Below are 61,953 nucleotides of genomic sequence, written 5' to 3' on the forward strand. Positions count from 1 at the left end.
TCACATTGTTTGTAAAAAAAAAAATTATATAGATTGAGTCAATTATAGAATCTAATTGCTCAAGGTCCATCTATTCATTTGCGACAAAAGTGAAAATAGTTGAAAAGACAAGGGGATTACAATTAGACTAATTAACACCACTCACAAAATAAATTAAATATGGTCACATCTGTATTTTTTATTTTTATTTATTTTATTTTATTTTATTAAGTTCGATAACTAAATGGAAGAGAAATTTATGCGGAAAACCCGGCATTTTTGTGATGACCAATAAGATTTGCATTTGGTAGATTGTTGCTTTCCAAATGAACATTAACCTGTGGTGGTGGAGTTCACGGTGGTGACCGTGGCGACTGTTGTTTGGATTCTTAGATTATTGTTTGTGGGCTTGGGCATTATTTTAGGCTTGTGTTTGGTTCTTATACTAATGGATTTTTGATATTTTGTATTTGTGTCAACCTTCAGCTGCTCTTTTGGAGTGTTTAATGAAATACACTTTTTTGGACAAAAACAAAAGAACATTAACCAAAAAATTACACTAGTTCATCATGTCATCCGGTTGCCTTAACGCTTTCTGGATGAAACTTTATCATGCAACTTATATTTTGGATTTGGAATCGAACTACCCATTCACACGGGTCAAACCTAAGGACTAGGATTCTCTTCCATCCTCTCACATTCTCTTATTTTGTCTTTCTCTTGCTATAAAAAATTAATATAATATGTTAACGTAGCTTAACCGTAACCATTCAAATTGGAGGGGAGAGAAGGGGAGAAAAAAAATGGGATTGAGAATCATACTCCCAAACGTGAACCCTAAAGAATACCACTATAGTGGAATGTTATGGGGCTACTATGCAACTTATTAGAGCCAGGAAAGAACAAAATGGAAAAAAATAAACCCTAATTAATTTTTCAAAAGAGGACAATTTTGTGAACAATGTGAGGCAGAAATTGAATTAAATTAATTGTTAGACCTACTCCAACATTTAGAGTAAAATTCAAATTTTAGGTTCTAAACTTACCCCAAGTTGCTCAAACCCTTGGGACAAATATGAGTTCTAACCTAGAACTCATTTATGGGGCAAATTTAGGCCAGGATTCCCCTCTGGGTTAGTAGGGTTGGTGCCCACCATATATGTGTATTTTTTTAGTTTTATATTTATAAATTTATTGAATCTAACGGTTAATATCTAATATGATTAAATTCAACGGTAAAAAAAAAAAACTAACTAACGCTCAAAATTTAAATCCAACGGCTAAAGTAATTAAAAACAATTGTTGTATCTTTCGTAGTGTTCAACAAGTTTCATGGTGTTGGTTTAGTGATTTTCAATATTTATCGGAATCTAAATATTTTTAAGTTAAAATGTTCATAAAATTAACCCATAAATTTAAGAATTATAAATTTATTTTTTAATGATCTCAGACTAAAAATTTAACCCATAAAAATTAGAGCAGAAAACATGTTTTTGAGTTAAAATCTAAATTTTATGGGTTAGAAATGATCTTGGAGAATCAGAAAACCAAATTAAATTGAAAGCATCATTGCACTAAGATTAATTATGAAGGGGCGGCAGCAGCAACAGCCGGTTTTTAGCTGGAGAAGCCTCTGAAGAAAGCAAGCGAAGCATGCATGATCTGAGATCACTTGCTGGCCTTTAATAAATGATGTATGCAGAGGTAAAAAGTAAATATGACTCAGATTAATGACTTTATTTACTGAGCTGGAAGATTTGTTAGTAAATATGACTCAGATCATCAAATGCAGCCTGTAAAAAAATTAATGATTTGTTAGTAAATATTACTCAGATCATCAAATGCAGCCTGTAAAAAAATTAATGACTGAGCTGGAAGATTTGTTAGATTTGGATTACAACTGCTAATTATTTCATAAGTACTTGGAAGTTGAACGAGGATTTAAATATGAGAAATGATAAGAGGATTCTTTTAAAAGTGGGATTCTCAACCGCCTCATGTTTTTCGGCTCAATGCTTTTATAATGCTAGCACGTGAATTAACATTAAGAAATAAGTGAAAGAGTTTATAGAAAGTTCTCACTTTTAAGAGAATTCTTTAGCATTTCTTCTTAATTATACATACCAAGAAAATTTAGCCAAATTTTTTTTTATTAACACTCCACAAAATGTTGAATGCACCCCTATATTAAAATTTAATGTTAAATAACTTATTATGCAATGACAATTTCGACCTTATTATGTTTAAAAAAGAAATTGAATTCTAAACACACCCCAAATCACTTTTAACCTATTATTTATCTTCTTCATATCAAAACCTCTCACTCTCCATTGTTAAACAAAACCTAACCAAGCTATATGCGTTATTTTATTCTCTAATTTTGATTTCAAAGGAGATTAGTCCCACATATCTGCTTGTGATTTCCCAGGAAACTATACTACCGAAGCCTATTATTGATTGATTTAATCCTAATATTTGTTTACAATTGCCAAAAAACCCGATTACCTGAAGGCTTCTCTCTTAGGAAGTTCTCACTGTTTTCAATGGTAATTACTACAATATAACTCATTTCATTCAATGGTGAATTACTGCAATATAACTCATTCCGTTCAATTGGTGCCTCTCAAGTGACTATTTTCTTCTTTCGACATCAATCACACAGGATGTTAGGGTTTACTCCAAAGTCAATTTAATTTATAAAAATTAAAAATGAGTATTATAAGATTTGAAGAATGTGGGGTGTGTAGAAAATGTGGAGTGTATGTAGAAAATGTAAGGTGTATGTTGGGAATGTGGGGTGTGAGGGCTTTTTGGGAAAGTATGTAGGGTGTAATAAGATAAATTTTAATTGAAAAAATAAATATGTGGTGTATTAAGTATGTGATGTTTATTCAACAATATGTGGGGTGTTAATATAATAAGCCTATGTCGTATTCAACAATATGTGGGGTGTATTAAGTATGTGATGTTTATTCAACAGTATGTGAGGTTTCCTCCAACAGATGGAAGCATTGACCAATGGAGAAGAAGTTGAATTGGGTTCAAAAATTGAATCCCTTGGATTAGGTGTTACAAAACTTATGTCGTATTCATGAAATGGGATACTTTATTTTATAATGAGATTACATTTTTTAAACATTTCAAGAAGCGACAAAAGTTAATAAATGTAGAAGATGACATCATTAATTTTTTTTTCTTTGAAATGTAAATAACAAAAATATCCCTTATAGTGATAAAATACGTATGGTTCCAGTGCGTGTACACACTACCCTTATCTCCACCCAGCATGATGAGACGATAACAAACGATGAGATTGTCGTTGACCATGTCATTAAGCTTGTTCTTCATGAGAAGACAATCTTCATGGTGATGTAGGTCTTACTGGAGGTAAGATCCTCAATACTTATGATGGATGTAAATATTTATATATAATTATTGTAATAGTTTAGTTAGTATGAGAAAAGCATGGAGATTTAAAGACAAAATCAGTCGCAAATCTTTTATTTATTTATTAAATTATTGAATATTATCATTATTTCTCAATGTCATACATAATACCATTCAATTGCATAAAATATTATGGAGGAGGAAGAAAGCTAAAAGTCTAATGACACAATATGGAAGTGGCAGCAGTATTTTGGCTTGGAATAGAAATCAAATTTTTGTTATCAATTCGGCAGGATTTAAGGATCTCTCTTTGTTTAACCTAGATTAGCGTAGCTGTGTTAACTCAATAATTTTTACTAGGTCAAGTTATTTGAAACTGATTTTGCAAAAAAGATCGAGGACGGGTTGAATTGATTATGCAAAAATGATCGAAGACGAGTTGAATTGATTATGTAAAAATGATCGAAGATGGGTTGAACTGATTATGCAAAATGATAAAAAAATGATCGATGATGGGTTGAACCGATTCTACAAAAATGATTGAGGACAAATTGAATTAATTCTACAACAATGGTCGAAGATGGGTTGAACTGATTCTGAAAAAATAATCGAGAACGAGTTGAACTGATTCTACAAAAATGATCGTGGACAGATTGAACTGATTCTGCAAAAATGATCAAAGAAGGGTTGAACTGATTTCCAAAAAAAAAAAAAAAACAACTGTTTCTACAAAAATGATCAATGACATGTTGAATTTATTCTGCAAATATTGTCAATGACTGATTGAATTGATTCTGCAAAAATGGTCGAAGACGGGTTGAACTGATTCTGAAAAAATGGTTGAGGACGGGTTGCATTGATTTTAAAAAAATTATCGAGGATGGATTGAACTGATTCTGTAAAAATGGTCGAAGACAAATTGAATTGATTATAGTAATAAATGATACAAACTGATTCTGCATATAATTTCAAAACTGATTCTGCAGAAAAAATCGAGGATAAGTTAAGCTTATGGAACATATTAATTTTGTTGGAGTTGTAAGGGTTGTATTAACAATCTTAAAGCCTTAGGGGTATGTCTAGTATTTTAAAATATTGTTTCCATGTTTTTAGGCTGGATTTTAGTTGTTTTTATTTTTTTTCTCTCTCATTGATATATTTAAAAACTAATAGAGTTTATTGAAATATAATGAAAGTTTTTGTCTTTACATATAAAACTCTCTTTTATTAAACCACTTTAGCTTTTTTTTTATTATTATTTTTAATTTTGAGATAACCCAAGAAGGTTCCATACGTTACACCAGGAGGACGTATTTTATAGAGTTGTCTTTTTATGTACCTACAAAAGTATTAAAGAAATAAAGACTGAACATAATATCAGAAAATAAAAAATTCTATTGAATCTTGTAATTGGCTCAAAGCAGAATATCTAGATAGTCAACAAACTTTGTTTTTCAACGATCTAATGATATTTTTCTTTACTTGCAGGTGAGAAGTCTTAATTTTGAATCTTGGGGATGACGAATTCGATACCAAATTAGACTGCTTATTGTGTGGCTTAGCCAAACTCTCAATTTTTTTAGTGTAAAAATATCAATGTACTAAAAAAAAGAATTATTTCAGGCGACCTAACCCTGTAATTTTTTAACCAAAAATAAGAGAAAGAAAATAAAGGGATGATCTCTGATGGCCATGTGACGTGATGAGAGATAAAAACAAAGATGTATGAAACAAGCGATATGTGATTAACTAGACAGTGAGTCAATGACGGGTTTCTAAAAAATTTCTTGCTCTATTTGTAATATTTGCTATACTTTTCACTTTCATAACGTACGATCCATAGAGCTCAGCTGTGTCAATATTTTCTTGCCAAAAGATGAGTTTGATAAAAGCTATCAATTAATGTTGACAATTTGTGTGTCTATTTAAGATGTTAAAACGGTAAGTTTCATAATTTTTGAAGTTTTGAGTTAAGTGAGAGGCTTGGTCGAATTCTGAATCTATTGGTATGTATGTATTCCTATTATTCGTTAAAAAATAGAAAATTATGACAATAAAAAATAAAAACAAACTGTTTGGGATAAAACTTGAACTTTGAGTTAAAAAGGGGTTAGCCCAAAAGAAGGTCCAGAAGGAGGAAAAGTCCAAGGCCCAGCTGAAGCCCAGAAGAAAGAAGGAGCCTTTTTCCCGACCAAGTGCAGATCATTCAAACCACATGCTCACATACCTAGAGGTCAAGTGGTGTAGACCAGCCAGCTAATCAGCCTAAAAATACTTTACAATGGCAGTACAAGTAAAAAGTTGATGAGTCACTACCCTTTAGATGCATTTGGGCAAAATCAATACTGCAGGCAGCCAAGCCAAATCGTCTATAAAAGGAGGAAGAAAAATCAGATACAAGGACACTCAATCAAACAAACAAATACACAAACTATGCTCAAAACAGATTTGCATACGAAGCTGTAGTCAGCACCAAGCCTTCATCGATCAACCTTCACCAGAAAGCCTTTGTAAAAGCTCTGCTACCCTGTCTAAATCTTGTTGTAGTATCGATTCCCTCATGTAAACTCATCTTCCAATCTCCCTTTCTAGCACTCAAACCCTTTGTAAATCACAAAGAGAGCAAGTTGCAAGACGATCAGCCTTGTTCGACAAGGTGAAACCTTGCTTGACCTCCTTTGTTTTTGTCTTTCATTCATAAATCTAGTAATATGATGTTTATTTCCATTTGCATCCAAGTTATTTCTAGCCAGTTTATGATTAAAAGACTTCTAAGTTATAACCATTCGGGCAGACAAGATTAATCAATTAAAAGTCCTTAGTCTCAAGGCATAAAAAAACCCTATGTGGACTTAACCCATCCACGACAGTCCTTGATAACAAGAAGTCCGAAGTTACTTAGGGCGCAAGTAATTAGCCTATTTTCTAGTTTTACTTCTGTTATATCATGATTGCTACAAAACACTTGAGTATAGAATTAATTCTGATACGAAGCCTCAAAGCCTATATCTAAGGCCCGACAAAGGCACTTATCTGAGTTCTCTACGGGCTCGGGCGATTAAAGTATAACGATTGTGATACTTCTGCAATAATGAAACAACCAATATATGTTCAAGTATTTGGTTAGTTTTGACGGGAAACCTCAAGGCCTACACCTAAGGCCCCACAAATGCACCTTTCATAACTAACTTGGTCTCTCGGACACACACACACACACACACACATATATAATAAAACTTAACATCGGTTTTACATCTGTCATGCTAAAGATGGCAATGGCACGCCTGGGTACTGAAAGTTAATTTTGATTGTGAGTCTCAAGGCCTACATCTAAGGCCTTACAAAGGCACCTTTCAGAATTAACTCTGTCATTCTCTTACAGCCCACCAATAAGCAGAAGCCCGACATACGATATCAACCGGCGCCAACCTCCCGGGGAGCTGTGTGCTCGTTGGCCAGGAAACATCCCCATTGGATATTCCTCAAGACGAACATAGTTTTGGCACGCCCATTGGGACTCACTTTTTCAATCTCGCATGTCAATGAAGAAAAGCCATAAACCTTGCAGAAAGAGTACAAAGTACGAATCATCTCAACCTTCGCTACAAATGACAGAGCAATCAGGAAATCGTTCTTCTCCATCAGGACAAGTGGACCTGGAAAGCTGATAGGAGCATATTTATGCAACTTAGTTAGCTTGTTTCTTGGCATTTACTTAGTTTAATTCTAGTTAGTTTAGTACTTTAAGCTATTTTCGTGTGTTTGTAAGTTCAAATAACAAAGTTAGCAACAAAGTGCTATTTGGAGCATTTTGGAGCATTTTTGGGCCAAGATTGGATAGTGCAAGCATGGAGACATAAGGATGGACGTTTTTGAAGATTTGAAGGCTAGAAATCAGCATGTATGTGTGCAAGTGTGTTGACTTACAACTACAAACATTCATCCACTACACCAATTACATCCACTCATTACCAAACATCCACCCACTACACCCATTACATCCACTCATTATCAAACATTCACCACTACCACCTTAATTAGATGGTGATCCTCTCCCTAGCCTATAAATACATCCACCCTTCACCATAACAAGGGAGAAAAAATCCATCCAAAACACACACACATCATCTACACAATTCTCCACTCTTTGCCGCATTCCATACAACCTTCATCCAAACACATCCATTCATCTTCACATCCATTCCTCCATACAAACAAACCTTCAACCACTTACCAACACCTTGTGCCGTAGCAAAGGAAGGGAAGGAAAGTGCTTGGACGTGATTGCTGTCCAACTTGGATCGTTGGAGCGTTTAGGTGTTTTCTTTCTTTTGTTTCCAATGTTTAAATTCATTTTCTTTTGTTTTGTTGTGAATATGAGTGGCTAAACCCCTCTTGGCTAGGGGTGATTTCAAAGCCATGATTATGTGTGCAATATAATTTGATAAATTCCAGTTATGAACTCTTGAATCGTGAATGCAGTTGGCTTAACTATTTGATTGATAACTTATTTGTATTTGTTAATTAAGGGTCGGCACTTAATTGGCATGCATAAATCCGTTGCTAGAATATAAGGAAGGAAGTTTCACATAATCGTTACAAACTTATATTCACATGTAGTGAAGGTTGCTTATAAACGATCGCGTTAAGTTCAATTCCTAGCATGAGTGACATGATGTCATAGTTGCAAGTGCTTTGTCAATGCTTATGATTTTCATTAAACGTAATGATCTTTTATTGTATCTCTATTATGATGTCATGTAGGGAACTTTAGAAGAATGTTTTGGGTTGTCGAATGATGTCATCCAATCCAATAAAACAAAGAAAATCTGAGAGTTAACTAGTGATGTCACGGTTAATTTGGAGCATTGTCGTTCATAATTCAATGAAGTAGTAACTGGAAATCGAGTTATTTGCATACATGTCATGTGTGGAGAAAAAGGCTCTAGCTATCCCATCTATCATCTTATGTCTCAAATTTGTTTTACAATCTGTCTAGTTTTTCATACTTGTTTGTTTGTTTCAACTTCGTCCAAAACTCAATCCCCCTTTACTTTAATGTGTCTAATTAGTTAGAATCTGTTTTAATTTGTGTTTTTAAATGTTTTGATTCAAGTAAAAGTCAATTTTCGTCCAAAGTCATTCCTAGTGTCTAGTTTAAGTTTATTTAGTTGTTTTAAGCTGTTTTGAGTATTTTAAGTTTGCTTTGAGTCTTGTGAGTCTTGTTAAGTAATTTTAAGTTTAGTTTTATGTTTTTGAGTCAGTTTAGAGGTTATTAGCAAGCCCTCCTAATCCCCGGTCCAGAACGATCCCTACTTAGATTCTTTACTACAATTGATAAAAGAGGGTTAAATTTGTGTGGTAAGAAAAGCTGGTTTGGGAAGAAAAGCTGGGGTCATCATTTGTTACGAAAGAATAGGGAAATAGATCCCATGTTGCCCCAACACCTCCACGTCAATAATAGTATCAGAAGGATGACCAATTGATCATGATTAGGTCCTGAAATTGGTATTGGGAAGGGAAGCAGAAAAGAAAATAAAAAGGGGGGCAGGGAGTTGCCCGAAGATATAACATGGGATTTACAATGCAAATGGGGCCATGAGCAAGACAAGCAGAGGCAAAACACATGTTCATTTTGATAAAAGAAGGGTTACAAGTGATTCTAGTCTAACAAATTTACATCTTCACTCAGAGTAATTATTCGGGAATGATAAGTCTGCATGATTGTAAAAATTCTACCAGGTTTAGCCAGAACAGTATTGCTATTAGCAAGTTGAGATCTAGTGTGTTCTAGCTCTAAGTATGACTTCTTCACTTCTTCAATTTGATGTTTAAGGGTACCAAGAAGGGTTGTTTGCTCAGCCTTAAGAACAATAAGTTGTTCTTCCAACTTCTGGATTTCAAAAGTTACCATTCCAATCTTTTCTTTTGTCAGCAAGCCCTCATCCATTAACTGTTCGACCTGAGCAGAAGTACTCGATTCCTTCTCCCCGAAGCATTTTACACGATTGGCTTGTCTTTCAGCTCTCTGATGTTGATCCCTGAGAGCCCTCAAGTTCTCAAAGAAAGAGAAAAAGGAATCATGTTAGGTTTTGGATAACTGGTCGGCCTTGAAGAGCTCTATCGTAACCTTCTCTATGTCATGATGAGCCTTAAGGCTGAACGAAGCTGAGAAGTCTTTCTTCACCCAATCTTGGAAAGCTCGACATTGCTCTTGAAAGCCAGAAGGTTCAGAAGAACGCTTTGAAGATTTCAGCCTTGTTTTAAGTTGCCCGAATTCTTCAAAAAGTTCGGGCAAATCAGTAGTTGTTGAAAATGAAAAAGAAGGGGGAGGGGTTCATACTCCAGTTCTTCTGATGGAGTAGTAACCGCTGATGAGGCGACTTCAGTCCCGGTCCTCTCAATTCCAGGGAATGAAATCTCTGTATCTCCAGAAGTTGAAGAAGGCCGGGGGAACTCCATTTTATACACCACACGTGGGGGAGACTTTCCCGAAGCCTCTCCTATGGCCTACTGCGAGAACCAAAGAAGACTAGATTAAGGCAAGAAAAACAGTTAAACAATTTAAAGTAGAAAGAAACTTTGGGAAGAAGAAATATGCCTGAATGGGCCCTGGGGTTTTAAAAGAAAGAGTATCAGCTCCTGTTTGAGGAGGAGAATCACTACCACCAATAAGGGAAGAAAAAGCTGTGCCCGAACCTTCACCAATGCCCTAAGAGCATCCAGGGATTACAACAATTGTTAGTAAACAAGTTATGAGAAGAGAACAGAAAGAAAAATATATCCATACCTGAGTGAGGGGAGAATAATAAGGTTCATTGGTAGTAGCTATTGGGCAAGGAAACACTTGCAAAATAGCTACCCTTGGGGTCACAGGAATTTCAGGGGCTACAGGTTCTTCAAGTGTTACCACTGATGGTCGTCGTGATTCATGTATTGGAGATGGCTGGAGGAAATGTAAATGGAAAGTTAATACGGGCACAGTGTATAGAAGTTCAATATTAAAACAACTGCTCACCAAACTGTTGTCTTCATTTACAAAATGCAACATAACTCCTGTTGCTGGATTAAATTGAGAAGATGAAGTTACATCCAGAGCAGAATGAGAACTAGAAGACTTTGGAGGGGAACCTTGGCTAGGAAAGGGGGCAGATACCCCAACCTGGATAAAAAGAAAAGAAGAAAAAAGTTCGGTCATTTGTTCCAGAGACCTCGGGCAGAAGAATCTTTTCTTCACTTACGGCCAAGCAATCATGTTCAAAGTTTAAAGAAAAGCAAGGGAGATCATGCAGATGAAAATACAAGCAAATACCTCACGTTCCCTGAGGATGGCCTTTTGCAGATCTTCAGCTCTTTAATGCATTTCAGTTCCTAGTGCACCTTCCCTAGGTGCGATAGTTGGTTTCTTAGAAGTATGAGGCCCTGATTTCATAGAGAGCCGTGACAATCAGATAAGGAAGAAGGGTGGCAGTCTGATTAAAGGAAAGCAAAAAACTTACTTGAAGACTTTTGCTTCGTTATGCCTGCCTTAGAAACTGGAGCTGAGGAGGCTGAAGACTTGGAAGCTTGGATAATCCTCACCCTCTTACTCCTTCTGGTGGGAGTTGGCCGTTTAGGTTTGGGTGGTGATGCAGGTTTAGATTCTGAGGTCTCGACCACAACTACTTTTCTCCGCTTAGGCGCCTTGATGTTTGCTTCGGGTACTTCTTCAGCGTCTGAATCTCCAAAAGATTCTGAAACATCTCCGCCTACTCTATCTTCTCACCTTTGAGCTTCTACTGCGGCTTCATGAAGAACTGCTGAATCATCCTCTGATTCAATGGATGCTGTTTCGACATCTACTTGAGCTGCATGATCAAGGAAAATAAGACTGAATAACTTTAACTTCAAAGGAAGACAGGTTCGAGCGGGGAAAGAAATACATATAAAAAGTAACCGGTTCTTCTGCTGAATCATTTCCTTCCAGTTTTCAAGTTCGCCTGAACTTGGGTATGACTTGAGGGAAAGTTGACAAAAGAGACGGTCGTGAGTTTCTCGCAAATCTCCTCCATCTTTCTTGGTCTATTTGGCTTCTCACCAGGTAGAGAAGAGTCAAGTACATTCGAAGTTCAGAACTATAGACTTTCTGGCAGCCTGATTCATAACTTCAAGACTTCGTCGGGCAGCTCGAAAGGTCACCTCTGAAAGGGATAGTAACCGGAAGGAAGTGCCACAATGGACAGAGTCAAAATGTCTCTTTGTTGAATACAACTGATGAATTTCTCCATGCAAAATGAGGTGGCATCTTCTCCGGGAGCGTCTTGGAATGCTTGATTAGAGAACCAATGATATTTCCTCAAAACTGAGGCGCCCCACTCTAGATATGATCAGGTTCTACAAACCTTGAAGAAATAAAAATAGGCAAAAGTAGAGTGATTTATGGGAGTAGCTTCAGCTAAGATTCGGGCAGGGGCTACACCTTCTGAGAATTCTAAGTTACTGGCCTGAAATTCTATGAAATACCATCGGAGCCATATTTGGATCATCCATATGGGTCCATTCAGATTGGTTTCAAATGGCTCACCTTGAGTCATTTCAAAGATGAGATGATAAAGATGAGAAAGAAGAAATGGACCTGCGGCTACATCATCAAAGTTATGAAGGGCTTCCACTAAGGGGATCCATTCAAGCTTCACCCCTTTAGATTTATTTGGGAAAACATGCTTGTTGAGCCAGTATAACAGGAAATACATATGTTCCTGATCTTTGTTAGCATGAGAGGAATCTGCACCAAAATTCTCATTGACAAAGGGGATGAATCCCTTGAAAGAAGTCCTGTAACTCTTAAAGGTTGCAGAGTTGTATTCCAATTAAAGAAAAGAGGCAGAGGAACCGAAGCTTTCAGCGATTGAAGAGGAAGAGGGAACCAGTCTTGGGTAACATCTACAATCCTGCCCGATGGTCTTAGCTCGAAGACTTGGGCCATATCTAGAACAGTCGGAGAAATGGGACCCATGCTAAAATCAAAAGTATTCGTGCCCGAATTCCAGAAAAGAAGAGAAGTAGCAAGCAGCTCGGGCTTGGGAACAATGGTAGTTTTTGAAAACATTATTAGTTCGTAAATACCATTGTTCATCCACTTCTTCTTGAAGATTGGCTCTAGTTCCTCAATCCACTGAGTCAAAGCTGGGTCGTTCATTAGGGGAAAGCCATGACGGTATGATGACCACTTAGCTGAAGAGATGCCCGACTTGGCTAAGAAAGGATTAGGGGCAAACCAGTTACCCCTGGGCATATTATTTTCTATCACAACAGGGACGCAAGAAATCCATGCATGACCCAACAATTGTACCCTATGGGCTTCAAAGAAAAGTTCAGAGCACAAACCTGCCCGAAGGCAATGCAATCTGTTGAGGAAGCAGCATAAGGTAGCGATGCCTTCACCAGATTTGTATGATAGCTGGACTTGGCCGGATCCTGAAGCCATTTGATAAGTTTGGAAGAGGCGTGATAAAAAGGTGACGAGGGCAGAAGATATGGAACAAAGAGGAGTCTGAAATTTGGAAGAAATAGAGTATATGGGAAGGTAGGAAATTCTAAAAAGGGGGATTTCGTATTAGGGATAATTGATGATTTATGGGTTAGTGAAAAGATTACAGGTAAGTGACGGTTGTTTTTTTAGAAGGGTGCAAGTCCCAAGTAAAGACATGGGTATGAAAGGCAGCTATTCAATCAATATTGGCGCCTGGAATTCCAGCCTGAATATTAATTGAAAGGGGCACTGTTTAGAATAAAACTTGAACTTTGTGTTAAAAAGGGGTTAGCCCAAAAGAAGGTCCAGAAGGAGGAAAAGTCCAAGGCCCAGCCAAAGCCCAGAAGAAAAAATGAGCCTTTTTCCCGACCAAGTGCAGATCATTCCAACCACCTGCTCACCTACCTAGAGGTCAAGTGGTGTAGACCAGCCAGCTAATTAGCCCAAAAGTACTTTACAATGGCAGTACAAGTAAAAAGTTGATGAGTCACTACTCTTTAGATGCATTCGGGAAAAATCAATACTGCAGGCAGCCAAGCCAAATCGTCTATAAAAGGAGGAAGAAAAATCAGAGACAAGGACACTCAATTAAACAAACAAATACACAAACTCTGCTCAAGCCAGATTTGCATACGAAGCTGTAGTCACCACTAAGCTTTCATCCTTTTCGGGATTAACCTTCACCAGAAAGCCTTTGTAAAAGCTCTGCTACCCTGTCTAAATATTGTTGTAGTATCGATTCCCTCATGTAAACTCATATTCCAATCTCCCTTTCTAACACTCAAACCTTTTGTAAATCACAAAGAGAGGAAGTTGCAAGACGATCAGCCTTGCCCGACCTCCTTTGTTTTTGTCTTTCATTCATAAATTTAGTAATATGATGTATATTTCCATCTGCATCCAAGTTATTTCTAGCCAGTTTATGATTAAAAGACTTCTAAGTTCTAACCATTTGGGCAGACAAGATTGATCAATTAAAAGTCCTTGGTCTCAAGGTATAAAAAAGAACCCTATGTGGACTTAACCTATCCACGACAGTCCTTGATAACAAGAAGTCCGAAGTTACTTGGGGCGCAAGTAATTAGCCTATTTTCTAGTTTTACTTCTGTTATATCATGATTGCTACAAAACACTTGAGTATAGAATTAATTCTGATACGAAGCCTCAAGGCGTATATGTAAGGCCCGACAAAGGCACCTATCTGAGTTCGTTCTGCTCTGCGGGCTCGGGCGATTAAAGTCTAACGGTTGTGATACTTTTGCAACAATGAAACAACCAATATATGTTCAAGTATTTGGTTAGTTTTGACGGGAAGCCTCAAGGCCTACACCTAAGGCCCCACAAAGGTACCTTTCATAACTAACTTGGTCTCTCGGACATATATATATAATAAAACTTAACATTGGTTTTACATCTGTCATGCTAAAGATGGCAGTGGCACGCCTGGGTACTGAAAGTTAATTTTGATTGCGAGCCTCAAGGTCTACACCTAAGGCCCTACAAAGGTACATTTCAGAATTAACTCTGTCATTCTCTTACAGCCCGCCAATAAGCAGAAGCCTGACAGACGATATCAACCGGCGCCAACCTCTCGGGGAGCTGTGTGCTCGTTGGCCAAGAAACATCCCCACTGGATATTCCTCAAGACGAACACAAACTTATTTGAAATTGTAAATTCTTTGGGTAGCAACCTTTTTCTTTTTCGATAAATAAAAAACAGAGAGAATTGAATGACCAACCTCTTTCATTGGACAAAAAATACTACTGAACTAGTAAGTCAGATATGGACCACTAATCTTGAAAGTTTTGCATATATCTGTTTGGTGGTTAGGATATGTTGTGACCAATTAAAATAGACTTAAATTCAGTCCGTTGTTTGTTGTGTCAAAATATGAGATGGACAAAACTTGACATGATGAGTTATGAATTCTCAATAGAGTGAGTTATCTAACCTATCTTTATACATGGATTACAAGTTCTTGTCAATCCAATCATATCCGTAAAACCTAATCTCATCCAACCCACCAAACAGGTCAATGTACAAAATAAAATAAAATATTCACAAGAGGCCTCAAGTTTGCGGAAGAGAAGATAACTTGCTTGTGAAGGTAGAAGCTAGAAACTCATGGAATGAACAATGGAGGAGAAGTATTTCGTCTTGGGTTCAGAGAAAATCGTTTAAACAGTTATTAGTAGGCTGTCGATCATTAGCCTACCAATAAGATCGTTGAAACATTTATAAACAATATGATCGTTAGCCTACCAGAAATATTCACATATCTGATATTCTCAATAAGACATGTTCGTTCAACTGATCATTCCACTATCGTATTAATTAATCTTTAAAATACTAAAAAAAAAAAAAAAACAAATCTTCTTTAACTTGTACTAAATGATAGCCCAATTATTATGAACTTGCAATTGGTTTATGGCATATTCAATGTTTTTCTTATTTGTTTATAATGTGAGCCACTGTATATGGACAATCCAGAATATCTAAACGAGTTGCTAAACCTTCCGGAATTTGTTTATAATAATTTGATGAAATGTGGAAATGAACTCCATTAGACGCAGGCGTAGTCAATTTGTCATGAGCGGATATGCTCGACTTCAAATCACTTTCCCTACGGTCAATTTGGTTTAGAGTATAATATTGTTTGTATTGAAAATATCTCTAAGGCACATTATAAGAAATGAGGATCGACCTCCTCCAACAAAGTAAGGACTGGAAGCACTTGACCAAATAGACATGGACAAATTCCTGTTTATAGTTGTGAATCCTATTTCAACCAAAATTACAATAGAGAAAAAGAACTAAGACGAATTGCGATGTTTCAGAAAATCCACAAGAACAACCATCGGAGACCTACAAGAATGCCTTTCTATAACATTTTTGAGCAATATAATCGATGCTATCCGTCACAACTCGCAACAATCAAGTTGTTTGTCGTTTGTCGGAAGGAGTGGCGTTATAACCTCTTCTATTAGGTCCATTACCAGGCAGGATTTGAGCCCTTCTGTTAAACAAGCTTCGAACCTATTCCTAATTCTCCGTAATAGTTCAGCTGTAACGAACATGCATTTGGCTTACAGAAAGTTCAAAGCAAAAACTCCAACTATTTGCACCTTCCTGCCTTCTGGTGTTGTTTTTGTTCCCAGCCAAAAAGGACATAATGACTACATTTGGAACTTAGAGGATCTAAATGCATACAACAATCACAACACCAACACAAAAGCATGTTCCCATTATCTAAAAACCGAATACAACATTTGCATGACAAGTGACAACCAACTGCAAGTAACTTCAACAAATAGTATATAGCTATACCACTAACATCAAAACACAATTGATCATCACAAGGACTGGATGATAAACTTACGAACATAATCAGAAACACAAATTAAATCAGCTGACTTGAAGTTTTATGGAATAAAGATGCAGAGTGATGTGGTGAGTCCCGCGAATATATTAACTGAGGAAGATAAAATATGTAGTTACTTTGCCTTACTTACTACAAAGTTAACCGCAGACCTCACTGTTCATGATCGACAACCACAACTACAAGTGAGCACCAACATGTTAGTAATAAAAATAAAATCAAGGTACCGAAAAATTGAAAATTAAATACACAAAGATGGTGTCAACAACGGCTGGAAATAACAGTAACTAGAAAGATCTAGTAATAAGTAGAAAATAGCGAAACAGATGTTGATATCAAAACCCGTCCTTTCCGCAATGCTTCAAATGCCATCCACTAGTAAACAAAATAGAAATGAAGCACCAAACGAACAATTGAGAGGACAAAAACTGTGTAATCACTGTTTATGATGGTAGACAAATTTAATGTACCTATAATGGGTAGACAAATAAAGACTAATCCAGTTTTACCCTTAATCATGATGGAAACAGGAATCTATCACAAAATGAATCCCTTACTGTTTGACTAACATCCCACTCACTTTACCCTTAATCATGTTGTCATTATCAATGCCACCAAAATGGTATACTACACCCCCACCCTCCTCCTCCGAATGGGAGCAGGTCTTTGAGTCCCACCCACCCACAAGAAGGAGAGGCCGGGGGAAGACTACTGGATGGATCTTGAAAAATAGACGATAAGCTTGATTTAAGCGTAAAATATTAATACAGAATGATATTTACTCGTGGTATCTAAAGACGATTTAGCTAGATCACATGCAGTGTTTCCTATTAAATCTTCCAAGGGACGCAATCTGAGTCATTACTAGAGATCTACTTAAAGAGTCAAGTAAAATTAGTTAGATGTGTGTTAAGTTTCTTATGTAAATAGATAGATTAGACAAGGATATAATTGTAATTGCAAGAGCAGTGTACTGTCTATATATACACTGCTGCATACTGTAAGATTATTACATTGAATCAATATATGAGAGATATTTAGAAACTGTGAGTCTTGGCTTTCTACATGGTACCATCGCCAAACCGCCTCACGGCCTCTCTTCGATCCTGCAATTTTCTTCTTCGCTCTTCCGCTCCTTTCTGATCGTCTTCTCCGACGTGATTGTTTGCGTCTGATTCAGATTCTTGATTTCTTTTTCTTGCATCTTGATGGCGTCTCCCTCTGATTCTTCTTCTCCAATTGAGTCGGTGCCTCCTTCAAACCCTAATTCTTCTTCCCCAAATCTCAATACCTCTCAGATGTATCATTCTCTCACGATTCAGAACATTGGCAGTATGGTTCCGATCAAGCTCCGGCGATCCAATTATCTGCCGTGGCGGGCCTTGTTTGCTCCGATTCTTCGTCGCTACAAGCTTCTAGGGATTGTTGATGGCACTGAGCCCTGTCCCTCTCCCTTTCTTCCAGATCGCTCCATCAATCCACATTTTGAGCAATGGTATGAGAAAGATCAGAATCTGCTTATCTGGTTCAATTCGACGCTTTCTGAGGAAATCATTCCGTTCACCGTCGGTGTTTCCTCCGCTCGTGATCTCTGGCTCAAACTTGAGCAGCGTTTTGGTGGTGTCTCGGATGCACACATTCATCAATTGCGTTCGAAGCTTCAAAATATTCAGAAAGGCTCTCAATCCATGGCTGACTATCTTCAACAAATCAAGGAGATCTCAGATTCTCTCACTGCCGCTGGTGCCTCTGTCACCGATCGTGATCTCATTGCTGCGACTCTTGCCGGTCTCACTGATGATTTTGAATCTTTCACTGATTCTATCTTACTTCGTCTTTCTTCTACCTCGTTGGATGAATTACATGGCTTGTTGCTCACTAAGGAGTTATCCATGGAGCGTCGCAAGAAATCTTCTTCTTCTGAGCCTTTTCATGCATTCTCTGTGCAAAGCCAAGCGCCTCTCCTTCCTACACCACCACCACACGCTCTGGTTGCTCCAAATCCTGGCGCATCACCACTTCAGAATTCTTTTCGGTATAATTCTACCAGAAGCTACACTCGTGGCTCTAACCGAGGATTTTCCCGTGGTTCTAATCGCAACTACAATCGTGGTTCCAATCGTGGTAATTTCAACTCTGGTTTCAATCGAGGATCTTATAATTCTGGATTCAATCGTCCTGCTTCTTCTTCAGGTCACAAAACTTCTTGTCAAATTTGTGGTTCTACCAGTCATGAAGCTCTTGATTGCTTCGACCGAATGAATCCAGAAATCTCAGGCAAGTTTTCTCCAGCTAAACTTGCTGCCATGTGTGCTCATTATACTGCAAAGTCCTCCAATTCTTGGCTCATCGACTCGGGTGCTACCTCTCACATTACAAATGATATATCCAATATCCAATCTCCTACTCCCTATCATGGTGAAGACAAGGTGTACATCGGAGATGGTAAAGGTCTGTCTATAGATCATATTGGCACATCTATTTTACATACTCATGCTCACTCTTTTAAACTGCACAATGTTCTTCATGTGCCTCAAATGCAGCATAGTCTTCTCTCTGCTTATCAGTTTATTAAAGATAATGATTGTTCTTTGACTCTTGATATTAATGGATCCTCTGTCAAGGATCGTTTTACGGGGAGGACGCTTTTGCGGGGCCAAGTTAAAGATGGATTCTTTCCGCTTCATGGTTCACCTGCTCTCTCCACTGTCTCTCATTCTCCTACTGCCCTTGTAAGTACTGCTGCTAATGTTCGCATATGGCACAGCAGACTTGGTCATCCATCTTCTGCTATTTTTCGTAAAGTTTTGTCTACCAATAAAGTTGTTGTCCATGGCACATCCTCTCTGGCCTTCTTCTGCAAAGATTGTGCTTTAGCAAAGAATCACAAGCTTCCTTTTGGTTCTCCTCAATCTGTATCTACTGCAAGTCTAGAACTGTTGCACTGTGATGTCTGGGGCCCATCTCCTGTTGTATCAGTGAGTGGCTATAGATATTACTTGCTTATTGTTGATGATTACAGCAAGTATAGCTGGTATTTTCCTTTAAAGTCCAAGTCCTCTGTATTTTCAACCTTTGTGGACTTCAAGTCCTATGTAGAGAACGCTATTGGTAATAAAATAAAGGTTGTTCGCTCTGATTCAGGGGGTGAGTTTACTAGTCATCAATTTCAGCATTTTCTTAAACTTCATGGCATTTTCCAACAATTTAGTTGTCCTCATACTCCTCAGCAGAATGGATGTGTTGAACGGAAACATCGTCATTTGGTTGAAACTGCTCGTACACTCTTGGTGCAATCTAAAGTGCCTCATAGGTTTTGGGTTGAAGCCTTTTCCACTGCTACTTATCTGATTAATCGACTTCCCCTTGGTGGTGTACTGCAATCCCCTTGGGAACTTCTCTTCGGCACTTCTCCAGATTATTCTCGGCTCAGAATTTTTGGTTGTTGTTGTTATCCATGGCTCAGACCTTATACTACATCCAAGTTGGCCAGCAGAAGTACATCCTGTGTTTTCCTTGGGTATAGTCTTCAACACAAGGGGTATCGTTGTCTTGATCCAGTCACACAACGTGTCTATATCTCTCGGCATGTCCTTTTTGATGAGACTACCTTTCCATTTCAGAGTATATCTTCTGCCTTTCCTGGTGCATCTCCTGTTCTTACTGATCCTTCTCCAGTGAATTCATCTGTCAATTTACAATTTACCATACCTGCTGCTCAATCTGGTTCCTCTACAGTCCCTCAAGTGCATCTTCCTGCACCTGTTGATGTTCCAGTACCTCAAGTAAATCTTCCAGTACCTGTTGATGTTTCAGTACCTCCAGAAGATCTTCCTGTTACTCATGAGTCTTCTTCCGTCCCTAATACCCATCCTATGATCACTAGGTCTAAAGCTGGTATCTCTAAACCCAAGGCCTACTCAGCCACCAAACACCCTTTACCTGATACGGTTGATATTATCCCCACTACTTATCTTCAGGCCTCTAAACATATCCATTGGAGGTCTGCTATGCAGGATGAAATCAATGCCCTGCAGTCCACTGGCACTTGGTCTCTCGTTCCTTTTACCTCCCAACAAAATATTGTTGGATGTAAGTGGGTGTTTCGGGTCAAGAAACATCCTGATGGCACTATAGATCGATACAAAGCTCGGCTTGTGGCCAAAGGATTTCATCAGCAAGCTGGTTTGGATTACAAGGAAACATTCAGTCCTGTTGCAAAACCAGTCACCATTCGCATTCTTCTCTCTCTTGCAGTTCAACATGACTGGTTTCTCAATCAATTGGATATCAGTAATGCTTTTCTGCACGGTGACCTTCAAGAAGATGTCTACATGCAGCAACCTCCTGGATTCAGTGATCCCACTTATCCCTATCATGTCTGCAAGCTTCGCAAATCCTTGTATGGCTTGAAGCAAGCCCCTCGGGCCTGGTTTGAAAAATTATTTGCAGTCCTTAAGTCCTTGGGCTTCCATCAATCTCAATCTGATGCTTCTTTATTTGTGCTCCAAGACGGTGTTCCTGTTATTGTCTTGGTGTATGTTGATGACATACTTGTCACAGGTCCTAATACTGCAGCTTGTCAACGTTTCATTCAGAAACTCAGTACTGTTTTCCCTGTGAAGGATTTAGGCCCCTTGCATTATTTTTTGGGTCTTGAGGTTCAGCGATCTGCTGATGGTCTTTTCTTACATCAAAGCAAGTATCTTTCTGACTTACTTCACAAGACCCGCATGGCTGGTGCTAAGCCATGTCTCACTCCTCTTGGCTCTCATAAACTTGATCACACCGGTCCATTGTTGCATGATCCCACAGAATACAGATCTATTGTCGGTGCATTGCAATACCTAACTTGGACACGACCTGATTTATCTTTTGCTGTCAATCAAGTCTGTCAATTTATGCATGCTCCCCGAGAACCCCATCTTCAAGCCGCCAAACGTATTCTCCGATTCCTCAAAGCCACTGTGAGTCATGGTTTGTGGTTCAAGAAAGGGACTGTTCATCTTACTGCCTATTCTGATGCTGATTGGGCTGGCTGCCCTTTTGATCGCCGATCTACTAGTGGCTATTGCATATTTCTGGGATCCAATCTTATTAGCTGGAGTGCTAAGAAGCAACCTACGGTTGCTCGTTCATCAACTGAAGCCGAATACAGATCGTTAGCGCACACCGCTGCTGAAATCACATGGATTTGTAAAGTGTTCAAAGATCTTGGCCTTCATCTTCCTCAAGTCCCTTCTCTCTGGTGTGACAATCTGTCTGCCATATCTCTTGCGTCTAATCCAGTCTTTCATGCTCGAACCAAGCATATTGAACTTGATTACCATTATATCCGAGAGTTGGTCCTTGCTAATCTTCTCAAAGTCCAGTATGTGTGTTCTCATGATCAGTTAGCTGATATTCATACTAAATCTCTGTCTAAATCCAGATTTCTGTATTTGCAATCCAAGCTTGCTCTTGGACCTTTCGATGCCTCCAAGTTCAGCTTGAGGGGGTGTAAAGAGTCAAGTAAAATTAGTTAGATGTGTGTTAAGTTTCTTATGTAAATAGATAGATTAGACAAGGATATAATTGTAATTGCAAGAGCAGTGTACTGTCTATATATACACTGCTGCATACTGTAAGATTATTACATTGAATCAATATATGAGAGATATTTAGAAACTGTGAGTCTTGGCTTTCTACACTACTTCTGTTTTTCTGACAACCCTGGATGTATATCCTGATAGTATAGTCAGCCACCCAACTTCTAAGGAAGCAGAAAATTTGAGAAGATTTGTAAGCCCAAGTAGGCCCAATAAGCCTTCAGACCTTACCCATGTGTACTATGTTTCAAATTTTTAACAGTCATGTTACAAGAAACTTTGGTTTTAATATTGTTTATCGTATGTTATGTTATTACCAAGTCAGATGAATTCTTGCCCAAGTCCCCCTTCAGTTTTGGAAGAAAAAAAAAACCAGAAAGTCTTCATGGAACTAGCAAGTAGAAATAAACTTCATCAGGTTTTCTTAGAGCATCTCTAATGCAATCACTATATAAAGACAAACACTGTATAAAATTAGTATAAAACAAATATAGGGACAAAATAAATCTCCAATGGGTCGGAAAGAAAGTCCCTAAAATATAGCAACTCACCGGATACTTAGTGTATAAACCAACATATAGAGGCTATATAGATACTGTCATACTGATATGGTGGCTCTCTTGGACAATTAAAGTGGTAAAGCTGGTTCACCAGGTTAAATGCTGTTGTGCAGCATGAACTCCAAAAGGATTTTAGCATGAAGAAAGGGAAATTTTGGACCATAAGGTAGAATATCATTTTCACTCAAAAATTATATCAGGTTAAAGTATATAATCTATGGTTTAGAAAATATTTTAAATGTCTACAGTATAAAATTAAATGACTATTAATCTAAACTGAAACATAAAATTTTTTATTTACTTAAATCAAATTATTTAAACTAAGTATCGAGTTAGTGTTTTGTTGATTAGGTATAAAATTATTGTATTTCTTTTAATCTCTCATAATTAATAAAACACTCATTGTCAATCAAAACCCTATGAAATTATCCTATTCTTGGTTATAATATATTTGTTATTTTGGTATAATTTTAATACTTTGCGGTATATTTTAATTATAGGACATGCAAAACTATCTTGGGCATAAAGTGATGAAACGGAGGAATTTTTGAGTAATTCCAATTGGAGCCAGTCGTGTGTCCTTCAGGATAATCATATCAAAGTTCCATGTTTTTATTCCAAATCGTTTGAACGTGGTGAATTAATTAGGGCCCAGCGTAGTGCCGACATATTGACGTTCTAGGCTTAATTTTTTTGAGCATGAAGATGGCATTTTTTGGAGTTGGTTCCTTCTACAAAGTTGAAGAAGACAACCTAAGCTTTAAAACATAACCTTTTGAGCCAGATTTGGTGTTGATATGGTCATAAAACGTGTTGACTCTGTGGCTGTCCAGATTACCCGATTTGAATAAGGTTCTGTCTCCTAGTTTCAATGGTGTTTTATATCTTTTATTCTTAATAGTAATTCTCCCTTTTATTATAATTGTGTGTAATAATCCTCTTTTGGTGATGCAGTGAAATGCACTGCTAACTTTTGTATCGAGCAGACTTTGGCTGAGAAAAACACACTCTGGGCTTTGAGTTCTAAAACCTGAAGATAAGGTTATGCAAATAATTGTGAAGTTCTAGATATTGTGAACCAGGTTCGGCAGCCTCAACTATATCAGTAAGAATATATGTTCATCGAATCGATATCAAACTGTACAAACAAAAATACTCAAAAAGGATGAGTGTCTTAATCATTCAACTGGTTTGGCAGTCTGAATGTAATATGGGAGTAACCAATCATTGAACACCACACTTGACTGAGAATGTTGATGAAGTAATCTATTTTGACGAAAGAATCAAAGACCCTTTGCTAGTTGAGACTTAAGATAAATAGCCAGCCATAGACTCAAAGAAAATCTTGTCCATCCAGTTGGTCAAGGCTCTTAAGGAAAACTAACTCCATAGCTCTAACCCCATGTATCCAATCGGTCTGTTGCCTATAGAAAGCCCTGTTATCTAGTCAGTCGTCGTCTTTCGGTTGTCAACTGAACCCATATATGCCGTAGAAATTTTGTGATAACCGTTAGTAAGAATTTTCTCAAAAGGGTGAAAGAGTATCCCATAAAGCATTGATTTGTATGTTGAGTTGAAAGGTCATTTTCTTGTTCACGATCTATTCTATTTATAGGAATGGTTTATAGCATTGTGACTCCTTAGTATTATCTTTAATTTTCTCATAAATCTTTCTCCCACCAAAACTCTATCACCACTGAATCTCACCCTCTTGGACTCGGACTAGGATTCTAAACCTAGTCTTATTATGTGATCGATGTACTTTATCCAGAAACCAATCTTGATCCTCATACAAACCTACTTCTTCAAGGACTCGACTACATTAGAAACTAATCATGATCCTTAAATATTCCTACTTCATTTAAGACTCGACCATATCAACATTATACTATTAGGCCGAAATTCACAGCCTCCTTTTTGGGCCTTCTACCAACTTGGCCCAAACCAAGATTTCAGGCCCAAACACCTTCCTCATATCAAGCTTCTTGCCCGTCTTGGCGCACTGGTCGTAGGGCATGATCAAGTAGTGGTAGGCGACGTAGAAGCCGGAGAGGTTGTTCGCCGGGGTTTTGGCGTCGTTGGTGCTGATATATATCTGTCAGTACGACGCCGTATTTGCCAAAGATGTCGTACAATCTCCTTGCTAGAGATGTTGAAGGGGAGGTTGTGGACGAACAAGACACAGTTGACTTCTGGGGGCAGACGGGTGGTGCCCCGTTGGACCGACATATTTAGTAACGCCAACTTTGATTCTCTATCTATTCTATGTGGGAAAGGAACTCCAACTGGGAATATGATTCCTCTCCTTACAAGTAGAGAATACGTAATACCCTTAAACTGTAATATTAATTGAGTAAAAGTCAACGAAGAGTCGATCTCTCAGAAGTTCAGGGGGTGATTATTTTCGATAGAATAGAACGGTCAACGGCCTGTTTGTGCTATCACCCTCATCATTCATGCCGAGTCAAACCTTTTTTGTTTATATCCCGACTGATAACAATTTATTATAGTTTATAGGTTAAAGGCTAATACATCCAAGTTTATAGGTTAAAGGCTAATACGTCCAAGTTATCCAATTTATTTCGCGTACAAATAACAATTTATTATATGTTGATACTGCATTTGCAATTTGCAGGAAAGAGTTCATGGCCAGAGCTAGTGGGGACTAGAGGAGAGGAGGCGGTAGCGATTATAATCAAAGAGAATCCATCGGTCAGAGCCCACACCATATATCTGTACACCATGTATCCACCATCGTTCTGCGCTCTCACCCAAGACCTCCGTTTTAACAGGATTCTCATCTTCATTGATCAACGATGTCTTGTTGCTCTACCACCCAAGATAGGATAACAATATCTCCAGGGCTTTAATTAAGTTGAGATTGCAAGCAGCAAAGAAAATAATTGAACGCTCTGCAGCTTGTGCTGTGTATTTGTTAATTTTGTTATTCTAAATGTCAATCATCGATTAAAACTCTCTGAAAATCAATGGCTTGGACTATCTTCTTTTCGACCCTTTTTTGTCGAACAACTCATTTTACGACTATCAATGGCGAGGTGGTGGGGCTGTGCGTTGGTGATCTGATGCCGGAAAGGAACTGAGTGCAGCTTAGCTAGGTTGCATGGACACTGACACGGATACGGCGACGACGTGCGACACAGCAAAACTCAAAAAATAAGAACACGAACACAGTTAGAACATGGCGATTAAAATGTAACAAATATTATTACTTCGTGTTCATAATACAACAAAGTACTCGTGTGCATCAAATTCATTCATCATACATAATAATTAAAACAAAAACATAATAATTAATAAAACACATGATTCGAGTCTCAATGATTTGGAAACACAAGATTAGGTAGAGTTTGGAGAGAAAGAGAACTGAAGAGGACTAGAGTCGGGAGCAGAGAGCCTAGAGGCGCCATGAAGAAAACAACAGATACCCTTACCTTACTTGTCTATACGAGGAGATTTTAATCACTTTTTTTCTTTGTTGCCCACCGGATGTTTTAGCATAACGGGCCGTAGAAAAAGCGCAAAAGCACACTCCCTTTCCTTGATAACAGACCCAACGCTAAAAAATAAATTTAAGTTAAGGGGTCAGGAAGTTGTAGGTTTAGAGGTTTTGTTATTTATAAAACTGCTCCAAAATATTTTTTTTATATTTGCAAAAATGCCCTTGTAGTGTCTTGACCGTGTCCGTGTCTAGACTCCAAGGCTTCATCAATGTTGTTTTTGGTTTTTAACTATCAAACTAAACCCAAATGATAACATGACAGAAATAATAGGCAAACGAAACTGGTAACAACCCGAAGCAAATTAAATCACAAAGGAATGAACATGCTTTGAACCTCACATACGAATGAACAAACAAACGAACAACAAAATATGAAAGTATTAACATTAGTAAATAAACAAGAATACCAAAATGGCTACAAAACTTGTAAGACTACATCATTATTATCTAATAATTTTTCGAGTTAAAAAGCACCTATTTATAGAGAAAACTAAAACAAACCCTAATACTTTTAATGGGCAAGAAAACCTAATGCTAGGAAAAATAACTAATATAATGAGGATAATGTTAGGGAGACCAAATTTTTAAAGAAGACTAAGGGCTCGTTTGGAAGTGCTTTTAAAATAGATGAACTTTTGATGAAATGTTTTTGAGGCTAGTCCTTAATAAAAATGCAAGTGAAATCTTAAAAATCACTTTAAGTATTTTCTACAAGAAGCACCAATTATTATGTTCTTCTTGTAAAGCTTTTGGAAACCAAACATATTTTCTCCAATAGCGTTTTTAGTCATATTAAAAGCGCTTCCAAACGAGCTATAAATATCATTGTCGAATTTTTTCAAACACATTTTTTAGCCCGTGTATCAGTGTTAAGGTTACTGTCGCAAATTTTGTGTTTAGTATGTTTGTGGGGAGATTTATTTATTTAAGTAAAATGATATTGAGAGAGTGAAGATTTGGACTAAGCCACTAATGGATCATCCAACACAGTTATCGAATTTTGTCATCCATGTAAGATTTGAGTTTAAAAATTTTTATTTAGTAGAAAGTACGTAATACTACTAAATCATAGTGCTAATTGAGTAAAAGTCAACGTCTCTCTACTCCATAAGAGATTGTTATTCGAAAGAAAAGAAACGGTCAACGGCCTGTTTGTGCTCTCACCTGCATTATTCATGCCAGGTCAAACCTTATAGTTTATATCCCAATTAATAAAAAACTATAGTTTTATAGGCTAAAGGTAGTATAACCCCTTACAAATACCCATCTGCTCCATCAAAACTCTTTACCAGATCATATGCACAAAGTGATATATCATCATATCAACTATCAAGATGGCAAGTCGCAGATGTTCTATTGATAGCACATACAGACATGATGACCAGATCAACTGGATAATTGTGTGTATTTTAATTGATTAATTATATTGTGTAATTTGTATTAATATATATATATGTTGTTATTGCATTTGCACTTTGCAGGAAAGAGTTCATGGCCGGAGCTAGTGGGGACTAGAGGAGAGGAGGCAGTAACCATTATTATGAAAGAAAATCCATCGGTCAGAGCCTACACCATGAACCTGTACAACTCCTCTATCTCCTAACAACTCTGTTATGACAAGATTCGAGTCTTCATTGATCAACGAGGTCTTGTCGCTCTACCACCCAAGATAGAATAACATACACACACACACACACACACACACTTGAAGGATTCTGATTACTATATCTCCAGGGCTTTAAATAAGTTGAGAATGCAAGCACCAAAGAAATTGAACGCTGTGCAACTTGTGCTGTGTATATATTATTTCTGTTATTCTAAATGGTAATCTTCGATTAAAACTCTCTACAAATCAATGGCTACAAATATTTTCTTTTTGAATTTTTGTCAAACAACTAATTTCATTAAAAATACACTAAAACAAAGTGAGAAAAGTCCAAAGACAATCTACAACACTAGAGTAAAAGTGCAGCCCAATTAAGGAAAACAAGGAAGCAACACCAAAAGTGAGGCCATAACAATCCTTAAAGAAAACCCTAGACCTAGAAATGTAAACTAACCTCCTCCACCAAAATAGCCCCACCACCATTGCAAAGTCGCCATCACTGGGTAGAAGAACCAATGAACTGAAGGATAAACGAAAAATAGGGGTGCAAGCTACCCGCGCTAAGTCCCATAATCCTACCAGATACTGCACTTAAGCAACCATCAAAACCCAAAGCACACCTCCAACGGAAACCTAGGAAGGAAGAACCCAAGGAGACGAATAGTCGAAACAAATGGACAGCAGTTAAGAACAACAATTAAGAAAGAAAAGGCTTGAATCCTTAACATGAAACAAGGTCTATCATTGATGGAGACAAAGCTCAAGAAAAATGAGACAAGCTCAGACCAAATTACCAAAAAACAAGGGCCAAAGATAAAGAAAAGGAAGAACGAGGTGGGAATTAGGAAGGGCCGGCGACTAAAGCTAGGATTGGAATTCTGTGTTCTTGGCTTTGGGCGAGAGAGAGGGGGTGTTGAAGCTAGGTTTTTTTATCTACTTTTTTCTCTTTGTTCTGTATATGCTTCTAAAAGTATGATTCAAGTCCTTATTAGAGAGAATAAATTTTGTAAATTAAATGATGTGGTTGTTGATAATTAGATTATTACTTAAGTATTGAGTAACGCGCTTTTTTCTTATTGACATGACATCATTTAATTTTTAAATTTAATTTAAAATTTTTGTCTCTCTAACTTACCAATTGTAATTAATAGCAGCAATTGATATTATTTAGAATCTAGTTCAACATGATTGGATTACAACCAAAAAATTCTTTTGCAAAGTCAAAAGGTCAAATAGCGAATGTATAAAGGTGTTTCAGGTCGAGTCTTTCACACCAAATTAAACAAATAGAGCATTAGAGATATTTTTGCACTAGGAGGAGGAGGGTTGACGTTGATTGCCAGGATCAATGGCACCATTGCAAAATTTGTGTTGCATATCCATTTGAACTAAGCTACCCCACAAGTTATCCAAAATTAGGTAACAAAATTGCTATCTATGCGAGTTGAATCTAAAATCTCCCACTAACAAACAAGAATACCACTAAACCTAGTGCTTTTTTTGAGCAAAAGTCAATGAAGGGTTGATGCCTCGAAAGTCTAAGAGTGATTATTTTTCCTTTGATACAATGATACTGGGAGAGGGAAAGAGGGGGTGTTAGCCTAACCGACACAATGGGCCAATCATTACGTTTTAAACTTTTTATTCATATATAGTTTGAACTTGAGACTTTCTATTTATAAGTAAAGAGGAACACTACTAGATTTTAGCACTAGTGGTGTGGTGATTGTTTTTCAATGTGATAGAAATTGTCAACGACTAGTTAATAGAGCTCTCGCCCTCTACATAAAATCGCTTGTAAACAAAGACTTATGTGGCAAACATCTATTGAGCATATGATACACTTTTTGAGCACTTGGCAAACACATATTGGACAAGTAATGTCACTAAAATTATGTCTTTGACTACTAGAGAACTTCTCCTTAATAAGGGTAAAATTGTAAATAGACGAGTTTGTCATAAGCTTGTTATAACCAAGGTATAAAATATCGATGATATCGGAAATATCGGTAGTCCAAAAATACGGAAATATCGATGGAAATATTGGGATATTATCGATATTGATAAAAATTGAATAAAAACCACGGAAATTGTAAGAAAAACTTGGAAATTTTTATTGAAACTTCGCAGGATGTTTATTTAGTCAATTATCTGTTAGTTTATCACAAAAAATTGGAAGGAAATGCATTGCATGATGGATTTAACTGATTTAAGTTGATTATATAGCGAGCTGGCAAACATTGTGAGTGTAGAAAATATGTAGTAATTAATGAAAGAAGTTTAAACACACTATAATCATTTATATATAATGAATTAGTACAATATTTTACACTTTATACATTGCATGGTAAGATACATGAGTGACTTAGTACCACATAGAGTTCCTATGAGGTTCAAAATGTTCACCTTTGTGTTTTTTAAAATATAGAAATTTATCCTAGATAATAAATATTAGCTTGCAAGCCTTGCAGACATCTTAATGATCATATAAATATTACAGGCTGAATATATAATCACAAACACATCTGTAGCGAGTTGGATAAGGCCCAGGTACGTGGTTGACAAAGGTAGGGTTCGAATATAATCTGCTTGCTTAGTAAAAAAAAACAAAATATTATCTAAATAATTTATAATTTATATAACACACCCATATATATATATATATATATATATATATATATATATAATATCCTAAACTTTTAAAAATATAAATGGATGGCCTTCATTATTAAAAGTTAAAACCATCAGAGGTGCACGTCATCTCTTTCACGTCACCTGTCCACCTCATAATTACAAGTTACAACCATCAGAGCCCATGGTTTTGTTTGTTTAAGTCTCCCGTCCACTACCCGTCCACCTTGGGTGGTATGTTAAAGTCTCTCTCTCTTTCCCTCTCTCTCTCTCTCCCTGCACCGTCTTCTCCCTCATCTTCACAGATGCGCTTCTCTCTGCACCATATCCTCCCTCATCTTCACAGACGCGCTGCAGAAATTCATCGGCAACACTCTCTCTTCCCTCATCTTCACAGAGACAAGCTAAACCTCGTTTTTCTCTCCCTTTCTCTCGGTGCAGCTAGGACAGTGGAACCCAGGAACTCTCTGGCGAGTTCTCTTGATCCTTCTCCGGTTAGGTAAGCCCTCAATTCATCTTGGATGTTGTGTGGTGTGGTTGAGAATCGAGATATACTAAGTTTTTTCTGGTTTTTTAACAAGGTTTTAGAAGGAGATCGACCCGGGGGAAGGCACACCAGCTCCGGCGAGGCCGTGAGTGTCGACGAACTTTCCGAACACCTCCGACCGTTTCACGGCAAACGAAAGTTATAAAAACATTCCTCTCGTCTTCTATTTCATTTTGATACCTAGATCAGAGTCTATGGTGCTCTTTTACAGTCGGCCGGAGCTGTAGACGCTCCGGTGTTCTTCTCCGATTTGCACAGATCCAAAATTTCACAATATTATCGGTAATATCGTGATATTTTGACGAAAACTCCTTGGATACCTATTAAAATATCGATAAAGCAAAAAATCGATAATATCGGCGAAATATCGCCGATATTATCAGCATTTAAGACATCGGTTATAACAACCCTTGTGATTAGCTAATGTTTAGTTAGATAATGATGTAATTAGTTGATAACACAAGTGGGTGTGTCATTAGTGTATATACTCCAAAGATGTAATCTTATTGTTTAAGAAATGAAAGTATATAATTTCTATCATGGCACCTATCGCCTAAGTCTCACGACCCTCGATCTTTCTCTCTCTCTTTGCTTCCTGCTTCTTGCGTTTCTTCTCACTTCGAAGCTCAAAACCCTAGGTTTTTCAGCCATAACGACCTCATGCTCTGTTTCCTCTAAATCTGAATCTCCTATTCTCCTAATTTTTCATCATCCTCGCTAATTTTGTCAATCACGATCCAGAATATTGGATCTTTGGTTCCGATTAAGCTCACAACGACGAACTATCTCACCTGGAGTGCATTGTTCGCTCCAATCTTTCACTGATACAATCTCACCGGTATCATTGATAGCACGATGCTTGCTCCGTCGAAGTTTCTTCTTGATTCCTCTAGTAATCACACATCTACTCTAACTCCTTAATATATTACGTGGTTAGAGAATGATCAGAATATTTTGATATGGATTAATTTTCCGCTCTCAGATGCTTTTATTCCATACACTATTGGTGTTAATTTGTTTCGTGAGCTATGGTTGAAACTAGAATCACGTCTTGCAACTGCATCGCAATCGCACATTCACAAGCTTCATTCTCATCTTCGTACCTGTTGAGCTATATATTTTCACAAATAAAATATATTAGCAAGTCTTATTAAAAAAAGTGAGACTTAAGAGAAAAATTAAAAAAAATTAAAATAGCAAAATATATTCTACACCCGCACATATGTGGACTATGACAAGTTTGATGAAGTTTTTTTCATCTACGTGGCAACCAAGTACAGAGATCATGTGTGTCTAGAACTCTCCAAAAACCCCCCACGTTCTCCACTCAAGTGATGGCTTTCTCTCAGCACCTCCACACCCCCAGGAAAATAGCATCCCACTAGCTTCAACTGCCATGTCCACCTTCTCGCCTATAAAAAGCCATCAAACCAAAGCAAAGGGGAGGACACAAAAAAAAAAGAGGGAGACGCTGCAGAAATTGAAGCACACGGAGGACGAAAGAAAATGAGGGAGACTCTGCAGATATTGAGATGAAAGAGGAGAGCAACGAAGGAAAGATACAGAAACGCTGCAGAGATTGTGGGGCACTAAGAGAGATCAAACGAGAAGAGAAATAGAAGAATACAAAGGAGGGGTGGACGACAAAAAGGAAAGGCAAGGACTCAAAAGGTATAAATCCATTATTAATTTTTTGGGTTAATCTTTCCTTTGTATTTCGTTGTTATTTCTTTGCTTTGTAGAAAAAGAAACACTCTGCTTCTTCATCCTCTCCCAAGTCACGGCATCCATCTAGAAAATAAAGTCGTAGGCCTCTGGAAATCTGCCACCTTCCTTTCTCCATCAGTGAAGAAACTTGTAGCACCATCGCAGACGTTAAAAGGAAGCCCAAAAGGACGTTGCAGCCATGCCATGACCTCTCTACCCATCAAGCTCTTCTATGCCGAGAAGAAAAGGGAGTGGTCCGTGCCACTGAAGTTAGTCCCATGAATTTCTTCGGGTTGGTCTAAACCATCCCGTGAAGTTCCAACCAAGTCTAAATGCTCTTTGCATTGCAGCAAACAGCTCTAAAGTTGCACTTTAAAATAGATTGCAGAAGCTCAAAAGCTCCCTGTGAAGTTCATGCACCCGAGACTAGGAAAGTTCAAAGTCTTCAAAGAGGGGAAGGAAAAAAGGCTTGCTGACAAAGTTGGAATAAGCTCGGGACAAATGGGTATAAAGTCCCATGTTAAGTAGGATTGAAAAGAAGGAAAAAAAGGGGCTACTTTGAACAGAACTCTTGTGGGATAAATCTCGTGAAGGAATCAGTGGAAATTATTTGTTCCAAGCACAATTCTCCATGAATTTGTCAAAAGAAAGAAAAGTTGCAAAGGAAAAGGAAAAAATGAGTTTAAAACTCAAAGGGAAGAGAAGAGCTTCAACCAAAAATACAAAGAGGTTTCTATCACATCGAAAAATCGTGGATGTGGTCTTCTTTTCAGAACATAAAAGTCCTATGTGGACCTGAAACAGTTCAAGGCTGTCCCAAGTTCACAGAAATGGAAAATACTTACTTCCCATATTAATTGGAAAAGACACTCACGTGGCATTGGAGGTTTAAAGTTGAAAAGTCCAAATAAAAAAGCCTTGTTCTCTCTCTCTCTCTCTCTCTCTCTCTCTCTCTCTCTCTCATTCAAAGCCTTTCCTTATTTTCTTTGCCCCTGCAAGGCGCCAAAAGCAAATTGGTTCTGCTAGGCACGTGAATTTATATTAGAACAAGTGAGCAACAAAAAGAGGCATCCAATGCCTACTACTAGAAACTTGGTTAATCACGTGGCCTTCAAACTTTAGTCATAATTGACTAGTCATTTTTTTTTTTTTTTGCTGCAGAACAACTCTCCAAATTAAATGGGAAAGATCATGTGGAGATCAATGGAACTATGTGATTTTATGTGGTCACAAAGGAAAAAATTTCTTGATGGTGATTTAACTTATGCCATTTCCAATTGGATCTCATCCTCCTCAAAACCACCAAGTAGACACACAGCAAGGACAAAAGCAAGTAAAAAAAAAGGTAGAGGAGAAAATCAGGGGAACTTAGAGTCGGAAAAGGCGTCTATAAAAAATGGTGCTTTGCCTTGTTTTATTACACAATGTGAAAAGAAAAGACTTGATGTGCCACTATGTTGCCCAGTTAGTGTCAGGCATGAAGACAAGATGGAATGGGTTTCAAGACAAAGTGAATGAAGGCAAATAAAAGAAAGAAAGGTTGCTCATCACGTGGGAAGTATGGTCTCACCCTAAATGCACTAAGCTTTGATTATTAAAGGAAAGGGCGTGGGTCATACTTGGCAAAAACCATCAATTCATTTTTGTCAGTCATCATCTTTTGGGCACCTTTCTTTTGCCAAAGTCTGAACACAAATTCAAATCAAATACTTTATGAACTACGCCAGTTTGATTCCGTTAAGGATACGTAGGTAGTCTAATATCAAATTATAGACGCAACCGTGAAATCAAGACGAATCCCTGGTTTATATAAACTAAATTCACTTATGTTACTTTGACCAAGTAATTACAAATTCTACGAAGAGTAAAAAAAGAAGGGAGCCGGTTCAAATTATGAATGACACGAAGCTGCTTCAAATAGTACAAAGCCGTTTCAAATTACAAATGGCACGAAGCCACATCAAATTTCAAATGGCATGAAGCCGCGTCAAATCCCAAAAGGCATGAAGCTGAAGAAAATCTCAAATGGCATGCAGCCGAATTAAAAGCTCCAATGGTTTAAAGTCTTCGCTTGCATGAGCTAAAACTGCACAATGCATTAAACGCTCCAATGACTTAAAGTCCTCGCTCCGCACAAGCTAAAACTGCACAAGGCATCAAATGCTCCTGGCCCGCAAGAGCTAAAACTGCATAAGGCACTATTGCTCCTCGCCTGCATAAGCTAAAACTGCACAAGGCATCAAATTCTCCTCACCTACATGAGCTAAAACTGCACAAGGCATCAAAAGTCCCAAGTAACTCAAATGCTCCTCGCCCGCATGATCTAAAACTGCACAAAGCATCAAATCCAAACAAGTACCAAATACATGAACTACAAGTGACTTGATCCCTCAAGAGGGTACGTAGGCAATCTAGGGTTCGACCTAGGTGCAGTCACAAAATCAAACGAACATCAAAATCCTCAAGTTACATTTTATTCGAATTGAAATCAAAGGGTATTCCTTTCCCAAAAGAAGGGTTGTAATTAATAGGCACGTAGCCTAGAATGAGTCGAACTCGAATTAATAAAACCCTCTTCGGAAAAATGAATGAGGGAGAAATTGTGTCGAGTAAATTATTTGTTTACATATTATGTACAATTTTTCCTTAACAGTACCATCACGAAGGGTGATTCCACAGTTGCGGTCTGTCTTTAACAAATTAAAGAAATTGCTGATGCCCTAGCCAATGCTGGTGCTCTGATCGAAGACTCTGAGTTGATTTATGTGATTCTACACGGTTTACCATCTGAGTATGAATCGTTTATTGATGCCATTCAGTTTCAACTTGGTTCCACCACCATTGATGAACTTCATGGACTTATTTTGAGTAAGGAACTTCAGCTAACTGCTCGCAAGAAAGTCTCTCCACCAGCACCAATTCAAGCTTTCAATTCTTCTATTGGTCTTCTTCCAACTCTAACTAGTGATTTTGGTTCACAGACATTCTACTTAGAGTGAATCATATCTAAATTTCTATTGTTCTTCACATCGTGGCAATTTTTCTAATCCGAGACCTTACAACAATCGTGGAACTCAAAAGAACTATCAAAGCTTTCAGGGCAATCCAAGATTTCATTGAGGCAATCAGGGAAATTACAGAAATAATCAAGGTTCTCGTTTTAACTCTAACAATTCTACCAGAAAGATTTACTGCCAAATTTGTTCATAAATGGATCATGAAGTTGCAGATTGTCCACAACGCATGAATCCACATTTTGGCACCAATAATTCTCAGAATGCATAAAATGCAACTACCACTCCTACATGGCTACTTGACTCTGGTGCTAGTTCGCACATGACCAACTCCTACACCAATTTGCAAAATCCTAGGTCATACAATGAACCTAAACAAGTATATATCGGTGATGGCAAAGGTTTGCCTTTACTTAACTTTGGTTCATTTACACTTAATACTGCATCTTATTGCTTTGATCTAAAAATGTGTTTGTACCATATTTAGGGTCTCCGTATTTAGACCTCGTATAAATACTCGAGGGACTCAAATGTAATTATGTAATAAATGAAGAGGCAAATATGTAATAAGTAAGGAGCCCTTATTCTATAAAAGGACTCCTCACTCTCCTCATTAAGAGAGGTCAAGGTTTAGGCCATGGGAAGAGAGAAAACATCTCAGAGAGGGCAAACGCAGAAAATAGGCTAGAGAGCACACTGCCTCTAGCCTTCTTGTATATTCACCATTCAGAGTGAAACAATATCAACATCAGTGTGGACGTAGCCCAAACATTGGGGTGACCCACAATACATTTTGTGTTCTTTACTTTCTTGCAGATTCACGGTCGGATTTATGTTGTTCCAAGACCCCTCCGGTTTTGTGCATCAACATTTGGCGCCGTCTGTGGGAAACGACACAAAAAGCTATGTCGGTTCTCTTTCATTTTTTTTCATCAAACCTCCACCGTGAATCTGCAGAAACCCAAAACCTCCCTCATTGGGCTGTTCCAAGAAAACCTTCGCATATCTCTCTCTCATCAGCCACTTTCCTTCTCTAGAAAATCCGAAATGAGCTCCCATTTGTTTACTTCTCACGCTGACTCCGACAACAACCACCTGGTAGATGCTAGCAACCGCGACCACCACCTCTCCTTTGTCTCATTTCCTCGGCCACCCTCTCGCAACTCATTCTTCCCTTGCAGACTTTGAATCTCGGCAGTGATGTCGGCGCCGTCTCTAGCGACCAACTCCATGTCACCTCCTTCTTCTTCACTTGCAACTAAACGCCACTTCACCAACTCCTCCTATGACCAACGCCACCGCGCCAATTCTTTCTTCAACGACCGACGACACCACACCTTCTCCGACTCTTTCTACAAGGCCTCCACCAAAGTCGTCGATGTCTTGACCACCATTGCCATCCCCGTCGAGCTCATGGACCATGATTCGCTTATCAAGTCTGCAAGCACATCGCTCAACAGCAAGGTGGTGAGCCAGTACTCGACTTTGGTGGACCTAAGGGATATCAGGATCGTGAAGAAGCTTGGAGGAACCGTGGACTAGACTGAGACGGTGAAATGACTTGTTTTCATCTAAGACTTGGGCGGTAATGGAAAAGTACGCTGCTGATGTGGCAGACTGCGTGATGCAGAAGGCCAAGAAGACGTGCAGGGACCTCCGTCAGGATGTTAAGATGGAGACGAAAGTAGAGAATGTAGATCTGAGGGATATCATTTGCCAGATGGCAGAGCAGCTTTGTGCTGACCTGGTGGTCGTGGGAAGCCATGGTTACGGCGGCATCAAAAGTTTCGTCCTCAACGATCCGCTCTCAGTCCTCGACTCTTGGAACTACGAAGATGAAACCCCATGTTCCTGGACTGGCGTCACATGCACCCAGCTGGGAAGCCCAAGTACCCCAGACATGTTCAGAGTCACCAGCTTAGTCCTCCCCAACAGCCAGCTGTTGGGTTCAGTCTCACCCGAGCTGGGTTCACTCAAACACTTTCAAAAACTCGACCTTTCCAACAATTTATTCAATGGGTATCTGCCTGTCGCCCTTTTCAATGCCTCGGAGCTTCAGTTTCTCTCTCTCTGCCAACCCTTGCAGTTTTGAAAAGTTGCAAGAAATGAAGTGGAAAACAAAAGTAAAAGCAGAAAGCAAAAGCAAAAAAAAAACAAAAAAGAAGGGGTGTCGACCACCAAAGAAGATGCGAACTTTATTATCACCACTTGCAACTGTCGACGACCAACTTCTGAAACAACTTTCATCATGAACCTGCCCATTTTCTGAAAAAGCCAGGAACAAGATAAGATTCTTCTTCTTTTTTATTATGTTATTAGTTTATTATTATTTTGATAAGATTCTTTTCTTATTCTATTATTATTATTCATATTACCTGCCACTTAAAAAAATTGTCTGCCATGTGTGTGTCTATATATATATTTTCTAATAACCTACATATTTAGGCAATACCTAATATATTATTGATTTATGCAACATGTCATTTACCACACGACTGGATAAATTATTTATTTATAAAAGGCACATAATACAATATTTTGCCTTGACAAACTTTGTCAATTTGATTTATTCATAATACAGTCATATTTATGCTGCCATTTATTGTCAGGAATTATTGAGCAACTAGCTCCACTGATCAACATTGTTGCTGATTAAAGAAGTCTATCAACCTATAGACAGATGAGCCACGTGCTCATAGTGATCTCTTGTCTGACCGGACACCCACTTTGCTCGAACATTCGCTTATTGGGACACCTATATACCAGCGGTTTTTTTGAATGATGTGATTTACTTTTCTTCTCTTTTGGAGACATCTGTATAACCCCACCAGAAGGTAATCATAAATAAATAAAGAAGGCAGCATGCCAAAAAAAAAGGGCAAAATGTCCGCAAGCCCAAAATAGTGGGATGGAATGTTATGTGGAAGTCGAAAGCCCATATGCCCAAAATAGCCAGGCCCTATGGCTTCAAACTCCAATCTTCATCCCTCCACTTAAGGTTCACCCTCTATTATCACCAACCAGATGATCAAAAGTACGACAAGGTACTCCAAAATTATTCGGTAGCATGCCGCTATTATCACCAACTAGGTGATCAAAAGTACGTCCAGTACTCCAAAATTATTCAGCAGTCTGCCGTTACTATCACTAACCAGGTGATCAAAAGTACAACTCGTCATCCAAAAAATCATACATGAGCATCATTCATGACAATCACCATCATACATGAGCATCACTCATATCAATCATACATAAACATTCATGAGCATTACTCATGTCAACATTCATGAGCATCACTCATGTCAACATCCATGAGCATCACTTATGTCAATCAACATAAACATTCATGAGCATCACTTATGTCAATCAGCTTTGAAAGCTTCATTTACAGAGCTCTAGCTTCGAAAGCTTCATTTATAGAGCTCTAGCTTCGAAAGCTTCATTTATAGAGCTCCAGCTTCGAAAGCTTCATTTACAGAGCTTCAGCTTCGAAAGCTTCATTTACATCTCCAGCTTCGAAAGCTTCATTTACAAAAGCTCCAGCTTCGAAAGCTTCATTTACAAAGCTTCGACTTCAAAGCTTCATTTACAAAAGGTCCAGCTTCAAAGCTTCATTTTCAAAGCTTCACCTACAAAGCTTCACCTACAAAGCTTCAGTGCATGGTATACAAAGACCACCTCCGAACAACCGTCACTTCGGCCCATACATGGATTGAATTTGAAGTCTCCTGCCAACAAACTCTATTGACTGAAGACTTGGGGGATTACACTATGTACCATATATTGGGCTTCCGCAACTGGGCCTCGTGAAAAATACTTGGGGGACTTAGCCCATTATTTATATACTGAGGAGCGAACCCTTATTCTATAAAAGGGACTCCCTCACTTTCATTAGAGAGCACCCATTATTCATGTATTAAGGAACGAACCCTTATTTTATAAAAAGGATTCCCTCACCTTCATTAAAGAGAGACTGTTAGCCCATCACTTATGTATTAAGGAGCAAACTCTTATTCTATAAAAGGGACTCCCTCACCATCATTAGAGAGCATTGCCGCCTACTGAGCAACCGCATCGCCGCGAGCATCAACTCTAGTCCATCATTTATGTATTGAGGAGCGAGCCCTTATTTTATAAAAGAAACTCCCACACCTTCAACGCCACAAGCCGAGCCAACCAAGGCAACATAAGCCATAAGCCGAGTAGCCTCGCAACATGTGCTACTTCTAGTTGAGCATCATTTCACATTAAGCACCGTTTCATATTGAGTATAAGTTCTAAACGACATCTAGTTACTTCAGCCCACACATGGACTGAATTTCAAGTCTCTAGCCAAAAGACTCTTTTGACTGAAGACTTAGGGAACTACTGTTTGTACCATATTTATGGCCTCCATATTTAGACCTCGTATAAATACTCGGGGGACTCAAATGTAATTATGTAATAAATGAAGGGGCAAATATGTAATAAGTGAGGAGCCCTTATTCTATAAAAGGACTCATCACTCTCCAAATTAGGAGAGGTCAAGGTTTAGGCCATGGGAAGAGAGAAAATATCTCAGAGAGGGAAAATGCATAAAATAGACTAGAGAGCACACTGTCTCTAGTATTCTTGTATATTCACCATTCAGAGTGAAACAATATCAACATCAGTGTGGACGTAGCCTAAACATTGGGGTGAACCACGATACATTTTGTGTTTTTTACTTTCTTGCATATTCACGGTCTGATTTACGTTGTTCCAAGACCCTTCCGGTTTTGTGCATCAACAAAATGTATTGCATGTTCCTCATCTTAAGCAAGATTTGATTTCTGCAAATCGGTTCATCCTTGATAATTGGTGCTCTATTCATTTGTATCATTTTCCTTCATTATGAAGGATCTGTCTTCAGAGAAAACGCTCTTTAAAGGTCATGTGAGAGCTGGATTTTATCTTTTTCATGTATATCCATTTACTAGCACTCAACAGACATTTACAACATATACTAAAGCTTTACAGGATACTTGGCATCAACGATTGGGCCATTTTGCATTCAAAATACTAAATAAGCTAGCATCTAAGTCCTGTATTTCAGTTTCAAGTTCTTTACATAAAGTTGTGTGCTCTAGGAAAATGTTCAAAGTTGTCTTTTGCTTTTGTATCTTGTACATCTAGTAAGCCTCTTGAGCTTCTGCACACAGATGTATAGGGTCCTGCACCACTTCTCTCTGTCAATGGGTATCGATATTACATCATATTTGTTGATGACTACAAAATATACCTGGTTCTTTCCTCTTAAATCCAAGTCTGATCTCTTTGATACTTTTGTGCACTTCAAAGTTTTGGTTGAAAATTTGCTCAGTTCTAAGATTGTGACTTTAAGATCTGATTCTGGTGGGGAATTTCTGAGTTCCAAATTTCTCAATCATCTTAAATTGCATGGCATTTCACACCAATTTAGCTACTCTCACACACCAGAACAAAATGGTTGTGCTGAGCGCAAGCATAGGTATCTAGTTGAACCTGCTAGAACTCTTTTAGCAGCCTCTAAGGTTCCTCACTCTTATTGGGATGAAGTATTTGCCACATCCATCTATCCCATTAACAAGATGCCAACAACTACCAAATCTTCTCCTTTGGAATTATTATTTGGTAAAGCTCCAGATTATACATCTCTGAAAATATTTAGGTGTAGATGTTTTCCATGGTTGAATCCTTATACAACGTCCAAGCTTGATCCAAAAAGCAAGGAATGCATCTTCTTGGGTTATAGTTTGAACCACAAAGGCTATAAGTGTTTTGATCCTCTCACTGGTTGATTATACTTCTCGAGGCATGTGATTTTTAATGAAGCTACCTTTCCTTTTGGTCAAAATGATCTCTTTCAACAATCTCAGTCTAGTTCCAGTTCTTCTACATTGCAGTATAATAACATCATTCCCAATACCTTAACTTTTCCCTCTATCTCTCATTCACCTAACCCAACTCCTCAATCTACATCTTCATCACTACCAATTTCAACTTTAGTTCCTAATCCTGCTTCTGTCTCGGGTACAATTGCTCCACTTCAATTACCTATAAACACTCATCCAATGCAAACTAGATCAAAATCTGGTATTTTTAAACCCAAGCCTCTTATGGCAACCAAACACCCCTTACCTTCTGATATATCTCCTGATTATACACCAACAACTTATCTTCAGGCCTCCAAATTCCCTCATTGGAGAAAAGCAATGCAGGAGGAATTTAATGTTCTCATTCAAACTGGCACTTGGCCTTTAATCCCTGCCACTTCTTCTCAAAACTTAGTTGGTGCAAATGGGTTTTTTCAGATTAAACATAAAATTGATGGTACCATTGACAGGTACAAAGCCAGGCTTGTTGCCAAAGGCTTTCATCAGCAACAAGGATTGGATTACACTGAGACTTTTAGTGTAGTTGCTAAGCATGTCACCATTAGGCTTTTTCTCACCTTGGTTGTTAAGTTTGATCAGTTTCTAAATCAACTTAATGTAAGTAATGCATTCTTGCATGGCCACTTAACTGAATCTATGTTCATGATATAACCACCTAGGTTTGAAGATCTTACCAAGCCTTATCATGTCTGTCAGTTACACAAATCTTTCTATGAGTTAAAGCAAGCCCCCAAGGCTTGGTATGACAAGTTGACCACTACCTTAAAGTCACTTGGTTTCTCAAGTTCACATAATGATTACTCTTTATTTGTTAAGAAAGATCCAACCTTGGTTTTCATATTGGTGTATGTTGATGACATTATTGTCACTGGTCCTAATGCTTAACTATGTCAAGAAATCATTTCTCAACTCAGTGGTTTATTTCCTGTTAAGGATCTTGGTCCACTTCCTTACTTTCTTGGTATTAAAGTTCATAGAACATCCTCTGGCATATTTCTGCCTCAAAATAAGTACATTTTAGATCTCTTTACCAAAGCTCATGCTTGTGTTACAACTCACAGCACACCTAAGTTGGATCATGAGTCTCCTATGTTTGCTAATCCTGCAAAATATAGGTCTTTAGTTGGTGGACTCCAATATTTAACCTAGACCAGGCCAAATCTATCATTTGCAGTGAAGTTGGTGTGCCAATTCATGCAACATCCAAGACAATCTAATTTTTAGGCAGTCAAGCATATTCTTAAATATCTCATGGGCACACTGTCTCTTGGTTTATGGTTTCCAAAGTGTTCTAAGCCTCTCACTCTCACTGCTTTCTGAGTTGTAGACTGGGCAGAATGTAGCATTGATCGTTGATTTACTTGTGGGTTTTGCATCTACTTAGGAGACTCCTTTATCAGCTGGAGTTTAAAGACACAACCAATTATGGCTCGCTCGTCCACATAAGTTGAATACAGATCACTTGCCAACACTGCAGCATTATTAACATGGATCTGCAAGCTTTTGGTTGATGTTGGACTTGTTCTTCCTTCTTCTCCACAACTTTGGTGTGACAATATTTCTGCCATTTCTTTGGCCAGAAATCCAATTTTTCATGCAAGAACCAAGTATGTGGAACTTGATTACCACAACATCAGAGAACAAACTTTCTCTTAGGTTCCCTCAGTTCAATTTGAAGGGGGATAATAAGGGTAAAATTGTAAATAGATGAGTTTGTTATAAGGTTGTTATAACAACCTTTATGATTAGCTAATGTTTAGTTAGATAATGATGTAATTAGTTGATATCACAAGTGGTGTCATTAGTGTATATACTCCAAAAATGTAATCTTATTGTTTAAGAAATGAAAGTATAACATTTATATCACTCCTCATCACTCCCAAAATGCAGTATATGTAGTCAAACCATATAGTTTATATCCCCAATTGATTAAAAATCATTGTTTATATCCCCGCCCGCTAGACAATAGTCCAACTGCTAAGGGCAAAATCATTCAAGTTCTTCAACCTAATATCCCCATTCAAATACCCATTTGCTCCCACAAACTCTTTACGAGATCATGTACATATAGTGATCATCATTTCAAGATGGCAAGTAGCGGATCATATTCTTATCGTGAGTAACTTGTGGGTCTATCCTTTGCCAATAACCTCTTCATCACAGTTTCCCAAGATCTCGTTTGGTGTTTAATATTGATTTGGACAAGATATATCACTAGAATCAGCATTGTTTGGTGTTTAACATTGAATTGGATAAAGACATATCACTAGATTCAAGTATGCTGAAGGAAGAAAAAATGTCCAACTTCTAAATTGGGAGAGAGAGAGCTAGCTTAGGGGGTGTGAGGAGGCTTAGGGTTTGTGAGGGTGAGGAGACCCTTTTATAGAATAAGGGCTCTTCCCCTAATTACATATTTGCCCCTTCCTTTATTACATAATTACATTTAAGTCCCTCAAGTATTTATACGAGGTCTAAATATGAGGCCCTAAATATGGTATAAACAGTAGTTCCCCAAGTCTTCAGTCAAGAGAGTCTTTTGGTTGGAGACTTGAAATTCAGTCCATGTGTGAGCCGAAGTAACTAGGTGCTGTCTTGAACTGATGCTTGATATGAGGCAGTGCTCAATCTGAAATGACGCTCAACTAGAAGTAGCACATGCTGCTCGGCTACTCGGCTTGTGGCTTATGTTGCCTTGGTTGGCTCGGCTTGCGGCGTTTGAAGGTAAGGGAGTCCCTTTTATAGAATAAGGGCTCGCTCCTCAATACATGAATGATGGGCTAGAGTTGATGTTGCTCTAATGATGGTGAGATAATCCATTTTATAAAATAAGGGTTCGCTTCTCAATACATAAGTGATGAGTTAGGAGTGATGCTCGCGGCGAGGCGGTTGCTCAGTTAGCGGCGTTGCTTTCTAATGATGGTGAGGGAGTCCCTTTTATAAAATAAGGGCTCGCTCCTCAGTACATGAATAATGGGTGCTCTCTAATGAAAGTGAGAGAGTCCATTTTATAGAATAAGGGCTCGCTCCTCAATACATAAGTAATGGGCTAAGTCCCCCAAGTATTTTTCATAAGGCCCAGTTGAGGCCCAATATATGGTGTATAATGTAGTCCCCCAAGTCTTCGGTCAACAGAGTCTGTTGGCTGGAGACTTAAAATTGAATCCATGTATGGGCCAAAATGGCAGTTGTTCGAATGTGGTATTTGTATACTCTGCACTGAAGCTTTGTAAGTGAAGCTTTGCAAGTGAAGCTTTGAAGCTAGAGCTCTGTATATGACGCTTTTGAAGTTAGAGCTCTGTAAATGAAGCTTTTGAAGCTGATTGACATGAGTGATGCTCATGAATGTTTAACATGAGTGATGTTCATGAATGTTGACATGAATGATGGTCATGAATGTTTATGTATGATTGTCATGAATGTTGACATGAATGATGGTCATGAATGTTTATGTATGATTGTCATGAGTGATGTTCATGAATGTTTATGTATGAATGACATGAGTAATGCTTTGGAGTACTAGTCGTACTTTTGATCACCTGGTTGGTGGCATGAATGGCTAGTTGCCAAATTAGAGTATGGGTTGTACATCTCATCACTTGGTTGGTGGTAATAGCGGCAAGTTGCCGAATAATTTTGGAGTACTTGGCGTACTTTTGGTCACCTGGTTGGTGGTAATAGTGGCGGGTTGCCGAATAATTGTGGAGTACTGGGCGTACTTTTGATGACCTGGTTGGTGCTATTTCGGGCTTATGGGCTTTCGCCCTCCACAACATGCCAGCCCATTTGTTTTGGGCTTTGGCGTTTTTTTTATTTATTTTTATTTTTATATTTACCCTCTGATGGGGTTTATACATATTTCCATCTGATGGGGTTTATACAGATGTCTCCGAAAGATAAAAATAATTTACATCATTCTGGTGGGGTGTTTATTCCTCCCTTTTGTTTTTTTTTTGCTTTCTCTTTTTTGCTTTGTTCCTCACTGCTTTTCTGCTTTTCTTGATTATGGGGTCCTCCGACTCGAGCACGTTCTCACCATTTTCGTTGTCGGTGGTGTTACCCTGCTCATTCAAAACTTGACCAGACAACAAAATATGTGACTCAATCTCCCATAATGGGAAAGCATCAGAAAGATCATAAAATGCTTGGGGTCGGACACGTAATGATGATAACAGAAATGGAGTCCTGTCCATGAGTGGGACACGTAATGATGATGAAGTAAAAAAAAAAAAAAAGAGATAATCTTATCTCAGTGGCAAGTCCATCATTCTGTCATCTGTAAAGGTCAAGGTCTCATCTTTTTCAAATTCTTTTGCAGAGGTTGTTTTTCAAAGAGCATCTGCTCATGCTCCGGTATGTAGCTCTGCTTATGCTCCTGTATGTAAACAGTGATTGGCTTCACTCTTTGAGAAAGTGCATACGCAACCTTGTTCGCAACAAACTCATTGGATTCATCCAAAATAAGTCTTCTTTCGGAATGACCCAGAATGACCCAAGGAACTTCGAGATTAACTAGCATCTCAGCACTAACTTCATCAATGAAGGCACCACCCTTCTTGACCCAGCAATTTTGTGCCATGACATGGAAATCGGGCCTCATCAAATTCTTCGCTACTGGAATAAACCCATATGGTGGGCTAACGTATGTTGACGATCTTCTTCACCTCATCGAAGGTTCCGTTGCATTTCTAGTTGCCGCTGGTGAAGAACTTCCTGCACATCTTTTCTCGATAATCTTGAAAACACACAACGGATAATGTAAAAACTGTGTTGTGAGCCTTCGGATTTTTGGGGTCCTCCAGTCGTCGTCCGCTGGCCAAGATTTTTGCTGCTTGGCGGAGGCGGAGCCAGTTCCGTCATTGACTTTTCCTGCTGCCTCTCCTCTTCTAGTGTCGGGACCTTCCAAACTCTCCAAACCCATCAGCCCAAAATCTATCTCAGTAATCAGTCATGGGGTTTTGAGGCAGCGTCGGGGGCGCATCCTCCTCACGCAACGCTTGAGCGGTTAGCCGCGGTACCTGGGGAAATGGAGAGCCTAGAGTCAGGTCGACGAAACCGTTCTTGCACTCGTGGCGGACGATATCTGGGAGATTCACCACGGTTTCAATGGAAAAGCATTTGTTGCAGCGGTAGCACCAGTACTCCGTAGTCTCCGTCTCGACTTCTGACGCAGATCGCCGTCGCGGCGGCGTCTGGGATGGAGTTTTCGCCATAGGGTTTCTGTTTGGAATTAGAGGTCTGATACGGCTGAAAAAGATCCACTGAGATGGGAAAGATCGTTGGAGATTCCAAGACCCCTCGGCGGCGAACTCACGGGATGGCTAGATAGTTTCAACTGTCTTCTTGGATGCCTCGACGGCGTCGTCCAGGACGCAAGATCAGGATGCTGACCAGGTGGGTCATGCGAGGAAAATTGAGAGCCTAGAGAAATGAACTGATGAGGCTTGTTGTTTTAGCATTGGGCTTGTGGGCCTGGGCACGATGATGAACCCACCAGAGTTTTGGTTTTGATCTCCCTCCTCATCAGTAACAAACCACTTTGAGTTCTGAGAGATTTTCTTCCACATCTTCTCTTTTCATGAACCTCACAGAAACAGGTGAGAATTGGAACTTGATGAGCTGGGTTGATTTCAACGATGATATGGAAGGAGCGTAGATTTTGATCCCAAGTTTCTAAAGATTCACGGCGGAGGTGAAAAATTGAGAGAGAACTGACATAGTTTTTCGTGTCGATTCCCACAGACGGCGCCAAATGTTGATGCACAAAACCGGAGGTCTTGGAATAACATAAATTCGACCGTGAATCTGCATGTAATGTAAGTAACACAAGATGTATCGTGGTTCACCCCAATGTTGGGCTACGTCCACACTGATTGTATTATATTTCTATGTTGAAGAGGGAGAGAGAGAGAGCTTAGAGGTTAGGGGGTGTGAGGAGGCTTAGGGTTTGTAAGGGTGAGGAGACCCTTTTATAGAATAAGGGCTCCTCCCCTAATTACATATTTGCCCTTTCCTTTATTACATAATTACATTTAAGTCCCTCGAGTATTTATACGAGGTCTAAATATGAGGCCCTAAATATGGTATAAACAAACATTGAATTGGATAAAGACATATCACTAGATTCAAGTATGCTGAAGGAAGAAAAAATGTCCAACTTCTAAATTTTGTCTAAGTTGGGTAGAAGATAAATTCGTCATTAAGAAGCTTCTCCATCTCAGTCCTTCTCTGCAAGGATTGGAATGGAAACTTTTCCTTCATGAGAAATCCATCTTCTACATAACTTAAGACAAAATTTGAAAGTTGACATATCTCTTCATTCAACACATGTGAATCTAATAAGTTTTAGAATTCAACCAAGTTCTATCCAATCCTCGACACCAGACGATGCCTTTATAGCTCTTTAGGGGAACATGTTTATGCAATGCAAGATGGTTTAAACTTTTAATTGTTTCTTCTGTTAATTGTGGAAACATATTCAATCTAGGCAACAAATAAGCACACTACTCATTGTCATGAATATTAATGACATTTAACAATACAAAGCTGCCAAACTTATGAAACATGAATAAGTAGACAGAAATTGCAGAACTTTCAGATTTGGGATTCTATTCTACAGAAATAGCTGCTGTCTGAAAAGCGGAACAATACAAGCATAATTATTCAACCTTGTACAAAAAGCAGTAAATTAAAATATGTTCCAAGCTTCTTCATAGAGGACTCGGTACTTCAGATTAATTAAATGGAATCATGGCTTAACCAGCTTCACTCTTTGCCATCAGCTGCACAAAGAGAGCCCAGTTGAACTGGCGCTTGGGTTCCCACTACTTTTGATGACCCGTAACCTGACTGGTTACTGCCTTGAGCCTTCTCTTTCTCCAGTTGTTCCTTTATCCAAAAGTAGGTAATTCTCAGTCCGTCCTGTAAAAATCAAGTTAATTAGCACACACGAGATCAGTATGTGAGCGTTTCTGAAGACAATTCGATCAAGAAACAAGTCGCTCCTTGTAAGTATACCATTAACTTCATGGTATTCTCCTTAATCAGAGTGTTGTCCGAGTTTCGACCTCGAACACCCTCAGGGCCAGGAATGTGATGGATTGGGAGCTTCTTGTCCTCAAAGCTTAGGATTATCTCAGCCATTTCATTCATGCTAACCATCTCATCACTTCCAATATTGACCGGTTCCCGGAAGTCGGACTTTGTCAATCTGAATGTGTGGAAGTTGAATGTCAAATCAATGTATATCTTTTCAAAATCCAACTTATTGGTTTTTCAAATGAAGCTTAAAAAGTAAAAACACTTATCCAACATTTAGTGGTACAAACTGTGTTATATGCATCAATTAGTGAGGCAAAGATGCCTGTAAAGTTGCTGGCACTCGTGCATAAGCCACAAAACTATTTAGAATAAGAGCGGGACAGCATTCGAAAGAGCCTTAAAGGATTTTCAACATTGCAATTTTCCTAGTAAATTAATAGTTAAACCCCTAGATGTGAAACAAAAGTAACAGAATCACCAGTACCGCAAAAGATTGCATCTGAGCAAGATAAATATATATTTGAAGGCAGTTTTACCTCAGGACACCTTCTACGCATTCATCAATGAAGGTGAAGGACCGAGTTTGCAGTCCATCACCCCACATCTCAAACTTATCAGTGGAAGTAAGGCTTTTTCTGCAGAAGGCAGCAGGAGCCTTCTCTCTACCACCAGCGAAACAAAGGACAAACAATATGCAACAATGAATATGTCAAAATACATAAATATATGTGTGCAGAAGTGTGCCCGTGCCCGTGTATTGTGTATCAAGTCATGACAGAATTCACAAGTGTAGGCTGACCTTTCCAAGTTCCAAGGGGTCCATAAATGTTGTGGAAACGCCCAATTCGACACTCAAATACCAAAATCCTTATTATAGTGCCTGCATAATTCTTCAGTCATGAGCTTTTCCAAGCCATAAGCATCTTGAGGCTATTACACAAACAACGGGATTGAAAAATGATGTCAACAGATTTCAAAATTAATGTATATAGATGCAAAAGCATTCAGCTGCGGAAGAAATCTCTGCAGGCCAAGCATCAGACTCCTCCAAGATCACATTAGTATCCAACTGTTTAGTTCCAGGGTAAATACAAACACTGAACGCGAAAAAGAACTTGCAAAACATGATGAGAATTCAACAATCAGATGGGTCAGAAGAAAATTTTTGATCCGACACATATCTCTATATATATAGAAGTTTTGATCCGACACAACTTTACATACATGAAGAAAAATTTAACCTCCTTGAGACTTTTTCACTTTAAGACTTTCAATAGTTGTCATCAAAGTCTAGTTTAGTTTGCTTTCTCATATAATCACATGTGTGATATTCACGCTATATTTTACAACACTAACCTAGTTCTTTGTCTGTTTTTATTTTTTTATTTTATTTTATTTTATATATATATATATATATATAGTTTAAACTAGTAAGTTACACAAGTGATCGAAGGGTTACAAACTTACATGGGTTCAAATGATGTGCTATTGGCAAACGGCCATTTACCACAGTGCTGGAAAGGAGTTAAACTTTTGCAATGACGGTTACAATTTAACATCTAAACTAACAAAATATATCGTTGGACAAAAAAACAATTATGTGGTATTGAGGTGGCAGCTGATCATTGGAAATACAGAAGTTACTGCTGATTGGATAACCGCAATGAATTCCATCCCAAGAACCTCTCTTATCCTCACCATCCCTAACGACCTTACCAACCACTTGGCGCCATTTTCTTCAGAAGAACTGAAAAAGCAAAGAGGTAGCTCAGCAAACGACGATGCTCCTCGCAACACCCGGCCATTGCCTCTTTCCGCTTCGCCGCATCCACAAACCCTACTCACTAAGCAGAACTCGGACGACTCGGTTCTGCTGCAGGGCAAGTCTGAATCTGATCACGAACTCTGACTCGTTCGAGGTGGGTCGACTTATTGGGAGCTATGGCTTCATGAACATCACTAGGTATCATTTTTTCAAAACTGGTTAACTTTCTGTTTGGTTTACAAGAAAATTAAAGGGAGAAAATAATAATGAATTAGATTTCTTGTGGGTAATTTTTCCCTCATTGAACAATTAGAAGGAAGGTTAGGCTTTCGATTCGTTTGAATTTGTAAGTGATTCTGTTACTTAGTGTTTGGTAGCTAAGAAAATGGAGAAGATGAACTATTTCTAATTCTACATGGTTTTTTTATTCCTTGGTTTATACTTTATATATATTTTTTTCCTCTGTTTTATTTGATGTGAATTAATTTTGGCATCAATTTAATGGAAGAACATGTTCGTGTTTCTTTTTTGCTTGTGGTTTCTCATTTCCAATGCCTGAAAAAGCTCTTCGGGGTCTCCTTTGGGCGCGGATGCTGAGTACTCATCGGGGGATGTGGGGCGGTTGAGAGTCCAAGATGTAGGAGAAGGCAGTGTAAAGATCAGGTACATTCTGGATTCTACAGGATATATATTTGTAGTAATGCCCTGCATTAATTAAGGAGAGTTATTACAAAGCAAGTACTTCCTAATGTTGGAAGAGACCTAAGTTCAATTCCCCCATACCCGCTTTATAAAATAAAAAAAGGTGCTTCTAAATGGAGAAACACTCTTAAGTAGTAAATATGCAGAAGCGTAAAACACATACTCATGCTCTCTCTGAATCATTCATTTGTTGCCTTGCTGCGAGCATGACATGACTAAATGTGGTGGAGCATGGCACTACTAATGGTCTTATCAGTTTGAGGAAAGTAGCTCAAAGGAAACTTATAATGTGAATATCTGTGAACTGTTATCTTTCTGGTGCTGATAGTACTCATGGCAGTTCTTTCGCAGGCTGTATGATGGGAGAGTCTCTCAGGGTCCGCTGAGAGGGACTCCAGTTGTTTTTAAGGTGATATTGTTATCAATGGCATCATTCTCATCGGATCATTTCAATTTCATAGGCTCATTATTTGTACTGAACAATAGCATTTTTAACCATGAAGGTTTATCCTGGACAACGGGCTGGTGGGAATGAGGCAGATATGATGGCTGCTAATGAGCTAAATGCTCACTTATTCCTTCAAGTAATCCAGTTATAAATTACCCTCTAAATGATTGCAGTTGCACGAACCTTTTGCTAACTTCTTACAATTCATATCACTACTAAAAGAGTTAAATCTTTTTCTTTTCTATATTTTTTCAATGTAACTCATTTCTTTTGCTTTTGCAGAACAATTCAAATGACATCTGTCAGAATCTTGTGTTACTCATAGGTGGGTTTGAAACGAAAACTGGGGAGCAGGTTTGTCATGTGTAATTATTTCTCAAGACTTTGCATTTATTAATTCTTTTGGTAGAAACAATGAATGAATGAGGAAATTTATCATGTGCAGTGGCTTGCTTTTCGCAATCACGGGAAAGCTAGTGCAGCAGATTATGCCAAAGTGATGAGTGAAAGAGTGTCAAAAACCCGTGCTGACGGAGGACAAGTTTGGAATAATTTTGAACAAGAGGAAACTATCAAACGCAGAAGATATTTTGTTACAAAGCTGCTGCAGGGCATTATGAGAGGTTTAGCTTACATGCATGATCGTGAGAGGTTGCACCAGAGTCTTGGACCAGCTTCTGTTATTCTTAAGTATGTTGCTTTGAGATATCTATTTTGGTTCGAGATAGTGCTTCATCTGAATAATGTGTTATGATTCTTCTGTTCACTCTGTTATATCCCCACTTAAACTTCACTGCTTTCAGCACAATTGTAGAGAGAGATGCTGTTTACTTAGTCCCTCGACTTCGGGATCTAGCATTTTCTGTTGACATTGGGTATGATTCCTGCCGTCTGATTTGCTTGTTCTTGTAATTTTATTTGTGTGCATAATTTATCCATAGTCAAGATTTTGTATTTTGTCCAAGTGAGTCTTTGAACATTGTAATTTTTTATGTCCTGTCTATTAATCTACCAACGACAAAGGAGGGGGTAACCAAAGAGAACGCAGAAGAAAATGTTGTTATTGAATCTCTTTAGTTGATCAATTAATTTAAAGGAAAATAATAGTGATTTTGTAAGGCTAATGCTATTGTTACATATATGGTTATCTGTTTTATTAAAGAAATACATATAGAAAATAATCGAATAACAGTTGGTGGATTCATATCTTATAACGTCTGAATATCCTCCAAACACATTGTTTCCTAGGTACACAAAGCTAGAAGGGGATCCTGGATTACTCTCGGATGGACTTTGGAGACGAGCGTCTACTGCTGGTGCATTCACTCCTATGGAAAAAAGAGCCTTCGGAATAGCAGATGACATGTAATTTTCTGAAAGTTTTGCTTCATTTAGAAGATTGAATCTGCCTCATAATCTTTATGCCTTCTTCATATTGTTCCGTGCAGATATGAGGCAGGTCTTCTCTTGGCATACTTAGCATTCTTACCATTCTGTGAAGCAGGGATAATGGATGGCCTTTCGTTGCAAGTAAGCTATCGTGTTAACACATATGCCTTTCTTTTGTTTTTGTTCATGGATTCTTTCTTGGGAGTTTTAACAAAACACTCCTGGGACTGTTCACTTTTAACGAAAAACCACATTTTTACCTTTAACTGGCACTATTCACTATACCTTTAAATATGGCTTTTCATTAAAAGAGAAGTTTTTTTGGACTTTTCGTTAGTTTTCCTTTCTTTTTTCCCATTCGTCATATAAGTAATGGATGTAGGAGAACACAGTGGATACCACGTATGATTATCGTGATTGAGATACAACGTTAATAGTAGGCAAACAGTGTTAGAGAAAAGAAAAGATTAAGTTAGGATTGTTATGCAGAGACGCTGGAGTCTTTAGAAAACCCAAGCAACTTTACTCTTAAAATTCTGGAGATTGATTCCTGTCTGAGAAAAATGAAATAAATGGTCCCACTCTTGACCATTTCTTTGATAACTAAGTTCAGTTATAATCATATTAGCAAATCTTTCAGCAATAATTTTTTATGTGGTGAACTTGCAGAGGCTTTTGGAGAGCACTTTCCAACTTGATATCGGAGCAACAAGAGAGTAAGATACCTTTGATATCATAAAGTTAAGATCTTTTTGCAGATTTTGTATTGGTTCTGCCTCAATTTCTTAGTTTCTTCCCGTTTATCCATTGTGGCAGATACTGTTTAGCAGATGACCGGCTATTAGATGCCGTAAATTTTCTGGATCTTGGAGATGGTGCTGGTTGGGAGTTACTCCAGGTTCAATTATACTTGCAACAATAATTACTAATGTCAATATCATTTCATTAATACAATCTAATATCATTTCATTAATACAATCTAAGACAATAATATTTGACTTGGGTCTAGGCAATGTTGAATCCAGACTTCCGAAAACGGCCAACTGCACAGGCTGTTCTGAATCATCGGTTCATGACGGTTGGCAGCCTTTGAGACTTTGGATCGAAGCATTTGGTTTGTTGTTGCGTATATCGAAAGATAAATGTACATGGAACATACATCAAATGAATTGAAATTTATTTGCAGACATATATAGTTGATGTTGTTTTGCAACAAGAATAATGTTGAATTCCTTGTCTTGGTGTCATGTGTTGCCAAACAAATACACCAGGAGGGAGACCACCCAAACGTAAAACATTGATCGCCAAAACGGATACCATTTAACAAAACAGCCCATAATACTCTCCTCAAAAGCACCACACCCACACTGCACCACACATCGGCGCTCTCTGGAGAGACTCCTCTCCAACTCTGTTGTGAGACTTAACCTATTCTCTCACACACTTTTTAGTGAGAATAACATCGCTCGTTAAAAAAAAAATATTTTAAATTAAAAAAATGTCTTAAAGAGAAATAACGCCACAAGACTTGCATACATGGCCCAGTCAAATGACTCAATAATCCACTTAGGCCCAATACATTTTTTGACGAGGACGGATCCGGTTAAAAATAAAAGTTATTATCCGCCCTAAAATTAAACGACCAAACACCGTGAGAGGGAGGGAGACAGAGATGCAAAAGAGGGAGCAAAACAAGTCTAGTGGCGGAGGTGGCGGAGCCTCGCAGCCGCCGGCGAAGAGAGGCCGCCCATTTGGCAGCGGCGGAAACAGCGCAGCAGCTGCTGCCGCTTCCTCCGCCGATACGGCAGCTCCGTCGACTCTCCTCGGTCCTTCCCTTCACGTCCACAGTTCCTTCGCCGGTCAGTTTATCAAAACCCTACTTGACATTTGAATCTAAAATTCTCAAAATTTTCAATTTTTCCATGAATTGTTAGGCATATGCAATTATTAATCTTGGGGTTGATACAAATTGCGGAATTATAAATGAAAAGAAATCAAAGTGAAGTAACAATTATCAGAACTTTTACTGAGCTAGGTGGGCTGTAGTAATGGTAATAACGGTACCGGTTTTGGCAGGAAAGCTCCTTTGTCGAGTATTGTGGAGTCGATGTTCTTACGAATACATATTACCTCTATTGCAGATCAGAACAATAAAAGGATAGTCCTGGCTCTTCAAAGCGGCTTGAAGAGTGAGCTGACATGGGCGTTGAACACTCTCACATTACTCTCTTTTAAAGAGAAAGATGACATGCGCAGAGACGCAACCCCTCTCGCAAAGATTCCTGGGTTGCTTGATGCTCTTCTCAGCGTTGTACGTCTTGAACTCTTTCGCTTTCTGATTTATATAATTTTGTTTTTATGCTCAAGTTTTAGGCAGCTCTCAGTTGGTCATTTTGCATCTCTAATTCAATAGTATTATTATTTTTATAACGCGCTCACAAACGAGAGCAGATGATGAACAATTGAGAGTGGAATAGCATTCCTCAACTTGTGAACTATCTTGTTCCAGCCAGTATCTATTGACATTTGACCCCATGTTGTCGGGATTCTGTCAATAACAGATTGATGATTGGCGTGATATAGCCCTTCCAAAAGAACATGTAAAGGCGCCCAGAGTAAGAACTTTGGGTGCAAATTTGGTTGTAACAGGGTTTGGAAATGAGTACGAGGCATTGGGTTCAAATGGCAATGTCCCGCATCCTGGGTAAGCTCTATAGATATATAGTAATTTCATGAGTGTATTTTCCGTTTGAGTGTCTGAAATTGTTTTTGATACGAGGAACTGATTGTGGGAAAATATTCATGTGGCAGCTTCGGATCCGGTACTCAAGAAGCATTAGTGCTGAGTGCTGTGACCAAACTTCGTGCTTCTTCGGAGTGGTGGCATGATGAAGATGGTCTGTTTAACCTGGATGAGGAAGGTCGAGCAGAAAGACAGCAGTGTGCTGTTGCTGCTTCAAATATCATTCGCAACTTCTCTTTCATGCCAGAAAATGAAGTCATTATGGCCCAACATCGCCATTGTCTGGAAACAGTGTTCCAGTGCATAGAAGATTATGTCACAGGTGAGAAGCATTATCATTGAAATCATTATTTATTTCTTGACTGCAGTCTGTCTGCAGTGTATAATCTATTGTCTCAACTCTAAAATTCTTTTTCCGGTGTAATTGTCTATGTATGTGAAATAAATGTTTAAAAAATTTCCATGTAACATCCAGTTACAAACTCTATGGTGGTGATGTCTTCTTGTAGTTCAGTTGTTAAAGATGTGTAGATCGTATATACTTTCCAATTTCAAATCTTGTAGTTTATAGATAGGCTTATTTTAGTATTTTACTGGCAGTAAATCTTGTAGACTAAATTGGTTTGGAACTTTTCTTCTTGTATGCTTCTTTCATGATTGAGCTTCATACCTTTTCCTATTGGAAATCCTTTTCAGAACAAAGAAAATAGTAACCTTCCAGTTTGCTTTTCTGGTTAGGATTTTAGTGTAAAATGACTCCAATGCTTCCTTTGTTAACAGAGGATGAGGAACTTGTGACAAATTCTCTTGAGACGGTTGTGAATTTGGCTCCGTTGCTTGACCTTGGAATTTTCAGCTCATCAAAGCCATCCTACATAAGGATAACGTGAGAATTATGATCTTCTTTTTCGAGCTTACGCTCTCTTTGTTATCCATCTGTTGATAAATTAATTGATTTTCTATCAAACAGAGGAAAACGTGCAGTTCAAGCCATCATGGGGATGCTGGGGTTTGTAGTCAAAACCTGGCATTGTGCTGCAGCTGAGTTACTTGGGCGTTTGGTCATAAACCCTGATAATGAACCCTTCCTTCTTCCCTTTGTTCCACAGGTTAATATTCAGAAATTTCTCTGTTACAAAAGTGTTTTTACATTTTTGAAATATTGTATCTTTGTAATGACACTCTGTGAACACTGCAGATACACAAGAGATTGGTTGATCTTATGAGCTTACCATCGATAGATGCACAAACAGTGCATGGGGCCCAAGCGGCTGCAGTTGGTGCACTCTACAACTTCGCTGAAGTGAATATGGACTGCAGGCTAAAACTCGCTAGTGAGCGATGGTAAGGACTCTTCCGCTAAAAAAAATCCCAAATACTGAATCATTTCATTTGATCAGCAGTTTGAAAATCAAAATATCGCTGAGATGACATTTCTTTCGGAACAATTACAGGGCCATTGATCGATTGTTAAAAGTCATCAAGCAACCCCATCCAGTTCCTGAAGTTTGCAGGAAAGCTGCGATGATATTGGAAAGCCTGGTGTCTGAGCCACAGAACCGAGCGTTGCTGCTAGCTTATGAGAATGCATTTGCTGAAATAGTATTCTCAGATGCCAGGTATTCTGATACCTTTGCCAGGATTTTGTATGAACTGACGTCTAGACCTAACAACAAAGTGGCAGCAGCCCGTGGTGTTTGGGGCATGTAACTAATAATTGTGTCCTCTGATGAATATTCTCTTTATAAAAAGTATCGGATTGTTCGCCTGCTGGCTGACAAGTAAGTCTAGGATCTAATCTTTGTAGCAGTTGTCTTAAGAGAATTTAGTCAGATCCTTAAGTGGTACTCCCCTTCAAATACTCCCTTATGTAATTTGCAAGTGTTTTTTTTAATGAGAAACTAAACTGGTGTTGTGTGTACGGATGTTTCGGTTGTGGTTCTGTTGTATACTTTTTAGAACGTGTCTGATATCATGCACTCTATTCGGTTGCTTGTTTTCAGACGACCTTGTTAGATTGAGACTTCCGTTCGAATTCGTCGAGTTTGCAACTTGATGGGAAATTCGAAATTCCGTGATGAGCGTTTTACCCTGTTCATTTCTGTGTTGGGATGGAACAACTTTTGAGACTAGATTTTGGCCCACTAATCAGTTGCGGTGATGTTTAATTATACGCAACAGCCAACGTTGTTGTGATAGAATTACATTTAAATAAATCATCGTACAGAAACACAATTAAATCACACAATTGCCTCCTCAGAATATCCGAGGTTTAGTTAAGAAGCAACGGCTGACACTTTAGGCACCTCTACAGGAAACTCATGAATCTCATCAATCCAAGGGTTCTTCTCCTTGGCTGGTTTAACAGTCCTTAACGCCTTCCACACCGCGCTGTTGCACTTGAACCCCGACCCGAACGCAATTTGCCACATCCTGTCTCCCTTTCGGACTCTTCCCTTGGCCTCAGAGTAAGCCAGCTCGTACCACAATGAGCTGCTTGAAGTGTTCCCAAACCTATAGAGAGTCATCCTCGATGGCTCCATGTGCCAGTCGCTGAGCTCAAGGTTCTTCTCGATCTCATCCAGCACCGCTCTCCCTCCGGCGTGAATGCAGAAGTGCTCAAACGCCAGCTTGAAATCCGGGATGTAGGGTTTGATGTTCTTCATCTTGAACACCTTTCTTGCCACCAAAGTAGCAAAAAACAGGAGTTGCTCTGACATGGGGAGGACTATTGGACCAAGTGTGGTGATGTTGGTTTTTAGGGCTTCACCAGCCACAGCCATCAAGTCTTTCGAGAGAGCAACGCCGACTCTTTTCGTGTCGTCCTCCTTTTGGAATACGCAATTATATGCCCTGTCGTCTGCACCCTTGTGCGTGCGGACCGCGTGCATGAGCTGGTACTTTGAGCGGCGGTGGTCAGAGGAGCGGTTGGAGAGGAGGATGGCGGCGCCGCCCATTCGAAAGAGGCAGTTGGAGAGAAGCATAGAGCGGTCATTGCCAAAGTACCAATTGAGAGTGATGTTCTCCATGCTTACCACTAGGGCATAAGAGTTGGGGTGCACCTGTTACATTAGTACAAATTCATAAATGATTTTACCCAATTTAGGGTCTTAATAAAATAAAGCCAATTTTTTTCGTGATCAACATGATGATACCCTACTTTTAAATTGACGCTCGTGGTGAAAAAGCTATTAACTATAACTTGTGGTGAGTTCATTGTCATAGTCCAAATTGGATTTTCCCTCCTTTTACTATCATATGTAGGGCAAATGTATCATTTTAGTTTCATTTAATTGCTTCAACCAATCATAAAGCGTCATATAGACATAAATTATTATTTTTTTTTTAACTTTTAGAACTAAAAGTAAAGAACAAATTCATATTATCTATCAAACTAGCCGTCATCAGGCATATCTCACTTCCTCACCTCAAAAAAACCAAAGTCTAAAACCAAGAGTCGAAAAATCCGAAAATACCTCAGCGCATTTAGATTAGCATAGACAGTCATGAATTGCAGACATTGAATTTGGTATATTTATTGTGCCCTATGGGGACAGAAAACGTCCTTTTAAAGACATCCCACATAATTAACCAGCTGGACATGTGGAAATGCTGTTAACTAGTAGAGTAGTCTTGCAAAGTTGGAAACTATTTATGTATGGTCCAATTGGTGCATAGCATTTATTGAGCATATATATTCACCAATCACATTTATGTCACATTTTTACTTCTCACACCTCTTTATTTTTTGTGACAAGGTAATGTATCTATACAAGTTAAGTGTGCGTATGCATTTTGAATTGGCAACAAAAATAAATAAATTCTCTACATGAGAGATCAAAAAAACAAAAAAAAAACTCAGAAATACTTTTGTAAGAAGCACTTAAACATTTTTTTATGTTTATAATCGGTTATATTATAAATGATTTTATTATAAATTTGTTTGAAATTTTTATTGAAAATTCCAGTACTTCATAAAGAAGCATTTGACAAGTGTTTTTCTATAATCTATAACACTTTTAACATTTGTGTCAAAACAGTCGAAAGCGTTTTTTAGACATTCCATAAACAATCTCACACATGTTTAATAGCACTTTTCTTGAACTTATGATCGTTATCAATTGTACAGGTTATATGTAAAAGGTGTATAAAGATGATTTAGTAATATTTTATTTATAATCTAGTGTACTAATGTGAATTCGTCATCATGCATGTATAAAACACAATTATCCCCAGTCGGTGATTAAGATAAATAGTGTATAATTAACCAAAAATTAGATATAAAAAGGAAGTAAAAATTAGGAATTAGTAAAAAAAAACCTGGAGAAGCTGCTTTGCAAGGTCAATAGAAATGAGACCAGCACTGCAACCCATCCCACCAAGGTTGTAGCTCACAACGTTCCCCCTAAGCTTGTAGTGATTCACAACCATGGACGACAAAGACGGCGTCGGATTGAACAAGCTGCAGTTCACCACCAGAATTCCAATATCCTTAGCCTTCACCCCAGTCTTCTCCAGCAACTCGTCGATCGCTCCAAACATCACCATCTCCGCCTCCTTCCTCGCCTCCACCATGCACGGGTTCGGTGGGACCCGCATCACGGCCTCAGGCATGTACGTATTCTGCCCGAGGCCAGACCTCTCGAGAATCTTCTGCTGAAAAGCCAAGTTCTCGTCGTAGAAGCTGCCCGTCAGCTTCGACCTCTCCATGAACATCTCACGTGTGCACGTACGGGCCGGCTCGGGCTTGTAGCATGCGAAGTTCACCAAGTATATTTTTCTAGGGCGGGTGGTGAAGTATACGGTGGTTAGGAAAACCAAGAGGCCGGAGCACAAAGTGACCGAGACGAAGTTGAACTTGAGTTGCTGCCACAGGTGGAAGAAGTCATCGGCTGTGAGCGTAGAGAGGTGGGCGGAGGCCGCGGCAAGGAGAGGGACTAGTAGGAGGTAGAGGGCGTTGGAGATTAAGTAGTGGTACCCTAGCTTGACATATTTGAGCTTCACTGATAAAAGAAAGTTAGGAAGCGCAGGTTTGCGACTTCCTGCTGACTCAGGTCCCAAGTTCAATTTCTCTCCCTGGTTCTGATTCTGCACCGCCATGTTACAGTCTCAGAAACACGACACTAGTCAAACTCACAAAAGGGAAAGATTTTGAAACTTTTTCTATGAGGTTTTGATGCGGAGAGTTTAGAGAGGGAGGAGAGTTGTGTGGTGATTTTAAAGGGGAGGAGAGGTGGAAGGAGGTGATGGGAGGATGCAACTACCCCAACGAACTTTTAATTGTGAAACGCGGGGGCATTGAATTTTGGATAGTACTTTGGCTCAATTTTGGATTTCGCTAAATGAAAAAACGTCATGTGTTACTTATTTTTAAAACAAAAAATGCTCAATTTTGAATTTCGCTAAATAAAAAATGTCAGGTGTTACTTATTTTTAAAGCAAAAGAGGCTCAATTTTGAATTTCGCTCAATAAAAGATGTTACGTGCTACTTGTTTTTAAAGAAAAAGAAAACTAAGTAATATGTTTTCTATTTTTTTTTTACAGTAATAAAATATGTGTTAAATATCATTAAGCCAAAATTAAAAAAAATGAGTATGTAAGATATTTTAGTGAGTAAAGTATAATCCTTGAAATTTTGCCAACCGGGAAAATGGCGTACTTTCATCGGGGCAAATTACCAAAGTTTGACCCCTTTCTTGGTGAGTATTGCTGATTAGCCATTTTGATACAGGGTCTATGGTAGTAGTATGCTAGAGATTTTTCATTACGCCGAAAGAAATTGGATTCCTTCCTGAGCAAATGGTGGAATCCTCATGACTCATTAACACGAGTTGTTGAATTTTGATTAAACGACTATAAATAGGAGGTCCATCTAAAAGTTATAATAATTGTAGCCGTTTGATCAAAATTCAACCATCCGTGTTAGTGGGTCATGAGGATCCGCATCATTTGCTCAGGAGGGGATCCAATTCTATGTCGAAATGCATTTCGGTACAGTAACACAATTTATTGGAATACATGAAGAAAAAAATTTTCAATCAATTGTTTATGATACTTAGTTTATCAGACCGTATTTTTTGCACACTGAAAATTTTCTTATAGTATGCATATGCAATTCTTCCCGCACTGCACTCCAGTGTACACCTCACGAGTCACGTGTCAATTTATGGTATACTCAATAATTTCTCATTCGTTGGTGAACTACGTAGCTCTTCTCCTCCACAAGTTTATTTGGAGTGTTTTTTTTTCTTTTAATATTTCTCTTGTTTATGTTGAATTTTTTGGGTGTGATCTTCAACTTCTGATCTTAACATGCCAACAAGATCATTAAAATAGTGGTTACATATAATAAATTAAACATGGATATAAATTACCATGAATAAATAAAACATTGCGTATATAAATACTTCTTTCTATAGATGAAATCTACACGTGTATAAATACAAAAGATCTAAAAATTATATATGGAAGAAAGAGAAGTTGGAGTGAAATGTGAAAGAGAAAGTACATGGAAGAGGTTTATAATTTTATTTCGGAACTGTT

The 61,953-nt window shown here is 38.4% G+C and overlaps 5 protein-coding genes, 1 long non-coding RNA gene and 1 pseudogene across 6 annotated transcripts; 4 read left to right on the forward strand and 3 right to left on the reverse strand.

The window, feature by feature from the left end:
• The first annotated feature begins 24,529 nt into the window (after window positions 1-24,529).
• LOC126595302 (inhibitor of trypsin and hageman factor-like) lies at window positions 24,530-25,255 on the forward strand. The gene is made up of 2 exons (XM_050261639.1): window positions 24,530-24,611; window positions 25,041-25,255. Exons 1-2 carry the CDS (start codon window positions 24,530-24,532, stop codon window positions 25,253-25,255), a joined length of 297 nt encoding a protein of 98 aa, XP_050117596.1.
• A 5,102-nt stretch (window positions 25,256-30,357) lies between these two features.
• On the forward strand, window positions 30,358-31,249 carry LOC126597496 (uncharacterized). The gene is made up of 2 exons (XR_007614270.1): window positions 30,358-30,661; window positions 30,744-31,249. It is a non-coding gene; the product is annotated as an uncharacterized LOC126597496 (long non-coding RNA).
• A 14,357-nt stretch (window positions 31,250-45,606) lies between these two features.
• On the reverse strand, window positions 45,607-46,242 carry LOC126595303 (uncharacterized). Its single transcript, XM_050261641.1, has 2 exons — window positions 46,032-46,242; window positions 45,607-45,935 (listed from the first exon to the last, which is right to left on the reverse strand). The coding sequence occupies exons 1-2, from the start codon at window positions 46,240-46,242 to the stop codon at window positions 45,607-45,609; spliced, it is 540 nt and encodes a 179-aa protein (XP_050117598.1).
• A 1,663-nt stretch (window positions 46,243-47,905) lies between these two features.
• Window positions 47,906-50,063, reverse strand: LOC126595304 (GDP-mannose 3,5-epimerase 1-like; annotated as a pseudogene).
• LOC126596231 (uncharacterized) lies at window positions 50,057-53,853 on the forward strand. The gene is made up of 12 exons (XM_050262744.1): window positions 50,057-50,325; window positions 50,692-50,790; window positions 51,181-51,238; window positions 51,333-51,413; window positions 51,560-51,631; window positions 51,723-51,967; window positions 52,081-52,152; window positions 52,526-52,642; window positions 52,726-52,807; window positions 53,336-53,382; window positions 53,483-53,564; window positions 53,676-53,853. The coding sequence occupies exons 1-12, from the start codon at window positions 50,144-50,146 to the stop codon at window positions 53,757-53,759; spliced, it is 1,221 nt and encodes a 406-aa protein (XP_050118701.1). The 5' UTR covers window positions 50,057-50,143; the 3' UTR covers window positions 53,760-53,853.
• Window positions 53,854-54,290: 437 nt separating this feature from the next.
• On the forward strand, window positions 54,291-57,330 carry LOC126596230 (armadillo repeat-containing protein LFR-like). The gene is made up of 8 exons (XM_050262741.1): window positions 54,291-54,525; window positions 54,808-54,977; window positions 55,228-55,370; window positions 55,478-55,731; window positions 56,190-56,295; window positions 56,380-56,518; window positions 56,608-56,753; window positions 56,864-57,330. The coding sequence occupies exons 1-8, from the start codon at window positions 54,339-54,341 to the stop codon at window positions 57,117-57,119; spliced, it is 1,401 nt and encodes a 466-aa protein (XP_050118698.1). The 5' UTR covers window positions 54,291-54,338; the 3' UTR covers window positions 57,120-57,330.
• A 213-nt stretch (window positions 57,331-57,543) lies between these two features.
• On the reverse strand, window positions 57,544-60,613 carry LOC126596229 (3-ketoacyl-CoA synthase 20-like). Its single transcript, XM_050262740.1, has 2 exons — window positions 59,730-60,613; window positions 57,544-58,471 (listed from the first exon to the last, which is right to left on the reverse strand). The coding sequence occupies exons 1-2, from the start codon at window positions 60,507-60,509 to the stop codon at window positions 57,686-57,688; spliced, it is 1,566 nt and encodes a 521-aa protein (XP_050118697.1). The 5' UTR covers window positions 60,510-60,613; the 3' UTR covers window positions 57,544-57,685.
• Between the last annotated feature and the right edge of the window lie 1,340 nt (window positions 60,614-61,953).

Source organism: Malus sylvestris, chromosome 13, assembly GCF_916048215.2.
Source record: "Malus sylvestris chromosome 13, drMalSylv7.2, whole genome shotgun sequence".
NCBI lineage: Eukaryota > Viridiplantae > Streptophyta > Magnoliopsida > Rosales > Rosaceae > Malus > Malus sylvestris.

Excerpts from the sequence above, each read along its gene's own strand:
- LOC126595302 (XM_050261639.1), top strand. The coding sequence starts at position 24,530 with ATGTCGTACAATCTCCTTGCTAGAGATGTTGAAGGGGAGGTTGTGGAC. Across the intron at positions 24,612-25,040 it reads TGACTTCTGGGGGCAGACGG|GAAAGAGTTCATGGCCAGAG; the intron begins GTGGTGCCCCGT and ends TGCAATTTGCAG.
- LOC126595303 (XM_050261641.1), bottom strand. The coding sequence starts at position 46,242 with ATGGGTTTGGAGAGTTTGGAAGGTCCCGACACTAGAAGAGGAGAGGCA. Across the intron at positions 45,936-46,031 it reads CGAGAAAAGATGTGCAGGAA|TAGCGAAGAATTTGATGAGG; the intron begins GTTCTTCACCAG and ends GGTTTATTCCAG.
- LOC126596231 (XM_050262744.1), top strand. The coding sequence starts at position 50,144 with ATGCTCCTCGCAACACCCGGCCATTGCCTCTTTCCGCTTCGCCGCATC. Across the intron at positions 51,632-51,722 it reads AAACGAAAACTGGGGAGCAG|TGGCTTGCTTTTCGCAATCA; the intron begins GTTTGTCATGTG and ends TATCATGTGCAG. Across the intron at positions 51,968-52,080 it reads CCAGCTTCTGTTATTCTTAA|CACAATTGTAGAGAGAGATG; the intron begins GTATGTTGCTTT and ends CACTGCTTTCAG.
- LOC126596230 (XM_050262741.1), top strand. The coding sequence starts at position 54,339 with ATGCAAAAGAGGGAGCAAAACAAGTCTAGTGGCGGAGGTGGCGGAGCC. Across the intron at positions 54,526-54,807 it reads CGTCCACAGTTCCTTCGCCG|ATCAGAACAATAAAAGGATA; the intron begins GTCAGTTTATCA and ends CCTCTATTGCAG. Across the intron at positions 54,978-55,227 it reads TTGATGCTCTTCTCAGCGTT|ATTGATGATTGGCGTGATAT; the intron begins GTACGTCTTGAA and ends TGTCAATAACAG.
- LOC126596229 (XM_050262740.1), bottom strand. The coding sequence starts at position 60,509 with ATGGCGGTGCAGAATCAGAACCAGGGAGAGAAATTGAACTTGGGACCT. Across the intron at positions 58,472-59,729 it reads TTGCAAAGCAGCTTCTCCAG|GTGCACCCCAACTCTTATGC; the intron begins GTTTTTTTTTAC and ends CTAATGTAACAG.